Source organism: Coregonus clupeaformis, chromosome 37 (genome assembly GCF_020615455.1).
Source record: "Coregonus clupeaformis isolate EN_2021a chromosome 37, ASM2061545v1, whole genome shotgun sequence".
Classification (NCBI taxonomy): domain Eukaryota; kingdom Metazoa; phylum Chordata; class Actinopteri; order Salmoniformes; family Salmonidae; genus Coregonus; species Coregonus clupeaformis.
The window spans coordinates 20,020,366-20,081,313 of record NC_059228.1 but is presented as its reverse complement, the minus strand read 5'-3'; the positions used below and the strand labels follow the sequence as shown (position 1 = coordinate 20,081,313).

Sequence of the window (60,948 nt, the reverse complement as noted above, 5' to 3'; positions counted from 1 at the left end):
TAAGTATTCAAACCCTTTGCTATGAGACTCGAAATTGAACTCAAGTGCATCCTCTTTCCATTGATCATCCTTGAGATGTTTCTACAACTTGGAGTCCACCTGTGGTAAATTCAATTGATTGGACATAATTTGGAAAGGCACACACCTGTCTATATAAGGTACCACGGTTGACAGTGCATGTCAGAGCAAAAATCAAGCTATGAGGTCGAAGGAATGGTCCGTAGAGCTCCGAGACAGGATTGTGTCGAGGCACAGATCTGGGGAAGGGTACCAAAAAATCCCCATGAACACAGTGGCCTCCATCATTCTTAAATGGAAGAAGTTTGGAACCACCAAGAGTCTTCCTAGAGCTGGCCGCCCAGCCAAACTGAGCAATCGGGGGAGAAGGGCCTTGGTCAGGGAGGTGACCAAGAACCCGATGGTCACTCTGAAAGAGCTCCAGAGTTCCTCTGTGGAGATGGGATAACCTTCCAGAAGGACAACCATCTCTGCAGCACTCCACCAAATCAGGCCTTCATGGTAGAGTGGCCAGATGGAAGCAACTCCTCAGTAAAAACGCACATGACAGCCCGCTTGGAGTTTGTCAAAAGGCACCTAAAGAACTCTCAGACCAAGAGAAACAAGATTCTCTGGTCTGATGAAACCAAGATTTAACTATTTGGCCTGAATGCCAAGCGTCACGTCTGGAGGAATCCTTGCACCATCCCTACGGTGAAGCATGTTTGTGGCAGCATCATGCTGTGGGGATGCTTTTCAGCGGCAGGGACTGGGAGACTAGTCAGGATCGAGGGAAAGATGAACAGAGAAATTCCAAAAATTAACCTTTAACAAGGCACACCTGTTAATTGAACTGTATTCCAGGTGACTACCTCATGAAGCTGGTTTAGAGAATGCCCGTCTGGAATTTAGAGAATGCCCGTCTCCCCGTCTGGACTACTGCAACTCGCTGTTGGCTGGCCTCCCTGCCTGTGCCATTAAACCCCTACAACTCATCCAGAATGCCGCAGCCCGTCTGGTGTTCAACCTTCCCAAGTTCTCTCACGTCACCCCCCTCCTCCGCACACTCCACTGGCTTCCAGTTGAAGCTCGCATCCGCTACAAGACCATGGTGCTTGCCTATGGAGCAGTGAGGGGAACGGCACCTCTGTACCTTCAGGCTCTGATCAGTCCCTACACCCAAACGAGGGCATTGCGTTCATCCACCTCTGGCCTGCTGGCTCCCTTCCTCTGCGGAAGCATAGCTCCCGCTCAGCCCAGTCAAAACTGTTCACTGCTCTGGCACCCCAATGGTGGAACAAGCTCCCTCACGACGCCAGGACAGCGGAGTCACTCACCACCTTCCGGAGACATTTGAAACCCCACCTCTTTAAGGAATACCTGGGATAGGATAAAGTATTCCTTCTAACCCCCCAAATTGTAAAGTGGTTATCCCACTGGCTATAGGGTGAACGCACCAATTTGTGAGTCGCTCTGGCTAAGAGCGTCTGCTAAATGACGTTAATGTGCCCTTGAGCAAGGCACTTAACCCTAATTGCTCCTGTAAGTCGCTCTGGATAAGAGCGTCTGCTAAATGACTAAAATGTAAAAATGTAAAATGTAATGCCAGGAGTGTGCAAAGCTGTCATCAATGCAAAATGTGGCTACTTTGAAGAATCTAAACTATAACAAATATTTTGTTGGTTATTATTCCATATGTGTTATTTCATAGTTTTGATGTCTTTGCTATTATTCTACAATTTAAAAAAATAGTAAAAATAAAGAAAAACCCTTGAATGAGTAGGTGGGTCCAAACCTTTGACTGGTATATATATATATATATATATATATATATATATATATATATATATATATATATTGTATATGTGTGTGATGGGATGTATGGACATTATGGACAGTATGTGTATATAATATTTAGTATAGAATGGTATATATACAGCAATCCTCTTGTTTCTTGATGTGAGAGCTAAGCTTGCTTAAACATTCATGAAATGGTCATTAATTGTCCTTCCTTACAATAGATAGCTAAAAGTATTTGATCCCCTGCTGATTTTGTACGTTTTCCCACTGACAAAGAAATGATCAGTCTATAATTTTAATGGTAGGTTTATTTGAACAGTGAAAGACAGAATAACAACAAAAAAATCCAGAAAAACGCACGTCAAAAATTTTATAAATTGATTTCCATTTTAATGAGGGAAATAAGTATTTGACCCCCTCTCAATCAGAAAGATTTCTGGCTCCCAGGTGTCTTTTATACAGGTAACGAGCTGAGATTAGGAGCACACTCTTAAAGGGAGTGCTCCTAATCTCAGCTTGTTACCTGTATAAAAGACACCTGTCCACAGAAGCACCATGGCCAATACCAAAGAGCTCTCCAAGGATGTCAGGGACAAGATTGTAGACCTACACAAGGCTGGAATGGGCTACAAGACCATCGGCAAGCAACTTGGTGAGAAGGTGACAACAGTTGGTGCGATTATTCACAAATGGAAGAAACACAAAATAACTGTAAAATCTCCCTCGGCCTGGGGCTCCATGCAAGATCTCACCTCGTGGAGTTGCAATGATCATGAGAACGGTGAGGAATCAGCCCAGAACTAAACAGGAGGATCTTGTCAATGATCTCAAGGCAGCTGGGACCATAGTCACCAAGTAAACAATTGGTAACACACTACGCCGTGAAGGACTGAAATCCTGCAGCACCCGCAAGGTCCCCCTGCTCAAGAAAGCACCTATACAGGGCCGTCTGAAGTTTGCCAATGAACATCTGAATGATTCAGAGGAGAACTGGGTGAAAGTGTTGTGATCAGATGAGACCAAAATCGAGCTCTTTGGCATCAACTCAACTCACTGTCTTTGGAGGAGGAGGAATACTGCCTATGACCCCAAGAACACCATCCCCACCGTCAAACATGGAGGTGGAAACATTATGCTTTGGGGGTGTTTTTCTGCTAAGGGGACAGGACAACTTCACCGCATCAAAGGGACGATGGACTGGGCCATGTACCATCAAATCTTGGGTGAGAACCTCCTTCCCACAGCCAGGGCATTGAAAATGGGTCGTGGATGGGTATTCCAGCATGACAATGACCCAAAACACACGGCCAAGGCAACAAAGGAGCGGCTCAAGAAGAAGCACATTAAGGTCCTGGAGTGGCCTAGCCAGTCTCCAGACCTTAATCCCATAGAGAATATGTGGAGGGAGCTGAAGGTTTGAGTTGCCAAACGTCAGCCTCGAAACCTTAATGACTTGGAGAAGATCTGCAAAGAGGAGTGGGTCAAAATCCCTCCTGAGATGTGTGCAAACCTGGTGGCCAACTACAAGAAACGTCTGACCTCTGTGATTGCCAACAAGGGTTTTGCCACCAAGTACTAAGTCATGTTTTGCAGAGGGGTCAAATACTTATTTCCCTCATTAAAATGAAAATCAATTTATAACAATTTAGACATGCGTTTTTCTGGATTTTTTCTTGTTATTCTGTCTCTCACTGTTCAAATAAACCTACCATTAAAATTATAGACTGATCATGTCTTTGTCAGTGGGCAAACGTACAAAATCAGCAGGGGATCAAATACTTTTTTCCCTCACTGTACATATTGTATCCCCCTACAGTTATTTTAGTTTGCATATGCACCACCTGCCCTTCTGTGTGGATGGTCACATTTAAGAAGGAACCACTATGTTTGTCCATGACTGAGGATTGGTCCATGTGTTTACCATGGGAAGGTGATACTGACTAAAGCCATTCACTATTTATGCTCTCTGGGCATGATCACCCTCAAGCTGAGGTGGGAGAGAGAGGAAGGAAGGAAGGAAGCAATGGAGGAAGCAAGAGAGGGAGGGAGGAAGCAAGAGAGGGAGGGAGGAAGCAAAAGAGGGAGGGAGAGAAGGGGGGAGGTGTAGAGAGACAGTTCTTGCTATTCAGAATGTTGTTATACAGGCTTTGAAATGACATGGAAAATGTCTACCTCCATTGTGTTGTCATTGTAGAAACAGTAGAGCTTGTTTTCCTTTCCATCAAGTACTGAGGAAAGTGGAATTTGGGGTAACCAAAAAACAGAGGCCATGTGAGTCTCATCAACCGAGGGCCTTTCTGTGTCAACAAAGACGAGAGGAGTGCACTCCTCACCCCCATGAGTGGACAGCTGTTACCTCTGACTGGCTACATTCATCTAAATATACAAAGCACAATTGGTGTTCAGAACTTCCAAACATAACAAACATTCACCCATTCATTCTGACCCTACATCCACTATTTTGTTTACATTCTGTCATATACGCATGCTCACCCTGTCCTCAGAAAGGTTCACAAGTCAAGATGCATTTAGCGTAAAATGTTGGATGGGTGAACAGCCAAAAAAACAATCAACAACAACAACATCTGGCTCTTAATGTGTTTGAACAGACACACATCATCTGCGGTCCTGTCCACTATAGCAACTAGAACAGGCCTAATGTTGTATGAGAGGAGGTTGAATGGACATGAAGAGCATAGCGTAGAGGGGTGAGGGGAAATTCCTGCTCAGCCAGAACATGCTGTTGACCTGCCAGGTGCAACGTGACCCCCCAGGGCTGTGTATAGTAACGGGCATGAGTCCAACATGTTGGGCTAAGGTGACTGACCCCTGGCTTTAATGATGTGGTGTACAATGTCACTTACACAGTGAGCAACCGTAGATCCATATTGGCTTTATTCACCTTATAACCAAGGTATTTATTATCTAGTGTATCAAAATGTAGCCATATAGATTGAATTGATGCATGCCGAATATTGATATAGTCTATTCAGTTTCATTTAGCAATTTCCAGCTCTCTAGCATGTAACCAGGCACCGCATTCAGGCCCCATTGATACTGAGCTAGTCGTGCTTGGCAGGCTTACATCGGCGCTATAATATAGCAGCTGTGTGTTAAAGACACGAGGCTGGAAACGAGACCAATACAGTGCTAATGGACATGGCAAATTGTATTCTCACAATCCAACAGACACCACATTCAACATTTTGGTACTGAATGCAAGCCGTGATATAACAAGTTCCAGGTGATTTGATTTATATGGTTATATCAGGCGTTTGATAAAATGCAACCTGAGTGGTTTCTAGAGATGACACTCCCCACATCTGTATCTCTAGCCCAAGGCCTGGATGTGTTATACATGTTCTATGTACAGTATTTGGACAGTGAAGCAATTTAACAAAACATTTGGCTCTATACTTCAACATTTTAGATTTGAGATATCATTTTTCATATTAGGCAACAGAATGTCAGCTTTTATTTGAGGGTATTTTCATACATATCTGTTTTACCTTTAGAAATGAAAACACTTCATGTATCTAGTCCCCCATTTGAAAAATGCATAAGTATTTGGACAAATTCACTTATAGTGTATTAAAGTCGTCATAAGTTTAGTATTTAGTCCCATATTCCTTGCACATCTCTACAAACTTGTTGGATGCATTTGTGGTATGTTTTGGTTGTGTTTTGGATTATGTTCTGTCCAATAGGAACTGAATGGTGAATCATTTATTGTGCCATTTTGGAGTCACTTTTATTGTAAGTAAGAATAAATGTTTCTGAACACTTCTACATTGATATGGATGCTACCATGATTATGGATAATCATGAATGAACCGTGAATAATGCCTGTGCACATGTATGCATGTTCAACTAGACTACCCTAATATTTATGTTTGCTGGCACAGTTCAACTGTTGTTCAAACTGTACAATAGAGTATAATATATACAGTGCATTCGGAAAGGATTCAGACCCCTTCACTTTTTCCATTGATTAAATTAAAAAAAATTCTCATGGCATGGAACAGGCAGTGGCTCGGGTGGTTGATGTCCTTGAAGATCTTTTGATGATCTACGGACAATTCCTTCGACCTTACGGCTTGGATTTTGCTCTGACATGCACTGTCAACTGTGGGACCTTATATAGACAGGTTTGTGCCTTTCCAAATCATGTCCAATCAATTTAATTTACCACAGGTAGACTCCAATCAAGTTGTAGAAACATCTCAAGGATGATCAATGGAAACAGGATGCACCTGAGCTCAATTTTGAGTCTGGTCATGGCTCACATCAACACCATTATCCCAGAAACCCTATACCAACTCCAATTTGCATACCGCCCCAACAGATCCACAGATGATGCAATCTCTATTGCATTCCACACTGCCCTTTCCCACCTGGACAAGAGGAACACCTACGTGAGAATGCTATTCATTGACTACAGCTCAGCGTTCAACACCATAGTGCCCTCAAAGCTCATCACTAAGCTAAGGACCCTGGGACTAAATACCTCCCTCTGCAACTGGATCCTGGACTTCCTGACGGGCCGCCCCCAGGTGGTAAGGGTAGGTAACAACACATCTGCCACGCTGATCCTCAACATGGGGGCCCCTCAGGGGTGCGTGCTCAGTCCCCTCCTGTACTCCCTGTTCACCCATGACTGCATGGCCAGGCACGACTCCAACACCATCATTAAGTTTGATGACGACACAACAGTGGTAGGCCTGATCACCGACAACGATGAGACAGCCTATAGGGAGGAGGTCAGAGACCTGGCCGTGTGGTGCCAGGATAACAGCTTCTCCCTCAACGTGATCAAGACAAAGGAGATGATTGTGGACTACAGGAAAAAAAAGAGGACTGAGCACGCCCCCATTCTCATAGACTGGGTTGTAGTGGAACAGGTTGAGAGCTTCAAGTTCCTTGGTGTCCACATCACCAACAAACTATCATGGTCCAAACACACCAAGACAGTTGTGAAGAGGGCACGACAAAGCCTATTCCCCCTCAGGAGACTGAAAAGATTTAGCATGGGTCCTTAAATAGAGAGCATCCTGACTGGTTGCATCACCGCCTGGTATGGCAACTGCTCGGCCTACGACCGCAAGGCACTACAGAGGGTAGTGCGTACGGCCCAGTACATCACATGGGCCAAGCTTCCTGCCATCCAGGACCTCTATCCAGGCGGTGTCAGAGGAGGGCCCTAAAAATTGTCAAAGACTCCAGCCACCCTAGTCATAGACTGTTCTCTCTGCTACCGCACAGCAAGCGGTACCGGAGCGCCAAGTCTAGGTCCAAAAGTCTTCTTAACAGCTTTTACCCCCAAGCCATAAGACTCCTGAACAGCTAATCATGGCTACCCGGACTATTTGCATTGCATTTCTTGTAGTTGCCCACCAGGTTTGCACACATCTCAGGAGGGATTTTGTCCCACTCCTCTTTGCAGATCTTCTCCAAGTCATTATGGTTTCGAGGCTGACGTTTGGCAACTCAAACCTTCAGCTCCCTCCACAAATTTTCTATGGGATTAAGGTCTGGAGACTGGCTAGGCCACTCCAGGACCTTAATGTGCTTCTTCTTGAGCCACTCCTTTGTTGCCTTGGCCGTGTGTTTTGGGTCATTGTCATGCTGGAATACCCATCCACGACCCATTTTCAATGCCCTGGCTGAGGGAAGGAGGTTCTCACCCAAGATTTGACGGTACATGGCCCCGTCCATCGCCCCTTTGAAGCGGTGAAGTTGTCCTGTCCCCTTAGCAGAAAAACACCCCCAAAGCATAATGTTTCCACCTTCATGTTTGACGGTGGGGATGGTGTTCTTGGGGTCATAGGCAGCATTCTTCCTCCTCCAAACACGGCGAGTTGAGTTGATGCCAAAGAGCTCCATTTTGGTCTCATCTGACCACAACACTTTCACCCAGTTCTCCTCTGAATCATTCAGATCTTCATTGGCAAACTTCAGACGGGCATGTATATGTGCTTTCTTGAGCAGGGGGACCTTGCAGGCGCTGCAGGATTTCAGTCCTTCACGGCGTAGTGTGTTACCAATTGTTTTCTTGGTGACTATGGTCCCAGCTGCCTTGAGATAATTGACAAGATCCTCCCGTGTAGTTCTGGGCTGATTCCTCACCGTTCTCATGATCATTGCAACTCCACGAGGTGAGATCTTGCATGGAGCCCCAGGCCGAGGGAGATATTTTGTGTTTCTTCTATTTGCGAATATTCGCACCAACTGTTATCACCTTCTCACCAAGCTGCTTGCCGATGGTCTTGTAGCCCATTCCAGCCTTGTGTAGGTCTACAATCTTGTCCCTGACATCCTTGAAGAGCTCTTTGGTATTGGCCATGGTGGAGAGTTTGGAATCTGATTGATTGCTTCTGTGGACAGGTGTCTTTTATACAGGTAACAAACTGAGATTAGGAGCACTCCCTTTAAGAGTGTGCTCCTAATCTCAGCTCGTTACCTGTATAAAAGACACCTGGGAGCCAGAAATCTTTCTGATTGAGAGGGGGTCAAATACTTATTTCCCTCATTAAAATGTAAATCAATTTATAACATTTTTGACATGCATTATTCTGGATTTTTGTTGTTGTTATTCTGTCTCTCACTGTTCAAATAAACCTAACATTAAAATTATAGACTGATCATTTCTTTGTCAGTGGGAAAACGTACAAAATCAGCAGGGGATCAAATACTTTTTTCCCTCACTGTATCTATTTTTTACCTAACAGTTATTTTTCTTAAAACTGCATTGTTGGTTAAGGGCTTGTAAGTAAGCATTTCACTGTAAATTCTACACCTGTTGTATTCGGAGCATATGGCAAATACAAATTGATTTGATTTGTGTCTCATAGCAAAGGGGCTGAATACTTATGTAAATAAGGTATTTCTGTTTTTTATTTTTAATAAATCTCCAAACATTTCTAAAAACTTGTTTTCACTTTGTCATTATGGGGTATTGTGTGTAGATTGCTGAGGATTTGTATTTATTTAATCAATTTTAGAATAAGGCAAAATGTAACAAAATGTGGATAAAGTCAAGGGCTCTGGATATATTTCCGAAGGCACTGTATGCAGCATTTACCATGAACGCAGGAATATTGCCTTTACATTTCTATTGCCTGTTGCGCAGGCCTTCAGCGCTACAGATTGAATCGAGCTCTTGATCTCAAATCCAAAAGGCTGGAGTACAGTATAGACACATTTTTTATTGTAGCTTCACTGTCCAAATAAATATGGAGGGGAGTGTAGAAGAATAATAGGTTTATAGAAATACTGCCCCAGTTTGAAGGCCAATCCTAATCTCAGTACTGAGATTACATTATGGAGAGAGCAGAATATTCAATGACGACGTAGGGAGGGCTATAGTTTTTATTTCAATGGTACGCCTATGTGTGAGGAACATCATGGGTGCATATTGCGTTACGCCGAGCTCCTCTAAACATTCATTTGGTTTGGCAGGAGATAGACGATGACAAGGCCATACAATGGCTGCATGATGTTTGTTTAGGGGAGGCAGGTAGCCTAGAGGTTAAGAGCGTTGGGCTAGTAACCGAAAGGTTGCTGGTTCAAATCCCAGAGCAGATTAGGTGAAAGATCGGTCTGTGCCCTTGAGCAAGGCACTTAACCCTAATTGCTCCTGTAAGTCGCTCTGGCTAAGAGCGTCTGCTAAGTGACTAAAATGTATGATGTTGTGGTGTCCCCACTGAAGTGGGCCATTTGGGGTTGTGCAACAAACTGACCTTTGATAAAACAAGTGGGATGATAACATGAGTGTAGATGACAGGATATTCAATGATCTGATGGACATATGATTGAGATGCTCCTACAGATCAGGGTAGGTAATTAAGTTTCTATTTCAAAGGTGAGCATATCTGTGAGCTCAAAATTCTGGCTGGCAGGAGATATGATGACATGACCATGAAAGGGTCTGGCAGCAGATACAGTGTGGAAAAAAAATATTTAGTCAGCCACCAATTGTGCAAGTTCTCCCACTTAAAAAGATGAGAGGCCTGTAATTTTCATCATAGGTACACGTCAACTATGACAGACAAAATGAGAAAAAAAATTCTCCAGAAAATCACATTGTAGGATTTTTAATGAATTTATTTGCAAATTATGGTGGAAAATAAGTATTTGGTCAATAACAAAAGTTTCTCAATACTTTGTTATATACCCTTTGTTGGCAATGACACAGGTCAACTGTTTTCTGTAAGTCTTCACAAGGTTTTCACACACTGTTGCTGGTATTTTGGCCCATTCCTCCATGCAGATCTCCTCTAGAGCAGTGATGATAACATGACCATGAAAGGGTTGCATGTTTGTTTGTGATGTCCTCGTGAACCCGAACAAGGGTCAGTTGGCTATTCTGGGGCAATGAACGGCACAGCTTTGGGGATGGTCCCCTCTTTTACTAGTCATCAATCCTGTCTTGTTTTTGTAGACACATACAGTGGGGGAAAAAACTATTTAGTCAGCCACCAATTGTGCAAGTTCTCCCACTTAAAAAGATGAGAGAGGCCTGTAATTTTCATCATAGGTACACGTCAACTATGACAGACAAAATAAGGAAAAAAAATTCCAGAAAATCACATTGTAGGATTTTTAATGAATTTATTTGCAAATTATGGTGGAAAATAAGTATTTGGTCAATAACAAAAGTTTCTCAATACTTTGTTATATACCCTTTTTGTTGGCAATGACACAGGTCAAACGTTTTCTGTAAGTCTTCACAAGGTTTTCACACACTGTTGCTGGTATTTTGGCCCATTCCTCCATGCAGATCTCCTCTAGAGCAGTGATGTTTTGGGGCTGTCGCTGGGCAACACGGACTTTCAACTCCCTCCAAAGATCTTCTATGGGGTTGAGATCTGGAGACTGGCTAGAGCCACTCCAGGACCTTGAAATGCTTCTTACGAAGCCACTCCTTCGTTGCCCGGGCGGTGTGTTTGGGATCATTGTCATGCTGAAAGACCCAGCCACGTTTCATCTTCAATGCCCTTGCTGATGGAAGGAGGTTTTCACTCAAAATCTCACGATACATGGCCCCATTCATTCTTCAGTTGTCCTGGTCCCTTTCCAGAAAAACAGCCCCAAAGCATGATGTTTCTACCCCCATGCTTCACAGTAGGTATGGTGTTCTTTGGATGCAACTCAGCATTCTTTGTCCTCCAAACACGACGAGTTGAGTTTTTACCAAAAAGTTTTATTTTGGTTTCATCTGACCATATGACATTCTCCCAATCCTCTTCTGGATCATCCAAATGCACTCTAGCAAACTTCAGACGGGCCTGGACATGTACTGGCTTAAGCAGGGGGACACGTCTGGCACTGCAGGATTTGAGTCCCTGGCGGCGTAGTGTGTTACTGATGGTAGGCTTTGTTACTTTGGTCCCAGCTCTCTGCAGGTCATTCACTAGGTCCCCCCGTGTGGTTCTGGGATTTTTGCTCACCGTTCTTGTGATCATTTTGACCCCACGGGGTGAGATCTTGCGTGGAGCCCCAGATCGAGGGAGATTATCAGTGGTCTTGTATGTCTTCCATTTCCTAATAATTGCTCCCACAGTTGATTTCTTCAAACCAAGCTGCTTACCTATTGCAGATTCAGTCTTCCCAGCCTGGTGCAGGTCTACAATTTTGTTTCTGGTGTCCTTTGACAGCTCTTTGGAGGACAGAGGAGCCTCTTAAAGAAGTTACAGGTCTGTGAGAGCCAGAAATCTTGCTTGTTTGTAGGTGACCAAATACTTATTTTCCACCATAATTAGCAAATAAATTCATTAAAAATCCTACAATGTGATTTTCTGGAGAAAAAAAATCTCAATTTGTCTGTCATAGTTGACGTGTACCTATGATGAAAATTACAGGCCTCTCTCATCTTTTTAAGTGGGAGAACTTGCACAATTGGTGGCTGACTAAATACTTTTTCCCCCCACTGTACGTGTACTATTCATTTTTAGTAGATCGACCATATGGTTCAAGAGAAAATAGCATAATCAATGAAATAAGCATCTAATCAACAATGGCATTATTTTCTCTGCAACTCTTCCAACTGTTTACTTTTTTCACAACTGCCAACAGTTTGACGCCAAAACATTGAGAACAAATACATATTGAATAGTCAAATAAATAAGTGTTTAAAAGTTATAAAGGATATTTCATGCTGAAACCCTAATTAAACACCAATGGTATTCACTTAGTACATGGTTTATATTTAGGATAATGTTTTACAGCTTTGTCATTCTATTTTTTTGTTTTAAAATCATTTTATTGAATTATTTCATAATTTTTACATGTGGTAAATCCACACAGAGGGCCAGAGATAATTACAGACACCTGTGATAATCTGAAGTACCCAATTACAGACACCTGTGATAATCTGAAGTACCCAATTACAGACACCTGTGATAATCTGAAGTACCCAAAAGTACCCAAAGATACCAAACATCTGGTAGTTCACTGGTAAACTTTGAAAGTTTCCAGTAATATACCCTCCCTTTGCAACCCAAATTGTGGGTACTGATTTGATGTCAGATACTACAATCACCACCAAGCACAGGTGTTGTAAAACATGCCCATGGCAGGGAGGAAATCATATTCCTGGGACTTAAGTCTATGCTTTATCACAACAACTTGTGGTTAGACTGCATCATGTGAGAACAACTGAGAGCAGTCACAACTGAAGTTGGATATTTGGATGTAATAAAATCATGCTAATAAGTCTTTTTTTTAGTTGTTGTTCTATAATTATTGTGCATACTATGTGGTTATTTCAAAAGTTTTACTAAATGTTTTTAAAACAATGCACCCTAACGTGTTAATGATTAATCCCACTGCTGTCTGGCTCATTTCCCTAGGTCACACTGTAAACACAGATGGTTCCTATTCTGGTACACTTGATTTAGGCTGCAGGGACATACTCTTCTGCAGCCCATCGCTCTCTCCCTTTCGATCACTCTTTCTCTTTCTATATACACAACACTGGTTTACAAGCCACTCAACATGTTTTAAAGGTCCAATGCAGCCATTTTTATCTCAATATCAAATAATTTCTGGGTAACAATTAAGTACCTTACTGTGATTGTTTTCAATTAAAATGGTCGAAAAGAAACAAAAATAGCTTCTTAGCAAACAGCAATTTCTCAAGCAAGAACTTTGCTAGGACTCTCTGTGAGTGGTCTGAGTGGGGAGGGGAAAACTGAAAACAAGTTGTTATTGGCAGAGAGGTTTGGAACTCTTTCTTATTGGTGTATTAACTAATTTACTGCCTGGTGATGTCAAAACTCCATCCCACCAAAACAGTCTGAAATTCCAGGTAGTCTTTTCAAACAGCTCTTACACTAAAGGGGCATTATTTTCACAATTTTGTAGTATTATTCCAACCTCATACTATGGAAATATATATACAGTGGGGAAAAAAGTATTTAGTCAGCAACCAATTGTGCAAGTTCTCCCACTTAAAAAGATGAGAGGCCTGTAATTTTTTTTCGAGAAAATCACATTGTAGGATTTTATATGAATTTATTTGCAAATTATGGTGGAAAATAAGTATTTGGTCACCTACAAACAAGCAAGATTTCTGGCTCTCACAGACCTGTAACTTCTTCTTTAAGAGGCTCCTCTGTCCTCCACTCGTTACCTGTATTAATGGCACCTGTTTGAACTTGTTTTCAGTATAAAAGACACCTGTCCACAACCTCAAACAGTCCCACTCCAAACTCCACTATGGCCAAGACCAAAGAGCTGTCAAAGGACACCAGAAACAAAATTGTAGACCTGCACCAGGCTGGGAAGACTGAATCTGCAATAGGTAAGCAGCTTGGTTTGAAGAAATCAACTGTGGGAGCAATTATTAGGAAATGAAAGACATAAGAGACCACTGATAATCTCCCTCGATCTGGGGCTCCACGCAAGATCTCACCCCGTGGGGTCAAAATGACCACAAGAACGGTGAGCAAAAATCCCAGAACCACACGGGGGGACCTAGTGAATGACCTGCAGAGAGCTGGGACCAAAGTAACAAAGCCTACCATCAGTAACACACTACGCCGCCAGGGACTCAAATCCTGCAGTGCCAGACGTGTCCCCCTGCTTAAGCCAGTACATGTCCAGGCCCGTCTGAAGTTTGCTAGAGTGCATTTGGATGATCCAGAAGAGGATTGGGAGAATGTCATATGGTCCAATATAACTTTTTGGTGTTTGGAGGACAAAGAATGATGAGTTGCATCCAAAGAACACCATACCTACTGTGAAGCATGGGGGTGGAAACATCATGCTTTGGGGCTGTTTTTCTGCAAAGGGACCAGGACGACTGATCCGTGTAAAGGAAAGAATGAATGGGGCCATGTATCGTGAGATTTTGCGTGAAATCCTCCTTCCATCAGCAAGGGCATTGAAGATGAAACGTGGCTGGGTCTTTCAGCATGACAATGATCCCAAACACACCGCCTGGGCAACGAAGGAGTGGCTTCGTAAGAAGCATTTCAAGGTCCTGGAGTGGCCTAGCCAGTCTCCAGATCTCAACCCCATAGAAAATCTTTGGAGGGAGTTGAAAGTCCGTGTTGCCCAGCGACAGCCCCAAAACATCACTGCTCTAGAGGAGATCTGCATGGAGGAATGGGCCAAAATACCAGCAACAGTGTGTGAAAACCTTGTGAAGACTTACAGAAAACGGTTGACCTGTGTCATTGCCAACAAAGGGTATATAACAAAATATTGAGAAACTTTTGTTATTGACCAAATACTTATTTTCCACCATCATTTGCAAATAAATTCATTAAAAATCCTACAATGTGATTTTCTGGAGAAAAAAAAAATCTCATTTTGTCTGTCATAGTCGACGTGTACCTATGATGAAAATTACAGGCCTCTCTCATCTTTTTAAGTGGGAGAACTTGCACAATTGGTGACTGACTAAATACTTTTTTTCCCCACTGTAAAACACAGGAAAATTAAGTTGACGACTGCACTGGGCCTTTAATGACGCTTCTGTGGCCTATGGCCCTGGATTTGTATCAGTCAGCTGTCAGACTGCAGCACCTGACCTGGTAGGCATTCCTGAAAATTACAACTTGTTTGTCTACCCCTCTGCCAGGGTGTCAAGTCCTCTGTGCTCCTCCTCTTCAGGCAGGCCATTTTGACCTGTTACATTCTGGCTTGTGGGGCTATAGTTCGAACTCAGATATGGTTGTGTGAGGCTGAAATACTGATATGGAGTATTAACTTGGATGGAGCCACAGCTGACACAGGTTAAACCAATTACAACATCTGTTTTTCAAAACAGACGCCCAATAACACCTCAGAGATTTTGCCAAATGGAACCTTGGACATTTAACCTGGCCCGGCACACATTGTCGGATCGTCCAGATTCAAAACAAAAGATTTTCCATCAGACACAGATAACTTCATTTCCGAGTGTAGAAACCTCAAAAAGAGAAGTTTATTACTTGGGACTAGACAGTAATTTTCACAAATAAATAGAAACGCAACATAACATCATCAACAGTTACATTACACATCTGAACTGTAACCAGATGACTCATCATAGACTGTCTACAGATATACATCAAACACTGAGTGTACAAAACATTAAGAACACCTTCCTAATATTGAGTTGCACCCCCTTTTGCCCTCAGAACAGCCTCAATTCGTTGGGGCATGGACTCTACAAGGTGTCGAAAGCATTCTACAGGGATGCTGGCTCATGTTGACTCCAATGCTTCCCAGAGTTGTGCCAAGTTGGCTAGATGTCCTTTGGGTGGTGGACCATTCTTGATACACACAGGAAACTGTTGAGCGTGAAAAACCCAGCAGCGTCGCAGTTTTTGACACTCAAACGGGTGCGCCTGGCACCTACTACCATACCCCGTTCAAAAGCTCTTAAATCTTTTGTCTTGCCCATTTACCCTCTGAATGGCACACATACACAATCCATGTCTCAATTGTCTCAAGGCTTAAAAATCCTTATTTAACCTGTCTCCTCCCCTTCATCTACACTGATTTAAGTGGATTTAACAGGTGACATCAATAAGGGATCATAGCTTTCACCTGGTCAGTCATTGTCATGGTAACAGCAGGTGTTCCTAATGTTTTGTACAGTCTGTGTAGCTCTACAGTCGGAATAGAACATGCATTACTATGAATGAATGTGACAGACTATATGACATTTGACTTTGTAAGACAAGAAAGTGATAGATTCAGTTCTATAGGCAGATTAGTGTAGATTAGTGAACCAACGAGTTGAAGAGTTCTGATAAAGTCTATCAGTCTTAGAAATAGATGCTTTCATAGTCACAGGCTACTTCTATGATAAATGTATCAAACATCTATTATTAGCTTCCTGAAAGTCGTTGAAGGCAGGATGGCGTGTAGTTACTGAATTACCCAACCAATCTGGGTTTGACTTACATTTAATCCTGTTTGTTTAAATGATAACGCTAACGTGTGTGCCTTTACTTTTCAGATTTATGTTGATAATGCTTTGTTTAACCGAAGATCCTACTAAACGTTTCTGACCAAAGGTTTCTCTTTACATTGGCAGTCTACCAGGCAGGCAGAAATAAGGCCACAAAGCTACTTACCTTAATAGTCAGAGAGATAAACAAACACACAACCAGACAGTCATGGTCCCACTGCTACAGGAGCTCATATTTCTTATTACTATCAAACAAGTGAAATATTCTGCTGTGCCCTTCAACAGGCAGCAATGTCAAATACATATCTAGCACCTCACAAAACAATCTAGATCTCATAAAACAGGTAACATTCTTTAACCAGCAAAGCCTTAGTTTTGAATATTTATAACAGTGTACTACAAATCAAGCTAAGAAAATACACATTTTGACCTCACAAAAATACACTATATACACAAAAGTATGTGGACACCCCTTCAAATTAGTGGCCACACAAGCTCACAGAACGGGACAGCCGAGTGCTGAAGCGCGTAACAATCATCTGTCCTCGGTTGCAACACTCACTACCGAGTTCCAAACTGCCTCTAGGTGCAACGTCAGCACAAGAACTGTTCGTCGGGAGTTTCATGAAATGGGTTTCCATGGCAGAGCAGCCGCACACAAGCCTATGATCACCATGCGCAATGCCAAGCGTCGGTTGGAGTGGTGTAAAGCTCGACGCCTTTGGACTCTGAAGCAGTGGAAACACTTTCTCTGGGGTGATGAATCACGCTTCACCATCTGGCAGTCCGACAGACGAATCTGGGTTTGGCGGATGCCAGGAGAACACTACCTGCCCGAATGCATAGTGCCAACTGTAAAGTTTGGTGGAGGAGAAATAATGGCCTGGGGCTGATTTTCATGGTTCGGGCTAGGCCCCTTAGTTCCAGTGAAGGGAAATCTTAACGCTACAGCATACAATGACATTCAAGACGATTCTGTACTTTCAATTTTGTGGCAACAGTTTGGGGAAGGCCCTTTCCTGTTTCAACATGACAATGCACCCGTGTACAAAGCGAGGTCCATAAAGAAATGTTTTGTCGAAATTGGTGTGGAAGAACTTGACTGACCTGCACAGAGCCATGACCTCAACCCCATCAAACACCTTTGGGATGAATTGGAACGCCGACTGTGAGCCAGGCCTAATCGCCCAACATCAGTGCCCGACCTCACTAATGCTCTTGGCTGAATGTAAGGAAGTCCCCGCAGCAATGTTCCAACATCTAGTGGAAAGCCTTCCCAGAAGAGTGGAGGCTGTTATAGCAGCAAAGGGGGGACCAACTCCATATTAATGCCCATGATTTTGGGATGAGATGTTCAATGAGCAGGTGTCCACATACTTTTGGTCATGTAGTCTATATAAGATTCTATTTTTGGAGGAATGTAATTCTAAAGCACATCTGGAAAGTTTGCGGAATCACCTTCTCTCATCTTACTGTCAATCTAATAGCTGCAGACTGAGTCACTCTAAGCCAAAGCCCTCTGCGTTGGAGATGGCGATGGTTAACTTCTGCTTCAGTTCCTTCCTGCTTTTATACGGTGGGAGGCAGATCTGGTTGAAGCAGGTGTGAGATATGGGTAACCTGAAACAGACAAGGATAACCTGTCAGCAAGGAGCTCTAAACAATTACTGTAAGGGCCCTTCTGTTGCCATGGCAGTAAGCCTGGCTACATTATAACAGATTACAATGACACCACTAAATATCGGTCCACTCAAACTCTACAATACTGTAGCAATACTGTATGATGCTCAACATATAGCATTTGCAGTCAACTAGTTAATTAAATCAACATATAATAGCTGGTCATGTTTTGTGTTTGGATATTGTTCTATATGGTTGGATATATACGTGAGAGTAAGAGGCAATGAGTGATGAGATGACTGTACAGTACCAGTCAGTGGAAACGTCGATCTTGGCGATCTTGAAGTTGAGGTCGGCCAACCCTCCCACGGGGACACGGTCACTTCCTGTGGCGAAGTGGAGCAGCTTCTTCTGCAACTCCAAGGGGAAAGCCAGCACCACGTCCCAGAAACAGCTAAACACACACACACAGCCAACTTTTTTTTTTTTTTTTGTGATTTAGCAGACGCTCTTATCCAGAGCAACTTACAGGAGCAATTAGGGTTAAGTGCCTTGCTTAAGGGCACAGACAGATTTTTCACCTAGTCGGCTCGGGGATTAGAACCAGCGACCTTTCGGTTACTGACACAACGCTCTTACCCACTAAGCTACCTGCCGCCCACTAAGCTACCTGACTTTTCTGTTATGGCAGCGTGTCAAGTCCTACATTTAGAAGGCTGATGTAACATCACTCCCCATTACATGAAATGGAGCATGAACTACAGCTGCTTGAGAACATATGTTTTTATGTTGCATGACATTACATAGACTTGTGTAATAGGAAAGGGGGAGGGGGGGTGCAGCTGGAGTAAACAGGCCTGGAAGGGAGCGGTGCAACATAAAGCTGTAAGGGGGCACTGGCTGGCTGCAGGGATCCAGAGAGTGGAGGTGGTGAAGAGTTCAGCTCTAGGTTCCTCCAACAGAGTGAAAGGCCCTATAGCACTGCATGGGTCTGTCATAATGGCTTGTTGCTGTAGGATTTGTGATATTGGATACTTGTACTCCAGCAGGATCAGGGGTTGTGGGCCAGGTGAAAGATGAAAAAGGTATGAATAGTTGTATAGATTGGGTGCACTGGGTGTTTTGTGTGCATGACCCTTACCGTACTGTGAGGTCAGCTTTGCTGTAGCCCTCGTACTGAGCTGCTCTCTGCAGGGCGCTCATGTCCAGCTCTGGACTCCCACACACCAGCATCTCCACCTCCTCTGGCCTCAGCAGCTGCACAACCACAACATCACTAATGAGTGCCCTATAGTATAAACCACAGGAGGCTGGTGAGGGGAGGACGACTCATAATAATGTCTAGAACGGAGCGAATGGAATCAAACACATGGAAACCATGGAAACCATACATTTGATGTATTTGATACCATTTCACTAATTCTGCTCCAGCCATTACCACGAGACCGTCCTCCCCAATTTAGGTGCCACCAACTTCCTGTGATATAGTCATAACACAGTTTCATATTATGCCTACTGTAATTCAGTAACATCACATAATGGACTGTGCATCCAGGGCTTAGTTTGAGACACAGCTTTAGATGAGGGATTGATATCACACAGCTGAGCACAGAGCTCTGATTAGGTCCCAGACCTGAGGGATATGCTGACAATGCCAACAATACATATGATGAGATCTTATAAAGTTCAGTGCTTTATCTTGTCTATCAATATTGTGTTTGAGTCCATGTGCATACATTCATTGTGGCCTACAATGTGTGTTTCACAGTGATTAGCATATATATATATTTTTATTTTTATATATATATATTTCTTTTGATTTTTTTTTTTTTTTACATGACCATACATCTTGGTGGTAATGTAAAGTTTGGCAAGAGCCTAAACTCAAATATTTGATCTTGTCTAATTTAGGATTGGCTCAGACATACAGTAACTCTTCAGGGTGTAGACCCTACCCACAGTGTGTGTGTGTGTGTGTGTTTGTGTGTACACTTGTGGACAGACCAATATTGAACACAGTCACCCAGCCACAGATCTTGGAGTTCCACCAATATTAACAATGATCTTACTTAACTCAGTGTGTGTTACCATACAGATGTAGGATCTTAATTTGATCACCCTGCTTTAGCAGAACTGTCCTGCAATGCAGGAAATGCCAGCAGTCATGATGTTTTCATCTGATTGTCATACAATTACGTCAAAAGGCTCATGTAGGCTACCTAGGCACGTTACTCCGGGACGGCGGAAAGACAGGCAGTGCAGGAAAAAATATATTTTAAGCCTCATTTAGATATTTTTCTGCTTATAATTTCCGACATTTGGTAAGCTTTATGTTAGTCAACTTGTCTATAATTACAGTAGATTCAGTGCCTTCGGAAAGTATTCAGACCCTTTGACTTTTGACATTTACAGCCTTATTCTAAAAAAAAAATTTTTTTCCCTCATCAATCTACACACAATACCCCATAATAACAAATACCCTTTACTCAGTACTTTGTTGAAGCACATTTGGCAGCGATTACAGCCTCAAGTCTTCTTGGGTATGATGCTACAAGCTTGGCACACCTGTATTTGGGGAATTTCTCCCATTCTTCTCTGCATATCCTCTCAAGCTGTGTCAGGTTGGATGGGGAGAGTTGCTGCACAGCTATTTTCAGGTCTTTCCAGAGATCGGGTTCAAGTCCAGGATCTGGATGGGCCACTCTAGGACATTCAGAGGCTTGTCCCGAAGCCACTCCTACGTTGTCTTAGCTGTGTGCTTAGGGTCGTTGTCCTGTTGGAAGGTGAACCTCGTCCCAGTCTGAGGTCCTGAGTGATCTGGAGCAGGTTTTCATTAAGGATCTCTGTACTTTCCTCCGTTCATCTTTCCCTTGATCCTGACTAGTCTCCCAGTCCCTGCCACTGAAAAACATCCCCACAGCATGATGCTGCCACCACCATGCTTCACCGTAGGGATGGTGCCAGGTTTCCTCCTGACGTGACGCTTGGAATTCAGGCCAAAGAGTTCATTCTTGGTTTCATCAGATCAGAGAATCTTGTTTCTCATGGTCTGAGAGTCTTTAGGTGCCTTTTGGAAAACTCCAAGAGGCTGTCATGTGCATTTTACTGAGGAGTGGCTTCCGTCTGGCCACTCCACCATAAAGGCCTGATTGGTGGAGTGCTGCAGAGATGGTTGTCCTTCGGGAAGGTTCTCCCATCTCCACAGAGGAACTCTAGAGCTCTGTCAGAGTGACCATCGGGTTCTTGGTCACCTCCCTGAACAAGGCCCTTCTCCCCCGATTGCTCAGTTTGGTCGGGCGGCCAGCTCTAGGAAGAGTCTTGGTCGTTCCAAACTTTTTCCATTTAAGAATGATGGAGGCCACTGTGTTCTTGGGGACCTTCAATGCTGCAGACATTTTTTGGTACCTTTCCCCAGATCTGTGCCTCAACACAATCCTGTCTCGGAGCTCTACAGACAATTCATTCGACCTCATGGCTTGGTTTTTGCTCTAACATGCACTGTAAACTATGGTACCTTAGACAGGTGTGTGCCTTTCCAAATCATGTCCAATCAATTGAATTTACCACAGGTGGACTCCAATCAAGTTGTAGAAACATCTCAAGGATGATCAATGGAAAACAGGATGCACCTGAGCTCAATTTTCGAGTCTCATAGCAAAGGGTCTGAATAATGTAAATAAGGTATTTCTTTTTTTTCTTCTAAGAACCAGTTTTCGCTTTGTCATTATGGGGTATTGTGTGTAGATTGCTGAGGAAATGTTTTTATTTAATCCATTTTAGAATATGCCTGTAATGTAACAAAATGTGGAAAAAGTCAAGGGGTCAGAATACTTTCCGAAGGCACTATACATGCAGCTTCTCTTCTGTCATTACTTGATGCTCGTCTAGAATACTAAATAAAGCCTTGCTCACCAGAATAATTCCATAAATTGATAGAATGATCAATGCATCATCAACAATCTAGTTGACATTGGTAAAGTTCTCTCTTTCATTTCTGCTTCTCTCACGAAGCGAGGACGTTTAGGGACCAGAGCGATATCCAAATGACATCAGTTTGACTGGTTTTAAGGAAATTAAAAGCTGTGAAAAAGATCCAACATGTTTCTAATAGTATTTCAGTTAGTCTTGGATGCATATATTACGTGGTTGAAAATGAAATACTGTCAGCTTTTATGTCGCTGAATGAAATTGCATGTTTAGGCTACACAACAAGTCCCTTAGCTTGCATTTGCATTCTCTCAAGATGCTGAAACAAAATATATATATATATATTTCTCCACTCCTGTTCCCGAGACATAATTCACTTTTGGTCTATCATTTTACTGCGAGGAACACTTGATTCTGCAGGAGTTAATATTATAATAGGCTATATGTGATGCCTACAGTCAGTGTCCAGACTTCAGTTACTATTCCAACTATGAGGCTACTCCACTCTAAAATAATTCCAGCATCAATACAATGGCATTTGATAAATGCAAAGAAACATCACTTACAAAACACCAAAAAGTGTTATGAATGACATTCGGTGATTGTCATCATTCGGCCTACACAAGTCTTGTAACCTGAATTGATGCATACACTGATGTCACTGATGTCACGGGTTTCTCGGTCTTGGCCACTCATCTCTGCCATGGCAACATTTCTGTGCTGTTATCTTCTAACCACACCGCATTTTGGAGTCTACTTCCACATTTTTCATGCGACTTGACATGCGGTAATGATGAAGAGTTTAATAGCCTACATTTTGCTTGGAATCTATGTTTGAATTATTGTGATAGGCTCATGTTTTACCGGTACGGTGTACCCCACTATTTATTTTGCCGGTACTCCGTACCGGACCGTTCCAGCTTACTTTCACCCCTAATGATATCCATCTATGGCCACTGTCAAAGGGCAACAGCCCATGAGAGACACAAGTGTCACCCCACCACTCCAAAAGCCATTTGAGGCTACCCCGCTGGCCATGTCTGGGCCAGGGAGAACATAAGCTGTTCTGTGTCTCTGGCTGATCAGTATACAACGGTAGTCAGCTGTGTTAGATTTGTGCTGCAGTAACTAGATAAGTAAACACATTCTTCCCAGGAGGCCCTAATCCTTATAGTCTTTCTGAATGACTCATCAACTCATCACTTCTATTCTTGACCCACTTAAAATGGCCCTGTGTTGCAATATAGGGGGGCTACAGTATGTGAGCAATGTCAGTCAGTGCAATTTATAATCCAGGAGAGAGGATCATGGGGAACAGGAGGGGGCAGGTGGGTAGAAGTTGTGTATATTTACATTAACAGTCAAGAGGGACTCATTCATACAATTGTGTATGTGTTTGATACCACTCCATTAATTCCATTCCAACCATTATTATGAGCCATTCTCCCCTCACCAGCCTCCTGTGAGGTACACATATTGATATTAGCTTCTCTCATCCTTTTACTATAAAACCTGTATCAGAACATTCATCTGGAGGTTTTCTGACCACAGTGATGTAAATAGCTTATCGAACTTTACAATCTTAAAAACCTCCAAGAACCTGAGAGCCGAGCCGACCTTAACCCCACCCCCACAGAAAGCCCAGAGAAGTCCTGACTCACCATCAGAGCGTCTGACGCACACACACTGTGGAAACCACGATAGAAGGCTGCAAACTGCTTGTAAACTGACTTATTAAGCAGGAAATCAGCGTACAGCTGAACATATTCTGCAGAGAAATAAACAAAAAATTATAAAAAATCACTCACGCGCCCACAAATAGAGACACATACTCAAACACAAGTTTCAGTTTTCAAGTTAAGTTTCAATGTCACGTGCACAAGTACAGTGAAATGCCTTTCTTAAAGCTCCAAACCCAACAATGCAGTAATCAATATCAATGTAGTACTAAAAATAACATAAGGTAGAACAAAAACATACGAGAAATAAAAATAAGAACACGACAAAGTAAGAAGCTATATACAGGGTCAGTTCCAATACCATATTAACAATGTGCAGGGATACTGGAGTGATAGAGGTAGATACAGTGCATTGGGAAAGTATTCAGACCCCTTGACTTTTTCCACATTTTGTTATGTTACAGCCTTATTCTAGAATTGATTAAATCGTTTTTCCCCCTCATCAATCTAAACACAATACCCCATAATGACAAAGCAAAAACAGGTTTTTAGAAAGGTTTACACATTTATAAAAAATAAAAAACAGAAATACCTTATTTACATAAGTATTCAGACCCATTGATCATCCTTGAGATGTTTCTACAACTTGATTGGAGTCCGCCTGTGGTAAATTCAATTGATTGGACATGATTTGGAAAGGCACACACCTGTCTATATAAGGTCCCACAGTTGACAGTGCATGTCAGAGCAAAAACCAAGCCATGAGGTCGAAGGAATTGTCCGTAGAGCTCAGAGACAGGATTGTGTTGAGGCACAGTTCTGGGAAAGGGAACCAAAAAATGTCTGCAGTATTGAAGGTCCCCAAGAACACAGTGGCCTCCATCACTCTTAAATGGAAGAAGTTTGGAACCACCAAGACTCTTCCTAGAGCTGGCCGCCCAACCAAACTGAGCAATCTGGGGAGAAGGGCCTTGTTCAGGGAGGTGACCAAGAACCCGATGGTCACTCTGACAGAGCTCCAGAGTTCCTCTGTGGAGATGGGAGAACCTTCCAGAAGGACAACCATCTCTGCAGCACTCCACCAATCAGGCCTTTATGGTAGAGTGGCCAGACAGAAGCCACTCCTCAGTAAAAAAGGCACACGACAGCCCACTTGGAGTTTGCCAAAAGGTACCTAAAGGACTCTCAGACCATGAGAAACAAGATTCTCTGGTCTGATGAAACCAAGATTAAAATCTTTGGCTTGAATGCCAAGCGTCACATCTAGAGGAAACCTGGCACAATCCCTACGGTGAAGCATGGTGGTGGCAGCATCATGCTTTGGGGATGTTTTTCAGCGGCAGGTACTGGGAGACTAGTCAGGATCGAGGGAAAGATGAACGGAGCAAAGTACAGAGAAATCTTTGATGAAAACCTGCTCCAGAGCGCTCAGGACCTCAGACTTGGGCAAAGGTTCACCTTCCAACATGAGTGGCCCATCCAGAGCCTGGACTTGAACCCGATCAAACATCTCTGGAGAGACCTGAAATTTAGCTGTGCAGCAACGCTCCCCATCCAACCTGACAGTGCTTGAGAGGATCTGCAGAGAAGAATGGGAGAAACTCCCCAAATACAGGTGTGCCAAGCTTGTAGCGTCATACCCAAGAAGACTTGAGGCTGTAATCGCTGCCAAAGGTGCTTCAACAAAGTACTGAGTAAAGGGTCTGAATACTTACGTAAATGTGATATTTCCGTTTATTCTTTTTAATAAATTTGCAAAAATGTCTAAAAACCTGTTTTTGCTTTGTCATTATGGGGTATTGTGTGTAGATTGATGAGGGGGAAAAAAAACTAATCCATTTTAGAATAAGGCTGTAAGGTAACAAAATGTGGAAAAAGTCAAGGGGTCTGAATACTTTCCAAATGCACTGTATGTATAAGGGTAAGGTGACTAGGCATTAGGTAGAGGAGCATTGTCACATAACATGGGGAACAGACAAATACACACTAAGGGGAATTAGCTGCAAGTGAATGGCACGTCTCTGATTTTCTAACAGAAATGTAGTTCTGGAGGGCCCAAGTGTGATTTTATTGTTGTGTGGTCTAAATTGACGACCATGACTTGTTGATTCGTTGAATCAGCTGTGTTAGAGATGGGATGGAACAAACCAAAGCACATGCTGTGGTCCTGTACATGTATGTCTACCCTTCATATGTTAACCTGTGGTCCTCTGTAGCTCAATTGGTAGAGCATGGCGCTTGTAACGCCAGGGTAGTGGGTTCGATCCCCGGGACCACCCATACGTAAAAATGTATGCACACATAGGCCTATACTGTAAGTCGCTTTGGATAAAAGCATCTGCTAAATGGCATATTATTTTATTATTATTATTATTATTAACCTACAGTATAGGCCTACTCACCCTTTCTGTTCTGTTTGTTGACTGGGATCTTGTCACCTCCAGGTTTCAGGTTATAGGACCTGACCACCCCGAGCTCCTCTTGGAAAACCTAGATACAATGATACATTCATTATCTTAAAATGAAGAGAGTGGATTTCCTGAGAAAGGCCAAAGCTTATATTAGTTTATGGTCAACATTCACTTACGGTAAACGTGTGGGCTTAAAAATAGCCTACTGTAATCAGAAACCAGTGGTATAGATGATGTATTTGTTCTGGTGTTGAACTCAGCTGGTGAATAAAGGATATAGACATAGATATAGAACACATGATACAGTCCCTTCAGAAAGTATTAATACCCTTTGACTTATTCCACATTTTGTTGTGTTACACCCTGAATTCAAAATGGATTACATTTTTTTTTTTATCTCACCCACCTACACACAATACCCCATAACGACAAAGTGAAAACATGCTTAGCAATTTTTGCAAATTGATTGAAAACGAAATACAGAAATATCTAATTCACATACAGCACCTGTCAAAAGTTTGGACACACCTACTCATTCATTGTAGAATACTACGGAAAACATCAAAACTATTAAATAACACATATGGAATCATGTAGTAAACAAAAACGTGTTAAACAAATCAAAATATATTTTATATTTGAGATTCTTCAAAGTAGCCACCCTTTGCCTTGATGACAGCTTTGCACACCACCCCTACCGTGAAGCATGGTGGTGGCAGCATCATGCTATGGGGATGCTTTTCAGCAGCAGGGACTGGGAGACTGGTAAGGATAGAGGGAACAACGAATGGAGCGAAATACAGGCAAATCATTGATGAGAACCTGCTTCAGAGTGTAAACAACCTTAGACTGGGGGGGGGGTGAAGATTTACCTTCCAACAGGACAATGACCCCAAGCATACAGCCAAAGCAAAGCTGGAATGGCTTCAGAACAAGAATGTGAAAGTCCATGAGTGGCACAGCCAAAGCCCAGACTTGAATCCCATTGAAAATCTGTGGAAAGACTTGAAGATTGCTATTCACCGCTGCTCCCCATCTAATTTAACAGAGCTTGAGAAAATCTGCAAGGAAGAATAGGAGAAAATCCCAAAATCCAGATGTGCAAAGCTGATGCAGACATACCCAAGACGACTCAAAGCTGTAATCACCGCCAAAGGTGCTTCTACAAAGTATTGACTTAGGGGTGTGAATACCTATGTAAATTAGATATTTCTGTATTTAATTTGCAATACATTTGCTACAATTTCTAAAAACATGTTTTCACTTTGTCATTATGGGGAATTATGTGTAGCTGGGTGAGAAAAAACAAATCTATTTAATCCCATTTTGAATTCAGGCTGTAACACAACAAAATGTGGAATAAGTCAAGGGGTATGAATACTTTCTGAAGGCACTGTATATGTCTATATGATATATGTCTATATGATATGATATATGTCTATGATATGCACTCAGTGCCCAGTTTATTAGGTACACCCATCTAGTACCGGGTTGGACCCCTTTGCCTCAAGAACAGCCTGAATTCTTCAGGGCATGGAATCATTACTCAATTGGTACCAAGGAACCTAACGTGTGCCAGGAAAATATTCCCCACACCATTACACCAACCCCACCAGCCTGTACCATTGACACCAGGTAGGATTGGGCCATGGACTCATGCAGCTTACGCCAAATCTTGACTCTGCCATCAGTATGACGCAACAGGAACCGGGATTCGTCAGACAAGGCAATGTTTTTCCACTCCTTAATTGTCCAGTGTTGCTGATCGCGTGCCCACTGGAGACGCTTCTTCTTGTTTTTAGCTGATAGGAGTGGAACCCAGTGTGATCGTCAGCTGCAATAGCCCATTCGTGACAAGGACCAATGAGTTGTTCCGAGATGCCGTTCTACACACCACTGTTGTACCTGCAGCTTTGTTTGCCTGTTTGTGGCCCGCCTGTTAGCTTGCACAATTCTTGCCATTCTCCTTCGACCGCTCATCAACGAGCTGTTTTCGCCCACAGGACTGCCGCTGACTGGATGTTTTTGGTCGCACCATTTTCGGTAAACCCTAGACCAGGGGTATTCAACAGGTCCGGAGCCTGCTGTTTTTCTGTTCTACCTGACAATTATTTGCACCCACCTGGTTTTCCCAGGTCTAAAATCAGTCCCTGATTAGAAGGCAACAATGAAAAAACACAGTGGAACTGGCTTCGAGGTCAAGGGTTGAGTTTGAGGGCCCTAGACACTGTCGTGCGTGAAAAGCCCAGGAGGCCGGCCGTTTCTGAGATACTGGAACCGGCGCGCCTGGCACTGATGATTATACCACGGTCAAAGAGGCTTAGGTCACTCGTTTTGCCCATTCTAACTTTCAATCGAACAGCAAGCCACGGCCACGGTTTGTATGAGCGAACCATTTTCATGAAATAAACTGGCCACTGAGTGTATGTCTATATGATGTGATATACGTCTATAGATATAGCATACAGAGGGGTAATGGATGATGATGGGCGTGAACTGAATACGGTTCAGTGAGTATACTTCTGCCTCAGTAAAAGGGTGAAAGACCCTGAAACCTTGGGTCTCGACTCAGAGGCCAAAATGCACATTTTTATAATAGTTCAGAGATGTGACCACTTAACTCATGATTAGTGGTGATAGACTGATAAGAGTGCTGACTGTTTTGATTTTGACCTCTGACGTTTTTATACCGCTACTGCAGATTCCATCTTTAAGTTTCATGATTACTAATGACCAAAATCAAAGCCTTGCCCAGATCCCACTCCTTCCAATGGCAATTTGGACACAGTGATAGTCACTGCTTTTCACACTGGAGTGTTAGTCTTGAGGAGGGCGTGAGAGAATGCATCTCCACAGCCTTCAGACCCTCCATACCCACGCACTGACACGTAGCCCTATTACCAGTGACACATCACCTATTAACAAACATAGTCTAATACTGAACTGATGAAGTCATGTAACGGAGTCACTCTTTAAATCATTAAACACCTCACGGTCATCTGATGGAGTCTGTAATAAAAACCTTGCTAGGGCAAAATGCTCTGAAGTTTTGGGGAACACTTTAGCCAAACTAATTGGCATAAGATCCTTTTTTAAATTTAAGATCCATGTACATTTTAACTTTTTAATTCCATATTTCTCACTGGGGCAATTTGGTGGTGAATTTGTCCTGTTCAATGTGTCCTGTTCAATAGGTGTACTGTTGCCCTTGCACTGTTGGTGGTGAACTTGTCCTGTTCAATGTGTCCTGTTCAATAGGTGTACTGTTGCCCTTGCACTGTTAATACATAGGAGAGGTCCATACCTGGAAGGTCAGATAGAAGTCTTCCTCCACATTGCCCTCATAGCAGAGCAGCTCTCCAAGCCCATGAGCCAGGTCCTGAAACAGCAAATACTTTGTCACTTTTATTACTTACTTTCAAATGGACTGTACATTGTACACGGCGTGACACGGGTGATGTATTACTATGCGCGTCTGCATGTATGTGCACATTAGCTTTCAAATAGAAGCTTGCTAACATAATCAGCTCTGTGTTCAGAAAACCATTCAACACATTTGAAACACATGTAAGCCAGTGAGGGCAATTGGTTAAATAATTGAACAGTGCACCAGGGATACTGTAATTCCTGAAATGAAGAGCCTGTTGGAGTATTTTTCAAATCTGAAATTATACTTTTGTTACATTGTTTGCTAGTTTAGCTAGCTTTCAGTCTCATTGACCACCCAACTTTGCTAACACTAGCTAGCTAGCCAGTTTTATCTAAATGTATGTTAGCTAGCTAAGTTAGCCATGTTATTAATACAACTCCCATCTGCTGTTGACATCAGGATACAATTTGAGAGCACTAGTTAGCTTCAAAAATAGTTAGTAGCTTTGGCTACATGCGGACAGTGAATTCAGAGACATTCAGTGGCTAGCCACACTACAAACATAATTTTGCCAGGTTCCCTTTTAGCAATTGTAATGACAGTCCACCACAACATACCCAAGAGTTTGCTGATTAGCAAGGGGTAATCTGTGTTTAATTTTATTATGTATTAAAAACACAGTTTGAGATCATTGTGAGGGAATTTCACCAGTGGTTCATATGGGGAAATGGGCTTCCCAGGTTGCAAAAATAACCAAGGGGGGCGGGGCTTAGCAAAGGGTTAATTGGACTGTACTGCAAAGCGAATTTCAACTGTCTTCTTGAATCAGCCCAGATGCAAAGCAGTTACATAAGGTGAGGGCACAGTCTCTGATCAGTGGTATAGTGGCATGGCTGTGCCTGTCATGCCCCAAAGGGAGCCAGGGCAGCATTACTGTGGCACTGGGAGTATGCCAGGCCAGCCACCCTGCTTCATCAAAGCCACTGTGTTATTAAACAAAGGTTTTTTAGGCCAGACAGGGGAGAGAACAACACCCCACTCTTATGCAACTATGAACAAAGCTCAAAAAAACTAAAGGAGGCAAACATCTGGCACAGTTTAACAATTAAAACTAAATTATTACACAGAGAAACACCATGTCAGCAATGGGTGTGTACATTTTAGAATAAGAGACTGTAGAGTTGTGTTTCACATTAGACAAAATGAATGAAAAGTGTAAAATACTGATACATTTGTATGAATTCAGATGAGTTTCAGAGGTTGGATCGAGTCCAAATGAAAACGTTTGGGAATAAAAAAAGAAAAGCTCAACTGTGGTTCCCCCTGCTGGTTAAATGGGGTATTGTGATCTTCACTGTAACCCCCTAGAAACAACACCGGTCTGTAGTCTGATTGACCTACTGATGAGGAAGCCTATCCTTAAAGAGTACATTTCTTACTCTAAATGCTGTGCTTCAGACGAACCAATCAGAGAAGACATACCGGCATGACCTGCTGCAGGTCGCCCAGCGTGGCGGTTGCCATGCCGATGGGGGTATTCTGGTCACAAGGCACAATGGGTGGAGTCAAGAGCTTCTTGTAACAGTAAGGAGGGAAGTGGATGTCCAGAGCAATGCTGTTGTACACAGCAAGACCCATGAGCTGACACAGAGTCAAGGACCAGACATTGATTCACAGACAGTTCAGGCCATTTTATGTGATCAGTGTTCACCAAAGCATGACCAGTGTCTTTGTCAAAAAGCTATTATTTTGAGCCATCTACCAATACAAAGACATTAATTAATGTATTAGTGCAACACAATAACACAGGAAATTTGAACATAATGTACAGTGCCATACGACTGTGAATGTTTGGGATGATGCCCAGTAAGCACACAGAGACCAGACTGCACTAAGAGTGTTTTTAAATTACACCAGGACAGAGTAAATGACTACATTGTGTTACTGTGTGTGTTCGGACTACGTCAGCCACCGCCCCTTCCCCACAAAACCCAGCAGGTGGACAGGACATTTAGCCCATTCATTCTCCATCACCTACGCACTCACGCACACACACACACACACGTTCCTACCTGCCTAGTCTCCAAATGAGGGAGCCACTCTGGATGTATTTCAGAGTTAAAGCCCACACAAAGATCCCTTTATAATGTGCTAGAGTGGGTGCCTGGATTCAAGAGTACACACACATAAACACACGTATGCAAACTGCTCAGACACGCACAACTCTTTAAGACATGCATATACACACGCATTTGTGCACCCGCTTTCACACACTCACAGAACCATCGGAAATTCAACAGGGTTTCCGTAGTGAAGGAAATACACCGCCACCTACTACAAAACTCTGAATGTCATTGGCTTTCCAAGTATTTCAACAGTTGGAAATCTCACCGTACAATATCAGGCAACACTGAGGGAAGGAGCTTCATACAACGTTCTTTCGGGGAGTTTGAGGGCAAAGACATAATTAATTGAACAAAAATATAAAAACGCAACATGTTAAGTGTTGGTCCTATGTTTCATGAGCTGGAATAAAATATCCCAGAAATGTTCTATATGCACAAAAAAGCTTATTTCTCTCAAATGTTGTGCACAAATTTGGTTACATCCCTGTTAGTGAGCATTTCTCCTTAACCAAGATAATCCATCCACCTGACAGGTGTGGCATGTCAAGAAGCTGATTAAACAGCATGATCATCACACAGGTGAACCTTGTGCTGGGGACAATAAAAGGCCACTCTAAAATGTGCAGTTTTGTCACACAACACAATGCCACAGATGTCTCAAGTTGAGGGAGCATGCAATTGGCATGCTGACTGCAGGAATGTCCACCAGAGCTGTTGCCAGAGAATGAAATGTTAATTTCTCTACTAAACTAGAAAATTTGGCAGTACATCCAACTGGCCTCACAACCGCAGACCACGTGTAATCACGCCAGCCCAGGACCTCCACATCCGGCTTCTTCACCTGTGGTATCGTCTGAGACCAGCCACCCGGACAGCTGATGAAACTGTGGGTTTGCACAACCGAAGAATTTCTGCACAAACTGTCAGAAACCGTCTCAGGGAAGCTCATCTGCATGCTCGTCGTCCTCACCAGGGTCTTGACCTGACTGGAGTTTGGCGTTGTAACTGACTTCAGTGGGCAAATGCTCACCTTTGATGGCCACTGGCACGTTAGAGAATTGTGCTCTTCATGGATGAATCCCGGTTTCAACTGTACCAGGCAGATGGCAAGACAGTGTGTATGGTGTCGTGTGGGCATAAGCTACGGACAACGAACGCAATTGCATTTTATTGATGGAAATTAGAATGCACAGAGATACCGTGATGAGATCCTGAGGCCCATTGTCGTGACATTCATTTGCCGCCATCACCTCATGTTACAGCATGATAATGCACAGCCCCATGTCGCAAGGATCTGTACACAATTCCTGGAAGCTGAAAATGTCACAGAGTTCTTCCATTACATTTACATTTTAGTCATTTAGCAGATGCTCTTATCCAGAGCGATTTACAGTTAGTGAGTGCATACATTTTCATACTGGCCCCCCGTGGGAAACGAACCTACAACCCTGGCCTTGCAAGCGCAATGCTCTACCAACTGAGCTACAGGGGACTGCATACTCACCAGACATGTTCCCCATTGAGCATGTTTGGGATGCTCTGTATCGACGTGTACGACAGCGTGTTCCAGTTCCCGCCAATATCCAGCAACTTCACACAGGCATTGAATAGGAGTGGGCCAACATTCCACAGGCCACAATCAACAGCCTGATCAACTCTATGCGAAGGAGATGTGACATGCTGCATGAGGCAAATGGTGGTCACACCAGATACTGAGCAGTTTTCTGATCCATGCCCCTACCTTTGTTTTTAAGGTATCTGTAACTAACAGATGCATATCTGTATTCCCAGTCATGCAATCCATAGATTAGGGCCTAATGAATTAATTTTCATTGACTGATTCAGGGAGGTAATGCCAAGACAACCATGTGGCTCAGAGCGGTAATGCCAGTGGTCCTATGTGGCTCAGTTGGTAAAGCATGGCGCTTGCAAAGGGGGACCAGTTTGAAAAAAGTCTAAAAATGTATGCTCTCACTACTGTCAGTCGCTCTGGATAAGAGCGTCTGCTAAATGACTAAAATGTAACATGTAAACCGGCCACCTTCAACGGTCTGTCTCTACATCTCGCTCTGTCAAAATCTCCCTCTCTCTGTCTGAATAGCTCTTCCGTTGAACCTGTCCCTGTAGTCTCGTTTTGCAACACGTGTCTCTACCCATCCCATTGCAAGTTAAAGCAATATGCAGGCTCAATTCCAGCACAAGACTATTGCAACGTGTAAAAACTCCAAACAACATGCACAAAGTAGGAACGGCATGCAGTGTGCACCGTCTCTGCAAAAGCGCAACTGTAAAATCAAGGAAACACACTTTCAGTGTAAACAACTCTCAGAGGTAAGTGGCTGTGATCCACCATCCGTATCAAAGTCTGTGAGCTATAAGAGGGGCCTTCCTCATCCATCTGGCTTTTATTTGACAGGCTGCCTTTTACTGCCTTGAGCCCTCGAGTGGGAGAGGGATTCAGAGGCCTCAGATGTAGTCTCAGAGCTATAACTCTCGGCCTGTTCTGCACGCAGAGACATACAAATGGTATCCATGAGTTAATCTGATTCTGGACATGTAGAAAAAGGGCTTAGTTGCCAAAATCTCACATTATCCCTTTAAATCTCCACCCGGAACAGCCAGAAGAGGACTGGCCACCCCTTGGAGCATGGTTCCTCTCTAAGTTTCTTCCTTTGCTCTTTCCATGACCGCCTGTCAGACTGCCAAGACTAGGGGACAGGCTGGCTAATTTAGCACTTAGCTAGCACACAGCCCCGCTAGGCCGCTAGCCACAGGCTGATGTTATGTAACACAGAGCTTTGACAAGCCCCGGCTCGCCTGTAGGTAGGAATAAACTGCATATGATCTACTTCGCAATGTAGTAATACATCACTCCCTTGAAACACAACGTATTCCCTCTATTTCTTTACTACTTTTTATTGCCATCTCTTGAAAACACACTCCTGTAATTAACTTTAATTAAATGACACCCTATGGCAGTTAATGAAAACAGAGATGCTGCATTACAGAAAGCAGTAACAATTGGACTAGATGTTGACAATGATATTCAACAAGATCATCCTTGAGCTCAGAAAATCAAAAGCCAACTTCTTCATTAACGTCATAAATGAGGTGAAAGGTGATTGTAAACAAATTTGGAAAAACATAGTGTAACAGGCATGGGACATTTAAGGGAGATATAGAACTGAAAGTTGATGGAAGATTGGTCGAACATAGCTACTTCCACTACTTTTACATAATACAGTGAATATTTCATCCAAGTCCTATTAAATATAGATAGATAATAAGCATATATTGCAATGGTTAGACGGATTTATAGCATCAAAAATACATTAAGTATTAGTTTCTCCAGTGTGGTTTTCCAGCACTGCCTCATTGGTGTGTGTGGTGCAGATTGCTGCATATCTGAAACCGTTGACACACTAATTCCTGGTTTAGGAATGAAAGGATACAGTCCCGACCAATTGAAACTCAGAGTAGTTGTCACATTTCCAGCTGCTGAACCAATGACAACGGGAATCCTTCAAGTAGGTGAACATGCCTGAAAAGACAAACAAGTTTGATATATAATCCAGTGAAAGGAGCATAAATGGGAAAACCCCTCCACAGGCCTAATGTAACACAATCGTCTGTTCAATGTCTAGTCTAATAATATTATATATAGTAGTATTCTAAAAATGGACCGAAAACATTCCCAGGTGCATTCAGCAGTTTCCTTAACCAGATGAAAACTCTGACCTTCAAACATGAAGGTGGTCCTCTGTAGCTCAATTGGTAGAGCATGGCGCTTGTAACGCCAGGGTAGTGGGTTCGATCCCCGGGACCACGTATGTAAAAATGTATGCACACATGACTGTAAGTCGCTTTGGATAAAAGCGTCTGCTAAATGGCATATTATTATATATATTATTGTGCCCTTCACAGCTCGGCTATGAAAAGCTGAGAAACGAAAAGCTAACATTTAACTTTCTGACAAGAAAAAAAAAACTTGAGTGTAGATGGGTTGGTTCGCGTTTTTAATGAGCGGGCTGCAGTTTTCATTTAGTCTAGGCAAGCAGCCCGCATCTCTGAAAATGTATCTATGGAAAGAATAACTGGGCTTGGAGGACTGAGAGAGAAGGGGAAAGAGAGACTCAGTGCCTCCAAAAGCAACAAGCTCACTCCAGTGTTTCACAATTATTAGGTTTGTATTGGCAGTGTGAGAATTGCTTTATGGATAATATTCTAATTCTGCTGAGATTTCAATAAAAACTGATTTTCTTTCCATTGCATACAGTATCTCAAATGAGAGGGAGAAACATTTGATGAATCTTGCATGGGTTTTAAGCAATACATGGATTTGATTTGAAAGTTGCTAAATGAGGCCAATATATTCTGTCCTACATTCCATGTCTCACCATAGTCAGTGTGGAAAATCTGTCGAACCAGCAGCAGGAACCATTCCTTGGTGAGGCCGCCCATGTCGAGCCCCGCCTCTCCTACGAAAGTCACCTTGAGCTTCTTCTTCAGGTCTGCTCTCTTCCTGCTCAGCTAGACAGGGCGAGGGAGGGGTGGAGGGGGAGAGGAGTGGAGGATGGGCGACACAAACCCTACGTTTTACAGCCAGGATGGTTTTCCAAATCAAGCCATGGTGACAGAGAACTTTCCAGAGCAAAAGACCAGATGGGCTTTAGAGGGGGAAGCAATGGGCCCACTAACAGCTCTGTGCTGTAGTGTTATGTGGTTTCTATCACCATTCGAAGGCAGAGTGCTGAATAAGCTGTCCGACAGTTGTAGTGCTCACGGAACCAGACAACTTAATAAAGAGGAACATACGGAGTGGGAAATATATTTTTTTTTTTACAGAGGACAGTGTTTCAATAACGTCTCGACCACACCCAGTGCTTCGTGTGTTAGGAGGTCTTACCTCATCCAATGAGTCGCTGAGTAGCTGGGCCCGTCGTACCTTGATGTTGAGGAACAACAGGTTCATGTCCACTCTCTGCCTGCGAGAGACCTTGTTCACCAGGCTTTGCTGGAGAGAAAAAGAACACATACCGAAAAGGTTTTAATATGAAAGCAGGTCACTGTACAAATTGTATCGTATGCATCTCAGTTTATGCACAGCTCAGAGTCAACAGTGTTGATGATAGAGGAAAGTTGACAGAAGACAATAGGCTGTGTTTCTCACTCTGGCCATGCTGATCATCTGCTGTTCGGAGTCTCTCTGGATGATGGCTTTCTTCACCACCGTTGACAGGATAAATGGGAACTGGCAGAAAGAGAACCTGAGGAGGAGAAGATAGGAAGAAAGAATGCACTTGGGCAGAAGATGATAAAATATGGAAGCAGGAGGATTTCCGTAAAGAGGAAGAGAGCAACCCACATAGTCTCTGGACTGATCCAGATCCACAATCAGTTCCATCTTTAGAAAGAGGAATCATTGTGCAATATCCTTCTCTCTCCATAATATGTGTCCCTTGACGGTCACACTATATGGAGGCGTGATGTGCTCTGTTTTGAGTTTTGGCTCTGACTCACAGAGCTGTTCCACTGAGGGTAGTCACAGCGAGAGGAGAGCTGTGGGAGGCTAACCTTCAGTAGCGCTGCATTAGCACTTTCAGCTGTTCATATGATGTATGGCACACAAGAGGGAGCTGTATCATCAAAAACTTGGAACGGACACACAGGGAGAGAGGAAAAACATGTGCAGCTTATGAGAAGTATATCTAATGTGTTCTGCTCTCAGTACCATGTGCTGTCTGTGGTTTACAATCTTCCCCTGCAGGGCTTCCCAACTATGTCCAGAATTGGAAGACATTTAACCAAGACGTTATGGCCCTATAAGAAGGGCTCAGAAAATGACCTGGTCAGGAAAAACTCTGGACCCTGAATATGGGATATGAGTGTTGCTCCTGTGGACTGGTAACCCACTTGTTGGAGTTGCCGTGGCTCTGCCAGGTGCGGTACTGCTCCATGATGTCGATGTGGTCCAAGGTGATGTTGTAGAAGTCCGTGAAGGACATGATAGGAGGCGTGGATATGCTGTTAGCTGCGTCTGGTGAGGACAGGGTATACCAGGGCATTAGTTTATCTACATATGTCTAAATGACTTTACACCCAAGATATAATCTCTACCCAGATTCTATATGCATGAAAAACCACTTCATCCCTCCGGCACTCCTAACAGCAACCCCTCCTCCCTCCTAACCGCACCTGAACCTACAGCCTCCCTTAAGCAATTACACTTTCTCTCTGTCTCTGGTATGTGTATCAGGTTTTACAGCACATACTGGATAACACAGGGCTCATATTGTAGAACTGTGGGGTTACCCAGAACCCACTGAACAGCTCCAGGGGTACACAGAGTAAAATCCCCTGTTCCTGATGTTGTGGACATGACTTACTGAAGAGGGCGAGGACCTTGGTGGCAGCAGGGATCCACCAGGAGCACCTGGTCAGATGGGGCAATTCATCAGGAGGAGCCGGTAATAGACGAGTAGAGATGAAGTGAAGAAAACGCTCCACCAGCTGCCTGAAACGCCTTGGAGACAATCTGGGGAGGGGCGAGGAACAGGAAGGGTTACACACACACACACACACACACACACACACTACGTTTAGGTAACCACAGGCCATAGTGTAGGCCATAGTGTTAGTGTTTGGTTGTGACAGTGTGCAGGGAGAGACTGGGTAACACCTACTCAAACTGGATACAGGCTGGGTGTTAGTCACCTCTATGAACATCAAATACTTCACTACTCAACCCTATTCATAACTGCAGGCTGTGTAAGTGTGAAACAACATTTTTTTATAATCCATGCAGGGGTGAGGCTCTAAGACACACTGCAGACTGCACTTACTTTTTAAACCAGTGCACTAGGAAATGGTGGTCAGCCTCGGACAGGGCAGCTATCTGTCTCAGTAGGTGGGCGTAGATCACATGGGTACTGGTGCTGGAATACTGAGGGTTCTAGAAAACAAATAAACACAGGTCATCTGCACTAAAAATCCAGAATGTACTGCAAGTGTGCTTCAAAATTGACTTGCACCAATATAGAGAAAAGAGAGGGAAGGGAAAGCTTTAAAAGCTGACGATGGTCCAGTCTGTTTATTCGGTTTCCATGCACTGAACTTCAGCGAAAACCATAAAACATTCAGCCTCTCCGAAAGAACAGCATCACACAGGAAACCGACATTCCAGCAGTCTAGGATGACCTCACCCCGTTTCCATGGAGAACACGGAACATGACATCAGGGATATGGCTGATCAGACATGTGCTGTGTATCTCCCGGTCAAACTACCACCCACATTCTTTACACAAACGTTTAACAAGAGAATAGGCCTACACTTATATACAGGAAATTGAACACAAAACAGAATTGCTATAGCCTATCTTGTTTACAATTGTCCTATACTGTTAGTTACAGCATGTACAGATTTATTCTGAGGAGTTAAATTAATGACATCATCAGCATTTTCCCTAGACGGACTAGGGTTACTAGATTTTATGTGAAGTGAAACAGGTGAAGTGAAATCAACGACTCTAGTCACACAGCTAGCTTGGGGCACAGAGAGTAGTTGTTGCAGTACTGCTGTGCACTGACTGCCTGACATATGACTGGAGTCAATGGGGCGTATGGAGAGGGAGGAGGCCTAAGGATTCCAGCCTGTCTTGCTTAGCCTGGCCCACTGTACTGTACAGCATTAGACCAACAGAGAGAACTACTACTGCAGTAAAAAGTGCACCGGTGTAAAAGGAGAATAGAAGAACACCCACTGCCACAGTACACTGAAACAAGACATTCTAAACCAGCAAGACACACTACCATCTGATATAAGCATCTAGACATCAGACCAAAACCAATAACTACTGTCTCTCTATGAAAAACACAGACACTTAAGACCACCAAAACAAACAGAGACTCACTGTACTACAGCCAGAACTATCTTCAGAACTGACGTGAGAGCTGAAAGAAGTCCTGCCACTGAATCCAATGAGCCAGAACGGCTGCCTCTGTATCACTTCACATGCAACTGCAGAGGAGTCTCAGTGGGCTAGAATACTACAGAGGCTAGAATACTACAGGGGCTAGAATACTACAGAGGCTAGAATACTACAGGGGCTAGAATACTACAGAGGCTAGAATACTACAGAGGCTAGAATACTACAGGGGCTAGAATACTACAGAGGCTAGAATACTACAGAGGCTAGAATACTACAGAGGCTAGAATAGTACAGAGGCTAGAATAGTACAGAGGCTACAATACCACAGCGGCTACAATACCCACAGCGGCTACAATACCCACAGGGGCTAAAATACCCACAGGGGCTACAATACCACAGGGGCTACAATACCCACAGGGGCTACAATACCACAGGGGCTAAAATAACACAGGGGCTAAAATACCCACAGGGGCTACAATACCACAGGGTCTACAATACCCACAGGGGCTACAACACCCACAGGGGCTACAATACCCACAGGGGCTACAATACCCACAGCGGCTACAATACCCACAGGGGCTACAATACCACAGGGGCTAAAATAACACAGGGGCTAAAATACCCACAGGGGCTACAATACCACAGGGGCTAAAATACCCACAGGGGCTACAATACCACAGGGGCTAAAATACCCACAGGGGCTACAATACCACAGGGGCTAAAATACCCACAGGGGCTAGAATACCACAGGGGCTAAAATACCCACAGGTGCTACAATACCCACAGGGGCTACAATACCCACAGGGGCTACAATACCCACAGGGGCTACAATACCCACAGGGGCTACAATACCCACAGGGGCTACAATACCACAGAGGCTAGAATACTACAGGGTATATGGGACCCTAACAGTCCCTTTAAGCCTGTGGCAGTGGTGGTTTGGAAAGCACAAAATAACCCACTTTCCACAGGAAATGACAGGGATTAATGGAAACCAAAAATCTGATGATGGGAGCGTTATTGCCATTTATTTCTGTCCTGAAATTAATCGTTTAACAACATAGGGATTTACTGAGCATTTGCACCAGTCCAGGCTTTTTCACAAGGGAATTGAACACAAAAGATAAAGCATTAAACAGAAAATATTATTTTATACTTTATAAATTGACACTTTTACATACAAAACTTACTGGTGCATGTACTTAGTAAGATGTTAGCTTAAGGAGTAAATGTTACCTGAACTAAGATGAAGTATGCCCTCAGGTCATCTTTCGTTCTGGGTCTGAAAACACAACACATCGTTTTCAGTGAAAGGAGGAAATTAAAATGTATACAGTCAGCCAAACACAATTGAAAATAAATGTTGTGTTTAATTAGATGCCCAACTGTATGAATGTCCTTAAATTCTCATAAACAATGCTCTATTTATGGTAAATGGTTGCTGCAGTGTAACAACAGGTAGCATAGTAACAGTAAATGGTAGTAGAGGTATACATTGAAAGCAGCACTCACCCTTTCCACTCTCTCAATAGGCTGTTAATGATTCCCTTTAAAACTGATTTCTGGATGTCTTGAGGCTAAAACAACATAAACAAACATGGAGTTAACCTTTAAATCGAATGCATATGACCCAAATTCTGCTAGTTTCAAGAAGCACTTTCATGGCAAAAAATCTGAATATGAATTCATTTGTTTTGTCATACGATATCCTTTTCCCTAGAAAGGTCATGTTAGCAGTACTTACTGTGCAGAGTAAAGCATCATAAACAGCATTCACAAATTTTGAGTTGACTCCAGAATCCTCTATTGTGTTAAATGGGGCGTTAGCATCTCTCTAAGAAAGGAGGAAAAGGAGGGAAAAATGTAATGTTTCTCATTGTTAAATGGTTTTATTTCAGGCCTTTTTAACGACAGCTCAAACTGTTTTCTCACAACGGGCACTTGCTAGAGCCAAACACTGGGCTTGTCTGGCAGGGAGGACATATAGTGTGTGTGTGTGTGTGTGTGTGTGTGTGTGTGTGTGTGTGTGTGTGTGTGTGTGTGTGTGTGTGTGTGTGTGTGTGTGTCTGTGCGTTCGTTGAACAATGGTGGTGTGTGTTGAACTATTCTTGCCCGATGCCAACAAAACAAGGCTCGGACCCTTATAAGTCCATTTGGAAAGTATTCAGACTTTTTCCACATTTTGTTACGTTACAGCCTTATTCTAAATTGGATTAAATTATTATATTTTTTGCATCAATCTAACCACAATACCCCATAAGGACAAAGCAAAAACAGGTTTGTAGACATTTTTGCAAATGTATAAAATAAAATAAAACACAAATACCTTATTTACATAAGTATTCAGACCCTTTGCTATGAGACTCGAAATTGAGCTCAGATGCATCCTGTTTCCATTGATCATCCTTGAGATGTTTCTACAACTTGATTGGAGTCTACCTGTGGTAAATTCAACTGGACATGATTTGTAAAAGGCACACACCTGTCCCTACAGTGATGCATGGTGGTGGCTGCATCATGCTGTGGGGATGTTTTTCAGCGGCAGGGACTGGGAGACTAGTCACGATCGAGGGAAAGATGAATGGAGCAAAGTACAGAGAGATCCTTGATGAACACCTGCTCCAGAGCACTCAGGACCTCAGACTTGGGCAAAGGTTCACCTTCCAACAGGACAACGACCCTAAGCACACAGCCAAGACAACGCAGGGGTGGCTTCGGGTCTCTGAATGTCCTTGAGTGGCCCAGCCAGAGCCCGGACTTGAACCCGATCGAACATCTCTGGAGAGACCTGAAAATAGCTGTGCAATGACACTCCACATCCACCATGACAGAGCCAAGCTTGTAGCGTCATACCCAAGAAGACTCAAGGCTGTAATCGCTGCCAAAGGTGCTTCAACAAAGTACTGAGTAAAGGGTCTGAATACTTATGTAGATGTGAAATTTCAAAAAAAATGTTTTTGCTTTGTCATTATGGGGTATTGTGTGTAGATTGATAAGGAAAAAACACAATTTAATCAATTTTAGAATAAGGCTGTAACGTAATAAAATGTGGAAAAAGTCATGGGGTCAATACTTTCCGAATGCACTGTAGATTAACAGCTTTTCTCTTACATTATGCTCCGTTGGTTTCCTCATGAATAACACTTTCAAGAACACATGCTCTGCATGCTTTCCTTCTTAAGAGAATTCACAATGGAGAAAGAGGTGCTGCAGATATCAATAATTTAAGACGTGGAACTAATCTAAACCAAAAGGAATTAGAATATTCTAAAATGGATAAGGTATGTTTGGGGAAAGCATAACTCGCAACATAATAACAAAAACCAGCATGAGCCATTACCTTGAAGGCAGCATTGATCTCTAGAAAGGAGTCAAAGGTGGTTAGGTAGAAATCCCTCACATCCCTCCAGTCCCCTGAGGTTGTGGCTCGCTCCATGTCTTCCCTGCAACACAGTGGAAAGAATCCATCAATAAATCATTGTCATAGCGAAGCATAGCCCACTGAGTAAAAACTGGTTGAATCAACGTTGTTTCCACGTCATTTCAACAAAAAAATGTAATGTGTTGATGTTGAATCAATGTGGAAAACTGATTGGATTTGCAAAAAGTCATCAACGTAAGGGAATGTTTAAAAATATTTTCTCCCAACTTTTAACCTAAATCCAATGACATGGTGTCATTTTTTTGTTGATTTCATGTTGAATTTACATTAGTTGACAACTCTACCAAATGTAAATCAAAACTAGATGTTGAAATGACGTCTGTGCCCAGTGGGAAGTCATGACGATCATAAGAGGGCAGTAAGGTATGCTACTCAAGGTCAAATGGAGGTCATAGTGTAGGTCATGGGGAGAGGTGGTGTTACTCACTGGAACTCTTTGGTGGTCTTAGTGCGGAGGGGGATGACAGGTTCAGAGGGGAACGGGGCCTTCACCTCGGGGGGAAGTGTGTCGATGGAAATCTTCTGTTTCTGCCTCACATCACTGCAAATAGGAGGTAGCTCACTCCCTGGGAAATTACAAGACACAAATAGTTAGTTTGCCTCTACACAGAGTATCATACACATGACTATTGTGTAGCAGATAAGTAAATATATGTTTTACTGCTTGCAAAGACACAGATGGCATACAATGGACATGATTCACAAGGCTTTGATTGCGAGATCCTCAGATTGCGACTTGCTCAGACTGGCTTCACTAACAACACTAATTAAACTCGACCCAATCAGTCTGTAATCACATAGTACATTCACTGCATGACCTTAGTTAACCAACGCTGACTTTCCGTTAAGTGGGGACACACATTATTGTCTCTACCCATCTTTTTCAGGACCTAACAGGCCAGGACAACAGTGTCTTCAGACAAATGACAGCATACCCACAAGAAGTTGTTAAACCATTTCTGCTGGCTGTTGCCAGGTGATAACGTCCATCATTACCTCTGAGATAGCAGACCCTGACCTATCTCATCTCATCCCCTTTGGCATCCTATTCATGTTGCCCATGCTTTTGTTTTCATATCAAAACCCTTTGATGCATAGAAATCTCATTTGAAGATAAGAGGAAGAAAATCTTAAACTCTGCCAAGTATCATGTATTTATTCACATTGGTAGCAGAGTTTACATTTCAGTGAGGTTACACAAATATCTATTAGAATCATATCAAGTGATGGAACATATTGACGGCAGAGCAATCATATAGTTTGTGCATAACAAATCAGGCAAGGAATCTATACAACTAAATTTGAAATGACAAATGCTTGGAAATGCTTTCCTGCTGCATGGTTCCTCTCCACCAACATGTACGCGCCATGAAAATAAGCCTTCATATGGCTTTCATTTGACAGAGATGTTTGCATAATTATTTTGGCATCAGTAGCAGCGGTGACTAAATAGATTTAGTGTGTGCACTGCAGGCCTGACAACTGTTCAGCTGGGTCTCATTTCTGACGGACAGAATTACCCACACTCAGCCCTCACGGCAAAATAAAACAATATATTCTTTAATATACTGTAATTTTTTCATTTAACTAAATAAACAATGTCTCCTTTGGTGTGCAGTGGTGAGTGACATATCATTGTGTGCAGTGGAGAGAGACCAGCTTCTGTGTGAGTATAGGGAAATTATAGGGGGATTATTGTGGGATATGTGAGGGCTGCATTTCTCCAGTGTCTTTGTAGACCACCACAGTGTGTGAATCTGCCCTGTGTTGTTAACTCACCATGTCGTCTGCCTGGTAGACTCGGGTTTGTGCCCACGCTGAACCGGCCTCCCGTCTCCCTACGCTGGTTAAGGGAGGAGATGAACGTGCTGAGGGAGGGAAAGGGCTGCTTCGCGCCACGCACCAAATCCTGTCACAAGAAGATGACATCATTATGGGAGGAAAACTGAAAACAATGTACAGTTGTGTCTTCTGTCGGTATGCCTGTGTGTTCTTGTAGTGGGCTCAGAGTTCAAAGGGCCTTTGAGTCTTACACTTTAACAGCTATGGAGTCATGGGACTCCTGCTACAGTTTGTGCTGTTGGGAAACGTTTCATATAGGAGTTAGAGGTTAACTTGGTTATTTTTTCATCCTCAGCGGCTCAGCCCTTGCAGGGTGTTTGCTCCAGAATTACTTTGTGATGGCGACAGGCGTGCTCGAGTTCAAGCCCTGCTCTCCCTTGTGTGCTCTTGAATTAAAGGCCCAATGCAGCCATTTTTATTTTAATATCAAATCATTTCTGGGTAACTTACTGTAATAGTTTTCCATTCAAATGGTCAAAAAGAAACCAAAATAGTTTTTTAGCAAAAACACTTTCTCAAGCAATAATTTTGCTAGGACTGTCTGGGAGTAGTCTGAGTGAGGGGCCTAAGGGAGGGATATGTAACCTGAAAACTAGCTGTTATTGGTAGAGAGGTTTGGAACTCTTTGTTATTGGTCTATTAACTTATACCGCCTGGTGATGTCCACCCATGCAAAACCTGGTGATTAGAAGATCCTGTGTAAATTGTATTTTAAACCAGCAACATCAGGAAATAACACTGATAAAAAAGACACACTTTTAGAGTGTTAGTTTCATCAGCTGTTGTACAATATGATACAAAACACAGGAAAAACTATGTTGACTGCACTGGGCCTTAAAGTCTGACTTGCCCCCACTTTCGTGATAATTGAATGTCTGAATAATGGGCCCTGTTGCTATTAAACTCCCCTCTTGTCATTAGCCTATGTTTGTAAATCAAGTGAAGTTATTTCCCTTCAGTTTGTGCATTTATTTAGGTTGATTACTGTGTGTTTGTTCTTGTTTGTTGCTGCTTCTCAGAGCTCCACTTGAGCACGCGGACATGAGTGTCCACACACCTATGAATGTGATGCTATGATAGACTACTGTGGCAGACCAGGGGGTTTGATCTAGACGTTTACACAGATCAGACACAAGTGTGATACCTCAGTTTCAAGGGTGTTTATTTAAAACAATAAATAAAAATAAAATAAACAGGTGATGTAGACTCCGTCTGTCACCAGGCTTCGATGAGTCTCCCCCTGGTGGCTTGTCTGCGCCATGCCACCCCAGCCTTAGCCCTTTCGGGGAGGGGGCGGTCGTCAGTGCGATGTATGTATCCCTTCTCGATAGGGCATCCACGTTCCCATGCTTCGCCCCTTACCTGTGCACAACAGAAAAAGAGAAGCGTTGAAGGGACAAGAACCACCTGGTGACTTGATTGTTTGTGTCCTTTTCCAGACCAGGGGAGCATGGTCTGTGACCAGGGTGAAGTGGGTGCCCAACAGGTAATACTTAACAGTGTCTAGCACCCACTTTACCGCTAGACACTCTTTCTTGACAATAGAGTACTCATTTCCTCGGGGTATCAACTTCCGGCTTATGTTCATGGTGGGGTGTTCCTCCCCATCGTGTATCTGGGATAGGACGGCCCCTAGTCTCGTGTTGCAGGCATCCGTTTGCACCAGCATCGGTACCTGGAAATCGGGCGTCACGAGAATCGGATGGGAGCACAGGGCTTCCTTCAGGCGCCTGAACACCGCTTCGGCCTCATCCGACCACTTCACTGTTTTCGGGAGGTGGGCCCTGGTCAGATCGGTAAGGGGGAAGCTATAGACGCAAAGTTGGGGATAACCCGGCTATAGTATCCTGCAAGCCCCAGGAAGGACTTGACCTGTGTCTTGGTGCAGGGAACGGGCCAGTCACGAACCGCCTGGACCTTCATCTCCTGGGGCTTGACGTTCCCCCGTCCGATCAAATACCCCAGGTACTCCACCTCCTCGAACCCCAGCTTGCATTTCTTAGGATTCACTGTCAACCCAGCTTGCCTGAGCGCGTCCAGTACCGCCTGGAGGTGCGTCAGGTGCTCTTCCCAACCTTGGCTGTGGATGATGATGTTATCCAAATAGGCCGTTGTGTACTGTTGGTGGGGTCGGAGGACTCTGTCCATCAGGCGCTGGAACGTGGGCGGGGCTCCATGGAGACCAAACGGGAGGACCCGGTATTGGTATAAGCAATCCGGTGTTGAGAATGCTGTCTTTTCCAAATCCAATGGCGCCGGAGGAGATGGATGCCGTTTTACAGCCCTTTAACCAATTGTACTATTATGTGTGTTTTTCCACGTTATTTGTAATTTATTTTGTACATAATGTTTCTGCCATCGTCTCTTATAACCAAAAAGAGCTTCTGGATATCAGGACAGCGATTACTCACCTCGTATTGGATGAATATTTTTTCTTCAACGAGGCGGCCGCAAAGGGTATCCTACAGACACCCGACAAGGCCCAAATCCCCGTCATTCGCATGAGGAAGAGACGGAGATATCGTGGACGTAGGTCGGGGTGCCTTGTAAGGATCCGACGGCGAGCGAGTAAACTGCCGCTCCCATCAATCCTATTAGCCAATTTTCAATCATTTGAGAATAAATTGGATGATTTAAGATTACGGTTATCCTACCAACGGGACATTAAAAACTGTAACATCTTATGTTGTTTCACCGAGTCGTGGCTGAACGACGACATGGACAACATACAGCTAGCGGGCTATACGCTACATCGGCAGGATAGAACGGCTGATTCCGATAAGACAAGGGGTGGCGGTCTGTGTATATTTGTAAACAACAGCTGGTGCACAAAATCAAATACTAAGGAAGTCTCAAGGTTTTGCTCGCCTGAGGTAGAGTATCTTATGATAAGCTGTAGACCACACTATTTACCAAGAGAGTTTTCATCTATATTTTTCATAGCTGTCTATTTACCACCACAAACCAATGCTGCCATTAAGATTGCACTGAATGAGCTGTATAAGGCCATAAATCAACAGGAAACGCTCATCCAGAGGCAGCGCTCCTAGTGGCCGGGGACTTTAATGCAGGGAAACTTAAATCCGTTCTACCTAATTTCTACCAGCATGTGAAATGTGCAACCAGAGGAAAAAAAACTCTAGACCACCTTTACTCCACACACAGAGACGCATACAAAGCTCTCCCTCATCCTCCATTTGGCAAATCTGACCATAACTCTATCCTCCTGATTCCTGCTTATAAACAAAAACTAAAGCAGGAAGCACCAGTGACTCTGTTCATAAAAAAGTGGTCAGATGACGCAGATGCTAAGCTACAGGACTGTTTTGCTAGCACAGACTGGAACATGTTCCGGGATTCTTCAGATAGCATTGAGGAGTACACCACATCAGTCACTGGCTTCATCAATAAGTAAATCGATGACGTCGTCCCCACAGTGACCGTACGTACATACCCCAACCAGAAGCCATGGATTACAGGAAACATCCGCACTGAGCTAAAGGGTAGAGTTGCTTTCAAGGAGCGGGACTCTAACCCGGACGCTTATAAGAAATCCCGCTATGCCCTCCGACGAACCATCAAACAGGAAAAAAGTCAATACAGGACTAAGATTGAATCGTACTACACAGGCTCTGATGCTCGTCGGATGTGGCAGGGCTTGAAAACTATTACAGACTACAAAGGGAAGCACAGCCGCGAGCTGCCCAGTGACACAAGACTTCCAGATGAGCTAAACCACTTCTATGCTCGCTTCGAGGCAAGCAACACTGAAGCATGCATGAGAGCACCAGCTGTTCCGGATGACTATGTGATCACGCTCTCCGTAGCCGATGTGAGTAAGACTTTTAAGCAGGTCAACATTCACAAGGCCGCAGGGCCAGACGGATTACCAGGACGTGTACTCCGAGCATGTGCTGACCAACTGGCAAGTGTCTTCACTGACATTTTCAACCTCTCCCTGTCTGAGTATGTAATACCAACATGTTTCAAGCAGACCACCATAGTCCCCGTGCCCAAGGACTCTAAGATAACCTGCCTAAATGACTACCGACCCGTAGCACTGACGTCTGTAGCCATGAAGTGCTTTGAAAGGCTGGTCATGGCTCACATCAACACCATTATCCTAGAAAACCTAGACCCACAATTTGCATACCGCCCCAACAGATCCACAGATGATGCAATCTCTATTGCACTCCACACTGCCCTTTCCCACCTGGACAAGAGGAACTCTATGTGAGAATGCTATTCATTGACTACAGCTCAGCATTCAACACCATAGTGCCCTCAAAGCTCATCACTAAGCTAAGGATCCTGGGACTAAACACCTCCCTCTGCAACTGGATCCTGGACTTCCTGACGGGCTGCCCCCAGGTGGTAAGGGTAGGTAACAACACATCTGCCACACTGATCCTCAACACGGGGGCCCCTCAGGGGTGCGTGCTCAGTCCCCTCCTGTACTCCCTGTTCACCCATGACTGCATGGCCAGGCACGACTCCAACACCATCATGAAGTTTGCCGATGACACAACAGTGGTAGGCCTGATCACGGACAACGATGAGACAGCCTATAGGGAGGAGGTCAGAGACCTGGCCGTGTGGTGCCAGGATAACAACCTCTCCCTCAACGTGACCAAGACAAAGGAGACGATTGTGGACTACAGGAAAAAAAAAAGAGGACTGAGCACGCTCCCATTCTCATCGACGGGGCTGTAGTGGAACAGGTTGAGAGCTTCAAGTTCCTTGGTGTCCACATCACCAACGAACTATCATGGTCCAAACACACCAAGACAGTCGTGAAGAGGGCACGACAAAGCCTATTCCTCCTCAGGAGACTGAAAAGATTTGGCATGGGTCCTCAGATCCTCAAAATATTATACAGCTGCACCGTCGAGAGCATCCTGACTGGTTGCATCATTGCCTGGTATGGCAACTGCTTGGCCTCCGACCGCAAGGCACTACAGAGGGTAGTGCGTACGGCCCAGTACATCACTGGGGCCAAGCTTCCTGCCATCCAGGACCTCTATACCAGGCGGTGTCAGAGGAAAGCCCTCAAAATTGTCAAAGACTCCAGCCACCCTAGTCATAGACTGTTCTCTCTGCTACCGCACGGCAAGCGGTACCGGAGTGCCAAGTCTAGGTCCAAAAGACTTCTCAACAGCTTCTACCCCCAAGCCATAAGACTCCTGAACAGCTAATCATGGCTACCCGGACTATTTGCACTGCCCCCCACCCATCTTTTTACGCTGCTGCTACTCTGTTAATTATTTATGCATAGTCACTTTAACTCTACCCACATGTATATATTACTTCAACTACCTCAACTAGCCGGTGCCCCCGCACATTGACTCTGCACCGGTACCCCCCTGTATATATAGCCTCCCTACTGTTATTTTTTTTTACTTCTGCTCTTTTTTTCTCAACACTTTTGTTGTTTTATTCTACTTTTTTATTAAAAATAAATGCACTATTGGTTAAGGGCTGTAAGTAAGCATTTCACTGTAATGTCTGCACCTGTTGTATTCGGCGCATGTGGCCAATCAAATTTGATTTGATTCTCCCGGGAGGAGGCTGCCAAGGGTACCTGCCAATATCCCTTGGTCAGGTCCAGGGTGATGATGTACCAGGCCTTTCCCAACCGGTCAATGAGCTCGTCCACCCTCGGCATGGGGTAGGCGTGGAACAAACTGTAGTTGTTCACCCCCCGAAAGTCATTGTAGAAACGCAGACTACCGTCTGGTTTGGGCACCAACACGATGGGGCTGCACCATGCACTGTGGGACTCCTCGATGACTCCCATCCTCAGCATAGCCCCCACCTCCTGCTTCACGGCTTTCCTTCGGGCCTCGGGGATCCAGTATGGCCTCTTTCGTACCGTTTCTCCGGGCCGGGTGTGGACGTGGTGTTCAATGAGGGTCGTTCGGCCCGGCTTCTTGGAAAACACGGCAGTGTTCTGATCGATGAGCTCCCGGAGCGCTTGCTTCTGGGTCGGTCCGAGGTCCTCATTGCTCGTGATCACCACTGGTCCCGTCGACGTCCTGGGTTTTGACCACAACACGGACAAGGCTGTCCTCTCGTGCCACCTCTTCAATAGCTTCACGCGGTAAATCTGTTGGGGTTTCCGTCACCCCGGCTGTTATAGCTGGGACCCGTAAATTATCACCTCGTACGGCCCGTGCCATGTTGCCAGGAACTTACTTTCTGCGGTGGGGATTAAAACTAGCACCTTTTCACCCACATGGAACTCTCGAAGCTGGGTACCCCAATTGTAGACCTTGGCATGGGCGTGCTGGGCCTTCTCCATATGTTCCCTTACCACTGGCCATATGGCTGTCATCCGCTCTCTCATCGTCTCTACATGTTCCACCACGCTGCGTAAGGGGGTCGGCTGGGCTTGGCAAGATCCAGTAGGCCGTGTGGTCTCCTCGGATCGAGAACATTAGGTGAGGTGGTACCTGGTCCCAGTTCTTCCCATCCCGCTCCACAGCGGTTTGTTTGTTTGAGCGTCTTATTGAACCATTCGACAAGCCCATCCGTCTGAGGATGAAAGACGGAGGTCCGGATCTGCTTTATCTGTAGGAGAGCACACAAATCTTTCATTAGTCGTGACATGAACTCGTTACCTTGGTCGGCCAGGAACTCGTTCGGGACGCCCACCCGGCTGAAGAGGTGGAACAGCTCCCGGGCGATTCCCTTGGAGACTGCCGCCCGTGGGGGAATGGCTTCGGGATATCTACTATTACCAGGATGTACCAGTGTCCTCGGGCCGTTTTTTACCAGGGGGCCCACTATGTCCATGGCGATGCGTTCAAACGGCACTCCGATGATCGGTAGGGGAACCAGCAGGTTCCGGAAGTGTGCTTTTGGGGCGGTGATTTGACACTGCGGCAATAGTCTTCCACGGCCCGCCTCATCCGGGGCGGTGATCCTTTCCCGGGTCTTCTCCATTCCCAGGTGCGCCCCCAACAAATGGGTGTGGGCCAGCTGAAGAACGGTTCCGATGTACCGGCGGGGCAGCAACTGCACCTCTCAAAGTTACCCCTGTTCGTGTGACACTTGATACAACAGGTAATTCTTTGGGGGGGGAAATGGAGGTATCGCCAGTCACTCACCCCCGGAAGAAGCTGGCCATCCAACGCTATCACTTGGGCCGCGGCGACTTTCAAGTTCGGATTCTCCCACTGGGCGGTCCCGAACTGTCCTCTCAGAGGACTCAGGGCAGGTGTCTTGGCAGGTCCCTCGAAATAGAGGAGGGGGAGCATGGGCTCCTCCTCTGGTTGTTCACTAGGTGAGGTTGGTTCCGGCGCCCCCTCGGATCCCGACTCCGGGTCCGTAGACACGGGGTTGGCAATCGCTTGCTTCCGGGCCGCGCAGGCGACGGTCCGTCCCTGCTCTCGTCGGTCGCACTCTCCCCCAGCTGTCTCTCCGCAGGTCTGCAGTCCTTTAGCACGGCTGACTGTCGGATTGGGGAGTACGGTGGTGGGGTCGTCCTTCCGTCCCCTCCGACGGCTCTCGGACTCGGCCTGCGTCCCCTTCAGCAGGGCCTCTGTATTCTGGTGCATCTCCACGGCTCCCAAGAGGTCCTCCAACGTCTGGGGCGCAAGTAGGCTCGCCGCCCTCTTCATGTCGTGAGGTAGCACCTGTAAGAAACGATCTATGACCACTTTGTCGATAACGTGGAGGGTGGCTCCGTCGGTTAGGAGCCATTCCCGGGTGATATGCAGTAGGTCGCTCATCTGGGCTCGGGGGGAAGCTTCGGCCACGAACCTCCAGTCATGGACCAGTTGGGCCCGACGGGCCAGGCTGTACCCGTAGCGACTGAGTACCTCCCTCGAGACAGTCGTAGTTAGCCGCCTGTTCGGTGTGGAGGTCATAATATGCCTTTTGGGCGTCTCCGGACAGGAACGGGGCCAGCAGACTCGCCCACTTCGCCTTGGGCCATCCTTCCCGGTGTGCTGTCCATTCGAAACGTGCAGAGGTAGGTCTCAATGTCATCATCCTCCGTTAGCTTGATTAAAAACTGATTGGGATGCGATTCGGTCTGCGTTTCTCCTCACAGCTTCCTGACTTCCTTAAGCAGGATGACATTCTGTAGACGCTGTTCTTCCAACTTTCGTTCCTGAATGTCCTGTTGCGCTTGTTGGGCACGAACGAACTGAGCAATCAACTCATCCATGCTGATACTGCGTAAACGTCAACCCTGGTCTGACCAGGTTGTCAGAATGCCTGCATTCTCCACCACTTGTGGCAGACCAGGAGGTTTGATCTAGAAGTTTACACAGATCAGACACGGACACAAGTGTGATACCTCAGTTTCAACTATGTTTATTTAAAACAATAAAATAAAATAAATAAAACAGGTGTCCTCCAGGAGACCTCTTCCGGGTTACCGTCTTCTGGGCTCCGGGGAATGCAGTCTCCTCTGGTGTAGAACACCGAGCCCCTCGGTTCTAGCAGACCGTGAGGACGTTATCCGGTAGCAACCTCTCACTACCTCCAACTCTCCTGTGTACTGCCCTCCTGTCAGCTTTATGGGCCCCGTACGGCTGGTGAGCAATCAGCCCCTTGATTACTCACCAGCCTCAAATCAGCCCCAATTAGTCCTGGCCGGAGGACCCGCCGAGACCTGGCCTGTCCAGCAGAGGGAGCCACCGCCGCGTTTTATAGACTCCGTCTGTCACCAGGCCTCGACGAGTCTCCCTCTGGTGGCTTGTCCGCGGTACTCCACACTAGTTAGTCTGCTTTTAGACGTTTCTATAGCCACTGTGTTGGCTAAATGATCGATTTCAACCAGTTGTGCACCGCTGCTCATTGTGGCTATGGTTTAGCCCAGGAAGTGGCACTAGGTATTTCTACCTGGCTCTGCCAGTGTTCTGTAAACTCTGTTGGGGAGAGTGTCCCCATGTGGGTAGGCTGTACCCCTAGCCTCCTCAGCCCAAATCATGATTTTGGATTGAGTTCAATTTCTTGGAAGAAGTTGATTTTTGTTCATCATTTGTTTGTGAGTCCATTTTTGCTAACATTATTTATCCTAACCACTGCTACTACCTCTACCGTTATTTTGTGAATAAAAAAATTAATAATTGCACTTTATCCTTTGCCAGAGGAAACCGTATTAGGCCCACACATTTGACTCATGAATCAACATTAAATCACAGGGACAGAATACCATATCATATAATAGGTGTTAATTTCATTCAGTTAAGTGGCCTACGTGATCTTTCCACCCAAGGTGAATCCGACAACCAGTTTAGAAAATACACTGCTCAAAAAAATAAAGGGAACACTTAAACAACACAATGTAACTCCAAGTCAATCACACTTCTGTGAAATCAAACTGTCCACTTAGGAAGCAACACTGATTGACAATACATTTCACATGCTGTTGTGCAAATGGAATAGACAACAGGTGGAAATTATAGGCAATTAGCAAGACACCCCCAATAAAGGACTGGTTTTGCAGTTGGTGACCACAGACCACTTCTCAGTTCCTATGCTTCCTGGCTAATGTTTTGGTCACTTTTGAATGCTGGCGGTGCTTTCACTCTAGTGGTAGCATGAGACGGAGTCTACAACCCACACAAGTGGCTCAGGTAGTGCAGCTCATCCAGGATGGCACATCAATGCAAGCTGTGGCAAGAAGGTTTGCTGTGTCTGTCAGCGTAGTGTCCAGAGCATGGAGGCGCTACCAGGAGACAGGCCAGTACATCAGGAGACGTGGAGGAGGCCGTAGGAGGGCAACAACCCAGCAGCAGGACTGCTACCTCCGCCTTTGTGCAAGGAGGAGCAGGAGGAGCACTGCCAGAGCCCTGCAAAATGACCTCCAGCAGGCCACAAATGTGCATGTGTCTGCTCAAACGGTCAGAAACAGACTCCATGAGGGTGGTATGAGGGCCCGACGTCCACAGGTGGGGGTTGTGCTTACAGAACACCGTGCAGGACGTTTGGCATTAGCCAGAGAACACCAAGATTGGCAAATTCACCACTGGCGCCCTGTGCTCTTCACAGATGAAAGCAGATTCACACTGAGCACGTGACAGACGTGACAGAGTCTGGAGACGCCGTGGAGAACGTTCTGCTGCCTGCAACATCCTCCAGCATGACCGGTTTGGCGGTGGGTCAGTCATGGTGTGGGGTGGCATTTCTTTGGGGGGCCGCACAGCCTTCCATGTGCTCGCCAGAGGTAACCTGACTGCCATTAGGTACCGAGATGAGATCCTCAGACCCCTTGTGAGACCATATGTTGGTGCGGTTGGCCCTGGGTTCCTCCTAATGCAAGACAATGCTAGACCTCATGTGGCTGGAGTGTGTCAGCAGTTCCTGCAAGAGGAAGGCATTGATGCTATGGACTGGCCCGCCCGTTCCCCAGACCTGAATCCAATTGAGCACATCTGGGACATCATGTCTCGCTCCATCCACCAACGCCACGTTGCACCACAGACTGTCCAGGGGTTGGCGGATGCTTTAGTCCAGGTCTGGGAGGAGATCCCTCAGGAGACCATCCGCCACCTCATCAGGAGCATGCCCAGGCGTTGTAGGGAGGTCATACAGGCACGTGGAGGCCACACACACTACTGAGCATCATTTTGACTTGTTTTAAGGACATTACATCAAAGTTGGATCAGCCTGTAGTGTGGTTTTCCACTTTAATTTTGAGGGTGACTCCAAATCCAGACCTCCATGGGTTGATAAATTTGATTTCCATTGATAATTTGTGTGTGATTTTGTTGTCAGCACATTCAACTATGTAAAGAAAAAAGTATTTAATAAGATTATTTCATTCATTCAGATCTAGGATGTATTATTTTAGTGTTCCCTTAATTTTTTTGAGCAGTTTATATACAGTATGATGTCAATTTCCTGTAGCTTGCTGCTGCTCTCACCAATGCCTACAGCCAACTGTTCTTGTAGCCCAGATAGCAAGATGAGGTCTCCTAGCAGCAGAGAGCAGACAGGGTGGGAGGTATGAACTGAGTGCAGTGGATAGGATGAGAAAGAGGAGGGCCAACTAACAGCATGTGCACAGCAGCAGGTCCTGACACCTTAAAAAACACTCCACCGAACGAAGAGGAGAGAGAGAAGACATATGCCTTACAGATGACATGGAGAGAGGGAGAGAGAGAGGGGCTTCTCTAGTCCAGACAATCCTAATGACATCACGGAGATTAGAATTACATCCATAAAAATCTTCCCTGATTATGCACTTAGCACTGCACATGGAGTTACTCTGATACAGACAGTAATATTGTCTCCAATGTCATATTGTAAAAACAATTCATCATGTTCTTGTTTAGCGCAATTTCAAAAACACATTTCAGTTTGTTGTGCTAATCAAACTGACATCTATTAAAAAAACTGCACCCGGTGGAATATGGTGGATGCTACATTTCAGAGGGATAAAATATATCTCCTCCCCCTTAGCCCATTGTCTAATTTGATGCAATGGATTCTATTCAACCGCCATGTGTACAAAAGGGCAGATCAAACAAACTCTTCATCTGTGACAAAGACAGGAACAATATCTCCAAACAGCACACTCCATTAACATACAAAAAGAGGCTGCCACACAGAGGTACACCCAGTGTGTATTATCTCTCAGTCTCCCTCTCTCATATTAAAATGCTCTAAAAGAAGAGTAAATTTACATTTGAGTCATTTAGCAGACGCTCTTATCCAGAGAGACATACAGTACTGAGTGCTTACATTTCTTTCGTTCTGGTCCCCTGTGGGACTTGAACTCACAACCCTGGTGCTGTAAGCACCATGCTCTACCAACTGAGCTACACGGGACCTGCTCTTAAAAGAAAACATAGTGAAAAAAACAGTACGCGTATGCACACCACACATACAGTAGACACACACAAACCTTTCAGTTGATTTTAGAGCTGTAGTTTTCCTATTGCTCATAATAAGGTCACATTTTTCTCCTAACAACATTAATAATCATAAATACCTCTAGCCTATAACTTTTGGGTTGAAATTTCCATACGGTCGAAAAACTACTTAGTTTGTTTAGACTTTATTAGTTTGCTTTAAGTGTGCATTTGGTATTAAAAAAATGAGTTAAACATCTCCTTCCCAAGCGGACTCAGAGGATCTAATAATGTTTTTGTTTACGGAGGAAAAACAGGAATAATGTGTTCTTTATAGTGAGGTGAGACACAAGGCAGTTGCTGTGTTCAGCATCATGTGTAATGACACACAGGGCCAGGCCAGACTTACAGTGTGTGTGTGTGTGTTCTTGGTGTGGCGCCTCTCCTCTGAATTACAGAATTGTTCTAAATTATATTACAACCCTAACTTCTGGATCAAAACAGGGCTACTTCACTCTCCTCCTTCCTCTTCTCCTCCATCCCCCCTCCCTCCTCGTCCACTCTTGTCCTTCTATTCTGTTCTTCGTGGCCGTGCCAAAATGGAGCACTTTATGAGAGAATAACCGTCTGTGTCTGTGGAAAAGTCTGCCTCACTCCTAAATCTCTTCCAGGACGTATACTATCTAGATCACCGCAATGATGCTACCGTGTGATGAGTGTGTTGGTGGGAATGTGTGTGTGTTAGTGTGTGTGTGTGTGTGGGTGAGAGAGAAAGAAAGAGAGAGAGCAAGAGAGCGAGAAGCAGCAATATGACATTTCCAGACATTAGGCCTACATTAGTATGAAAAATGATGGGTTCCATATTGGATAGTTAAAGGGGCAATCCACAGTCAAAACAATAACAAGCGGGCACACCCTCCTCTGTACGGTAAAAAGCTGAGGGATTGGCCTGGAGAAATCTAACCACTCTTAAATTAATAGACAAAGCTTTTGATGCAAGGACCATCCAATATATTACAATTATAGTTTCAAGCATTTGTTTGTTCACGTTTACAAACATTGGAGTAAAACAAGCTTATATTTTGGGTTCTGATGGGGTACGACAGTTGAACTAAGCTCATGAGGAATTTATAAGTTATATTCTTCAAGAATCAATTCATTTATTATTCCCAAAACCCTTTAAAGACTCTTCCAATGTTCCTCTTTTGTGGGGGACTGTTGGGGAACAAAATGTCAATGCTTTTTCCAATGACAAATATCCTGGTTCACCAAACTGTGTGGATTATTGGTATAGGTCCTATTCTGATACTTTAAGTCTTTGAGTCCACTTACTTTGAGAATTAATTCACTTAGCATCTTGTTCCATAGGATAATGGCATTTATAGTAGGGATGCTGACAATAACTCATCATAATAGTAGCCCATGCTGCAAAATAAATACTGCACATTGTTTGACTGGGCCAGTTTAGGAATGTATTTAGGATGAAGTTGAATAAAGGAAATATTGTGTAAGAAAAACCATTACAGAAAAGAGCTCAAATAATTAACACATTTTTAGAGTAACAAGTTGTAAGCATTTTCGGATTGAATGTAAACAATTTTGCACTTACCATAACTGGTGACGTATTGAATATTGGAGGGAGCTTTTCCCTTTCAACCTCCGATTGCGCATAATTCTCTTCATTCATTATAGAGTGAGCTTTTTCAATCTTGAAAGAGAAAGTTATTTATTGCACTACAATGAGACTACGGAGACGTTTACGCGTTACCTCGCTGTCGAAGAATAGACATAATATTGTCGGTCTCTATCAAATTATATCGTCCACTATATTGTCAGGTTCAGGAGATTCATCATATTGGTCCACCGTCGTCACAGTTTCTCTCGCAGGTGGGCTCATGCGCAACCTGTCACTAATAAACTGTTGCTGCACGCAAACTCCTGAATTTTACATGAAAAGAGCACAAGTATTATTTATAAGAACTACGGTACCGGTATAATTTTTGTAGTTAACTGTTACTTTCAATAATCATATTTTTCTCTTACCGCGCGGTTTTTCACATCCCTTTGGAAGCCAGCACAGCTGTAAACTGGCGCCATGTTGTTAGAAGGCGGTGCATGGAAACGAGCATGGAAACCGAGGCAGTCACAAAGATGAGACATCCTGCGTCATCGGGGCAATTTAACTAACATCCATAATTAGAGCAATAACCTAGATATTTGCTCCCAAAAAGTCATACCCTATAAATCGGCTATTTAATTCGTGGCTCTATGGGAAGTCCTGAATATGCCAGTTTCGCAGCAGTTTGCAGAACTCCCCTACCCAGCTAACAACAAACGTTCCCACAACTTTAGTGAACTGTTTTCATAGGAATGTTCCTGTGATATGCAAGGATTGTTTCCAAGAGACCATTCCCTAAATGTCAAATAGAACTTACCCAAAACGTGGGTACCATTTTCTCAGAAATTAAGATATTGTTGTAGACATGTTTCATGGGAACATTGCAAGAACATTAATTTGTCCAGTTTTCTGTGGGTTAGGAGAATATTCCATCAACATCCCACCAAACATACACAGAACATGGTTGCCATGTTCTCAGAATATAATATATCAATGTTCTAGGCAAGTTTTATGGTAACGTTGCAAGAACATTTGTGTTTCCAGTGTTCTGTGGGTTAGGAGAATATACCATCAACATCACACTAATCTTGGTTACCCAGAAGTAAAATTCTCACGAAAGTTGTCACTTCCTGTTTACACGGGAATCTGTCCACGAGAGATTAACATCACACTAAACATACACAGAACATGGTTGCCATGTTCTTAGAATATAAGATATTGATGTTCTAGACACTTTCATGGGAATGTTGCAGGAACATTTCTGTGTATCAGTTGTCAGGACGTCGCCTGATGGTCCCATGCCTTGTTACTGTTGCAGAGCCAATCAAGGCCTTGATTGGTGAACCATTGATCCATTCTTCGCTCGTTGTCTGTTGACAAGGTTAGGGATATTCACACACAGTGATTACAGTGTTTTCAATGTATATATTTGACACACTTTGATGTAGATGATTACATTGTGCATGTTCATTTATACAGTAATTATTATTCAACATTTACACACCTGGGACTTGAACTCACAACCTCTTGATTCACGGTTAGGGTTGCAAAGCTACTGAGTCAATATCACTATGAGGTGCCTTTGGTGTCCTCATCAGACTCACTCAGTCATCATGAAAATGTAGCAGAATAATGAAAGTCTGAGGTCTTATTATAAGTGGCCAAACTTTTGCACACATATCAGTAGAATGATAAGTCTCTAAAAAAGTGTTTCCTTCATTTTATTAAAATTTTTTCATTGGATGTACGTGATTTTGGCATGTCCCACACACTGCTCTGCTAACTACAGTGTGTGTAATAAGTGGTTAAATGATACTAAATCCAATTTTTTTTTACATGGTTTTACTGTCCACAATAAGTTATTTGATAAAACAAGTAATTTTGATCATGTATATAGTATTTTCATAATCATATTGAACATTTTGCATGTGTCCCTGAAATTGCTGTCCACCCTGTCATTATGGGGTAACTGCCCCTTTAAGAAACCCACTGATGTTTTCAGTGACATCACTACGAGCATTTTGTCTTTCTTCAATGAAGGCTGAAGCAGTGTCTAGTTGCAGAGTAAGTATTTACACTTATGCTTCATAATTTTCATCATATTATGTGTGTAGTTGGATGTTGTCAAGCTTAACATGTCCACTCTGTCATAGTGAAATATCAATTGATAGAAAAACCTATCAGAACTTTGAAATATATTTGTAAAACAGTACACAGTCAGCTTGCTAATGTCGTAGTAAATATATTTGTTATAGTCAATATGGAATATGATATGTTGAGTAAAATGTTGTGCTAAGATCTATTTAGGTCAGGAGCTGGTTATAAGTTCTGTTCCTATCCAATAACAATGGACAAAAGGGTCCTATCTTGTCAGCCTTGTCAGCAGGTGGCCAAGGACAACACCCACGCCATAGGTCTCTCAGTTCTTCCAACTCACGAGTTCTTGCTCTGAGGACACACACACACACACACACACACACACACACACACATCATCACTGATAACACACACACACACATCATCACTGTTAAACACACACACACACACACACAAAATCCCCTCCTTTAGGCTGAACATTTGAAGACAGAGAACCCGACTCAGAGCCAATGCAACAGTGACACTAGCCTGGAGGGGACCTCGCCCAACTCATCAGGACCAATCAGAAGATCAGAACTACTAGATTCAACCTACTTCATTTATTGCATAAAATGTCTGCACACAATGTTTTCGGGGCTCTCTTCAGATAACTCCCTACGAGTTTGACGAACGAGTCCGTGCACGCTATTCCAGATATCTTTACCTCTGAATAAACTGCCTTATATTATACCATTATCCACCTTGTCCAAAAGTCTCTACTTGGTCTCAGTTCTCCAGTAAACTTGTGATCATCAACACTAACTGTAGTATGTTGCTAAGTGAAGGTCCACCATGTGCTCATTAAATGCTAACATTAGCCAAAAATGTCCACCCT

The 60,948-nt window shown here is 44.0% G+C and overlaps 1 protein-coding gene across 2 annotated transcripts; it reads right to left on the bottom strand.

Annotated features, from left to right (window-relative positions):
• Positions 1–17,524: 17,524 nt before the first annotated feature.
• On the bottom strand, positions 17,525–58,504 carry LOC121553428 (probable E3 ubiquitin-protein ligase HECTD2). 2 transcript variants are annotated; one of them, XM_041866529.1, is made up of 22 exons: positions 58,403–58,504; positions 57,969–58,297; positions 44,487–44,616; positions 43,135–43,273; positions 42,606–42,708; positions 41,010–41,099; positions 40,778–40,842; positions 40,502–40,547; positions 38,180–38,289; positions 37,724–37,872; positions 37,251–37,374; positions 36,508–36,604; positions 36,244–36,351; positions 35,735–35,867; positions 34,790–34,878; positions 30,694–30,852; positions 29,146–29,220; positions 25,833–25,920; positions 23,413–23,519; positions 18,966–19,081; positions 18,135–18,278; positions 17,525–17,824 (listed from the first exon to the last, which is right to left on the bottom strand). In XM_041866529.1, the coding sequence occupies exons 2-22, from the start codon at positions 58,044–58,046 to the stop codon at positions 17,704–17,706; spliced, it is 2,271 nt and encodes a 756-aa protein (XP_041722463.1). In that variant the 5' UTR covers positions 58,047–58,297; positions 58,403–58,504; the 3' UTR covers positions 17,525–17,703. The 2 variants fall into 2 exon arrangements, with proteins under 2 accessions (XP_041722463.1, XP_045067376.1); XM_045211441.1 differs by having other exon boundaries at positions 57,969–58,504.
• Between the last annotated feature and the right edge of the window lie 2,444 nt (positions 58,505–60,948).

Excerpts from the sequence above, each read along its gene's own strand:
- LOC121553428 (XM_045211441.1), bottom strand. The coding sequence starts at position 58,046 with ATGAATGAAGAGAATTATGCGCAATCGGAGGTTGAAAGGGAAAAGCTC. Across the intron at positions 42,709-43,134 it reads AAGACCACCAAAGAGTTCCA|GGAAGACATGGAGCGAGCCA; the intron begins GTGAGTAACACC and ends ACTGTGTTGCAG. Across the intron at positions 17,825-18,134 it reads ATCGACGTTTCCACTGACTG|GTTACCCATATCTCACACCT; the intron begins GTACTGTACAGT and ends TGTCTGTTTCAG.